Source organism: Ylistrum balloti, unplaced genomic scaffold, assembly GCF_031769215.1.
Source record: "Ylistrum balloti isolate Yb309-2 unplaced genomic scaffold, AGI_CSIRO_Ybal_v1 Utg370392, whole genome shotgun sequence".
Lineage (NCBI taxonomy): Eukaryota > Metazoa > Mollusca > Bivalvia > Pectinida > Pectinidae > Ylistrum > Ylistrum balloti.
In genome coordinates, this window is record NW_026782271.1 from 1,064,704 (window position 1) to 1,123,121 (window position 58,418).

General features: G+C 33.7%; 1 protein-coding gene and 1 long non-coding RNA gene across 6 annotated transcripts; one reads left to right on the forward strand and one right to left on the reverse strand.

The window, feature by feature from the left end:
• Nucleotides 1-20,006: 20,006 nt before the first annotated feature.
• Nucleotides 20,007-42,394, forward strand: LOC132554303 (uncharacterized). 5 transcript variants are annotated; one of them, XR_009554389.1, is made up of 5 exons: nucleotides 20,007-20,102; nucleotides 27,161-27,262; nucleotides 33,715-33,815; nucleotides 37,070-37,100; nucleotides 40,570-42,394. It is a non-coding gene; the product is annotated as an uncharacterized LOC132554303 (long non-coding RNA). The 5 variants fall into 5 exon arrangements; XR_009554388.1 differs by lacking the exon at nucleotides 27,161-27,262 and adding an exon at nucleotides 31,811-31,962; XR_009554387.1 differs by lacking the exon at nucleotides 27,161-27,262.
• Nucleotides 37,131-54,807, reverse strand: LOC132554302 (SH2B adapter protein 1-like). The gene is made up of 7 exons (XM_060218608.1): nucleotides 53,941-54,807; nucleotides 50,332-50,433; nucleotides 48,548-48,678; nucleotides 47,245-47,291; nucleotides 44,639-44,815; nucleotides 42,000-42,214; nucleotides 37,131-41,253 (listed from the first exon to the last, which is right to left on the reverse strand). The coding sequence occupies exons 1-7, from the start codon at nucleotides 54,751-54,753 to the stop codon at nucleotides 40,822-40,824; spliced, it is 1,917 nt and encodes a 638-aa protein (XP_060074591.1). The 5' UTR covers nucleotides 54,754-54,807; the 3' UTR covers nucleotides 37,131-40,821.
• Between the last annotated feature and the right edge of the window lie 3,611 nt (nucleotides 54,808-58,418).

Here is a 58,418-nt window from a genome sequence, read left to right on the forward strand (position 1 = left end):
ATAAGCTGTTTCCGTAAGTAATACTGATACCAAATTTCTAACTCTATAAATTGGAGTCCAACACAATATACAGCAAACATGCACATTTTAGCTGTAATAATATTTTAGCTGTAATAATATTTTAGCGCTTTTCATGGTGAAAGTATATCACTGAAATAGGATAATTGTGAATGCAGTTTTTACATGCTATATCTATAGTAATCTTATGGAAAAGTGAATTCATCAATGTGCTAATTTCCCAATACGTTTTTTTACAGTAGTACTTTGTACTCAAACAGAACATTTTCATAGATTTTTCATTACTTCTACGTCTTGGTGTTTTACAAATCGTGCTGGTATGATTTCAGGCAATAATGATTCAGTTATCTTGAGTACAGTAATACTTGATATTCCAACAGAACATTTCCATAGATTTTTCATTACTTCTACATCGTAGTGTTTTACAAATAGTCCTGGTATGATTTCCGGCACTAATAATACGTTTATCTTGAGGGAATAATCTGTAAGGAAGTTATTCAACATTAAGACTGTTACAATGATGTACCTTTTTCATAAAAATATGTGAAATTCTTCACGACTGAATAGATATAATTCAGGAAAAGTTTGAAACAATACGTTATTTTATGTAATTCTTTATCTTCATAAATATATTAGCAACAACACCTTTTTATTTAAAAAAAGAGTTGACTTTAAAATCACTGATCCTCTACCATCATCTGCCAACTCCATCTTACTTGTGCAGTACAGTAATTAAGGCCCATAGTGTACATAACTAGGGTTAAATGGTCCTTTCTCTACTTGTGTTGCATTCTGACCCAGTAAATCTCGACCCAGATGTGAAATTGACTGCTATTTTTCATGGAACATCAATCTTTGAAGAACATGAATTGAAAAATAGCCTTGTTTTATATTAATATCACCTCATTATGAGGTGTAAAACAACCTTTAAACACCCTCTACTTCTTTATAATAAATGTTTTTGACAGCTCAACTGAAAGTAGGTGGCTATGACAACCAATTGACTCTTTGTTGAACTTTGGAGAATGAATATCAGATAGATCCATGTGTAAAACATCAGTATGAGAATTTGTATAAACTTAATATAGATATATTTTCCATTGTATCAAAGGACTGAACACATATAACATGGGTATAGTACATTTTAAGATGTTTGTAGTGGATCAGTTAAGATATTTCAGAATTCTTTATTATTACATGTACTTTGCGCGCACTCTGTTTTCAGGTTCCTTGTATAACATGAACTTTGACCTTTATGATGCTCATTTGTAGACTGCGGGTATCATCACTTACTTCCCTTTGATGAAGATGGTAAAATAAATATTTCTTTTATTCACATTTTCACCTGTGTTAATATAACTTCACCTTTATTTACTTTTTGCTTAAGGGCAGGGGTTGTGACCCTCACATGCTTTTAGCTGACTGTCCACTCTTTAGTAATTATAACAGACAAACAGCATTTTCCAGTACAAGGTCAAAACACCTGTCAAATAGACCTGTCCTTCAAACTCTGGAGTCAAAATATAACAAGCTCCCAAATACAGAATCAGATATTTAGGTACACAAGTTTAGCAAACTTTGGTGAGATTTTAGTGACTGTCCCCTCCAGGAGTAAATATCAGAATAAGTGTGATGTTCTAGAGACTAAAACTACAGGGATGGAAGTTTCTAGTATCTAATAGAGTAGCACACAATATCAGGAGGCATAAATGTCCCACATCCTCCCACATTCAGAGCTTATCATACAACACTCCTGTAAGGTTACTGTGAAAAAATCTGACATGCCTGGCTCAGAAAGAATTTTTAACCTAATCTTTACCAATCAGTCCTGTCTTCATCACTTTGGAATGTTTACAAATGCACACGTATATTGTGATAGAGGATGACACAAAGAATCTTTCTATTGATACAAGAAAACTTATGAAAACAGTAAATGTGGGGACATTTGGTCTCATCTTCGTAAAAAACGTGTCTGTTATGTAGATGATGGTCTGCAGTCTCGGGATAATATAGAAATCAGTTTAGCCAGTCAAAATTTCATTTGTAATTTTCCCACAGTATTTAAATGTATTTGCATATAGATTTAGAACCATGTTCACCCATGGTGACTCAGGGTCGACCAAATGTTTCCTCAGGTCTTGTTTGTAAAGAAGTGATTATAATAGACTTCCCAAGACAGAGATAGGTAGTCATCAGTTGTATTAAGAAACCAATCAGATGGACTACATCTACATACATAGTATTTGTGTTAATTTTTTTCAATAAGGCCTTCATATCAATACACATTAAACTATTACTGGATTTTCCATGAGTCATTGAAATGTACTTAGTACTGAACTGACAAATAATTCTTTAATTATTTGTTTAGTTTAATAGGTTTCTCTCTTTGATCTATAAAACCTGCTGACCCAATGAGATGAGGGTGACCTTCAGTGTTAGTACAACTTGACCATCTCTACTACTGTATCTAGATGTACATGACTGATCATTAGTTATGTATGAATATCAACTGATCTATGTTTACATATACTATATACAATTTGCTTGTCCTAACCAGCTGGGTAAAAGGGATGGTCATTAGCCATTAGCTAGCCAGTGTTTACATAGCTGGTAATTTTGTGTCCCTGTATAAGTGGCTGACCACAGGAGCAGATATCTAAAGTGCCCTGGAGACTTCTGTTCTTTATATTGTATAGACATTATCTGAACTCTCTGCTTTAAAGTCACTTGCTATTAAAACGTTGAAGCTGCATGAGAATTTCACTTTATCATAAATATCAGGAATTTGGATTTATCAACATGGTAAGAAAGTAAAACCAGCATGGGAACATGCTGTTGATGAGAGCAAACACTGGGGGTAGCTGGGGGATAGAAACATTTAGATAGGAGGAGGCAAATCCAAACCAATAGGGGTAGAATTGGAACTCAAAACATTGGAGAGGTGATGGGTTAGATAAAAGGGGCCTTAAACTAGTGTGATTAGGAGGGGCAACTCAAAACCATTGGGATAGGAGGAAGAATTCAAAACACTGAAAGTAGGATGTAGGTAAAGACTTTGGAGTCAGTAGATAGACTTTTGTGGACTGAGAAACAATTGAAAGGGAAGACAACTCATCATATCAATGGGGGTATGGGAGGCCACTCATGGGATAGTCTTATTTGGGGACTGATATGATAGGGTTAAGCTAGGGTCTTTTGGGTGGGGAGATAGGTAACAGGAACACCTAGAATAGGGGAGATAACTCAAGAGAACAATGAAGGTCATTTTGATGGTAATTGAAAATTACTTTGTTGGTAGATGTATATGATAATTTAATATTTATTGACAAAATTTGATGGCTTAGTATTTTAGATCTTTATTTAGAAATGTTTCACAGCTATAAGGCTCTATTAGAAAAAAACGTAACTTGTAATGTTATAAAATAATGTAAATATTCTGGAACGGAAAATCAGAAAATTCTCACAAATAAAAATCTACAATATTCAACTTGTGGAAACCCCCTGCCATGTTTTGATATTAAGATAAGATTGGCTGTGGTGATGGTTTGGATGAGCAGTAAAAGCTTCACAGATCATATTTCTCTAAACTAATTCAGGGGGAAATTGACTTTCCATTTTTCATTTCTGAGATATTAATTCTATGAGGTGGTGTCCATTTCCAACACCTGCCTAGATAACACTCGGCGCCTGATTTTGTCTATTTTTCACAGCACATATATAAAACAGTTCATAACATTCTAAAAGTTTAGAAACATTTGTTTCAATTCAACGATCATAAACGTAGTATTCAATATTTCATCGCAGAATTTTGTGTAATGACTTGATCTATACATCTCCAACACCAGACACCAATGCGCACAAAGAGATGCTACTTCAGGAAAATTCTTTTTTCCAATTGAATGATCATGACAAGCAATAGAGGGTTTTAGCTGCTTTACATTTTAATCGATACTGCAGAAGATTGTAACAATAGACCTTCTAACTATGACTGCACCGAAGCCTTGCCATGTGATAGCCCCAATGTATCTACAGGACAATGTTTCTGGTGTATGATCAAATCCAACACCTGTGTTTACAAAGAAACTGAATCCATTCTTGGCAGGATCCGAGTAAGGTTGATACCTAAGCTGTGAGGTTTAGACTGGTTTTGAAATTCACTATGATTCAGTCCTTCTTCCTTGATGATATCCGTAATATATTTATATGGCAATGTAACACTTTGTTATACCAGGCCTTACAAAACACATACAAGCTAAGCTTTCTAGGCTTAAAACAAGGGAGATAATTCTCATGTCAATCACAAAATGATATGTATATATGACATCAGAATATATATACCTTACAAACTATTCGCTTGGCAACTGAAATCAAAGCCAATATTGCAAAACTGAGACTGTGGGTTTACCGGTACTTAGAATGATATTGTATGATGAATTACACAAAGTATTTTCGAAGGTACCAAACCTTTACCTCCAAGGGCCTTACTAAACCTATTCGTTACCCCACTCACAAGTTACCACAAGATAAAACAATTTTTCTCCTAAACAGGAAGATTCAAAGAAGGATCAAAATACCATGTTAGCCAGTTACTACCCAAATATATCTTGCTTATCACCACTTTCCCTGAATTTTGAAAGAGTATAGTGATACAACACTTCCAATGCCCTAACATTAAAAGTCTAGATTACATTCTTATATCACTTTTCTGTGAAATTTTTAAACTAATATAAACAATAAAATGTAAATGTTTCACAATTACTTATTATAAAATTGGCAGTAATTGGTCTGCTACTAATATTCAAAAGAAATTATTACTTTTATCATTATAGCTTCAAGTTTCTAACCAACATCAACAAACTACTCAACACAGGAAATAACACTCACTTTCTGGTAACGCGACAGGAGAATCTCTCCACACGTTTTCCGGAGTTTCAGTTGACCAAAGGATTCAGAACCTCCAGGAGAGGTGGTCACCAGTCGAGTTGGACTCTCCTCCCGGGAAAACGAACTATCGTTGTCCCCCATCGTGCGACGGTCAGCACACACAAACAATGTATGTGCATTTCATATCCTGTGCCACAGGGACATTGTTTGGGTCCACAATGTGTGGTTGGTTTCCTAATAGTTTGTCAAGTACAGTTTTCCTATCATTCACATGTGCAGTTTACTATGTGGTGTTGTTGCGTACACACTCCTGTGAAAGCCACATGTAATCCACGATAGTTCAGGTTCTCAATTATATATTTTATGTACACATACAAACATACACTGACCGGAAATTCCCTTATACACAGAGAATCTATCAATTTCTAATTATAATTCTATAATGCTGTCAATATAAAAAGTATCGTAATAGTCCACAGGATGATAGCTTCTTATAACCTAGACAGCTTTTTAATATATAAAACAACGTAGTCCTGCAGCTTCAATGAAAACGTATATCATCCAGGCAATTTTCCTACCTAATAATCCCTATAAATTTGAATGTAATATACTCCTATCCCAACCCTGACTCTTATTACAGTACTGTCGAGTAGGGCCTTCCTCCACATAAATCAAGAAACAGACCAACAGCTTAGCTGTGTTGAATTACACTTGAATAACAGGCATGTGCACAGTTCACATGTAACACAATGTTCGATTAGGTATCAAAGCTTTCTGTGTGACCCTTAATAATTATGTCTTCATGATGTGTTATAAATGCACAAAAACTCTAAAATGTTCAGACAAAATATAATATTAAGAACTTAGGTCATGAAGAGCATTTCACATACGTCTTGTAATTGAACATTTAGCATAACCTGTTACAAAAACGCTAGAATCATCCTGTAGATTTTGTAATGATAACAGTCCTCTGATCAGTATTGTGTTAAAGTCTTCCGTAAAATCCACTGCAGGTATTTGAGCACAGAGTAACCACAAAATACACAGTTTAATTCATGAATAGCTCGTGTATCAATCCCGATTCTTTGGAAAAATGTTAAAAATCCATTGCAAGTATTTGATTAATTGAACAAATTATATAACTTCCACAATTTGCACACATACACAGGGTTCCAAATATCACAACACCACTTGAACGTCTGTAGGCCTCAATGCAATCAAACTGGATCTTTAATAGGTTGTGTCATGTAATATATGGGAGAAAGTGTCCGACCAGTTATTATACAAACCCCTGGAGGAGGCTTACACTTCTCAACACAATGTTCCGCTCTTTCCAATAATCATTACCATGTCAAAGGTCAAAAGATTAATGTAATTAAGTCTCAATGATGCTGATCTTGTAGGTTATTTATAGAGATCCTCCTCCTCGTCACTGGTAAAGCATTTCACACAACTGAGTTTTCAGGACATTGATCTTACTTATCACTTAAAATAAAATTTTCAAAGTCCATAGAAAATCAAGTGCATACATGTGTGGTTCTAGTGTACACATATGCCAAACATATTTCACCACTTGCTACTAAAGTTTCTTGATAAAAATGCCTCTTCCTATAAAAAAAGTTTTTCTGATGAACTGTAAAATTCACCTCCAGTGATAAAACGTGTATATTGACTTTATCATTCTATTATAAAACAACATGCATTTTCATGCGTAGAAGTACTATGAAATCCTCAACGATTAAAATTCTCCTTTTAAAATTCCTTAAATACCTTTTGATAAAGCGCACTTCCTTCCTTATGATCAAGATTTCACAAATTTTTTTTCTCGAAACAATTCTAGGTGATCACTTTTCAGACACTAGCCTTCCAAGGAAGTATAAGCTAAATACATAGGGTCCACTGTAATCTTCAGTACTTTTTATCAACAAGACTTTAACAAATTAAAAACATCTTCAAGTCTGCTTGCTAACAAGCATTACAGCACATATAACGATTTCCACAGTTATCAACCCTCAAAACACCTCATATATGTCTTGATAATAAGAATATAACAATAAAGTTCACGTCATCCCAATAAAAACTGTCCTTCAGTTTACATAAATAGAAAAATGCTCATTAATCCAAAGAAAAAGTCTTTCTTCACAATTTTTTCATTCAGCACGAGTTTCAATCCTTTGGCCTTCGCTCATCCGTAACATTATATGTCTACTTTCACTTTCATGTGGTGATTTTTGATGAGAGATATATCCAATTTGTTGAGACCGCCTAGGATATCAGATCACCCAACCATAGGCGGGTGTAGCAATAAGTTGGGATTACAGTGTATAGTCCTAGAGGAACAACTACCCTTGTCTGAAAAACACACATTGCAACATAAATGTGTGTACAGTCCCTAGACTCAGAGATCCAAGATTATAGAATCAAATTTCAAGATCAGCTGAACACCAAAATGAAAGATCTAAACAAAATATTTACATTTCATGAAACAGAATATCACACAATTCAAATTTCAGTTGATAAGATTTAAAAGCTATAGGAACACTGATAAGACTAATTGAACAGAACTTTTAGAAATTACAAACAAGGAATATCTTTGGTTCAAATTTCAAAATCAACTGTAGATAAATTGATAGGTAATGTAGATAAGAATTCCTAGAGTATTTTCAGAATGTGCTCGTTCAAATCCAACAGAAGGTAGTCGTATAAAAAATAGAGTCTTTTAGTGAAAATGTTTAAAAATCTTATAATTACCAATCCCAGCAGAAAATTATTTCACAGTATGAAAAATGTACAAGCAGAAAAAATGGATTGTCGACAAATATTATCCAACTCTTCAAGGTCAACATTAAGTTTTATCAATGCAGTCATCAAGATAACAATCGTCCTTAAGCAGATCAAAGAATTCTTGTTAAACTGTATTTCTATGCTCTTTGCTAACAAAGTCAATTCATACCCACAATCTGAATCACAATTTTTTTTTTGCCAAACACAAGATTAAACAGCCACTATAATTCCATGATCTCTGCCCAGCACTGGAACATTTCTGTCGTAAGTTGTCTATAACGTCCCCTGAGACTACTGTATACATATACATCTACATTCTCCTGCAGTCAAAACATCACAAGAAACCCAAGTATGTGCCTTCAGCTAGCCAGCTACCACCCTAAGGACTAACTCTAGTGCAACTTTGTAGCTCAGTCGTGAAATACACTAGAAACTTAACCATATCATGATCTCTAATTCTGGGGTTTATTACACTCGAATCTTCAAAACAGTCGAACACCATATACATTTCAATAGTTTGAAATCATCAAAGAATTTACACAGTTAACCATTAATGGTGTAATAGCAAGGAGTTGAAAAACAACTTTTTAAAAGATAGAATATGTGTCTTTTATTATAATTTAATTGTCTATTCAAAATGCAATACTTCCTCCTATTTCAGTGAATTTTCTCTTTCAATTCTTTCACTAAAATTACATCACATTATTGCATGTGTTAACTTTATTATGTATTGATTACAAGACATGATCTGAAATATTATCTATATATCTGATGTAAGTGACAACCAGAATTTTTCAATTTACATCCTCATTTTTGTTAAATTGGGTAACATTTAATCAAGTTTGACGATGTAAATGGTTCGATATTTTTGCAGCTCTACTAGGGCATCATTATCATTAAACTACTACCCCCAGTATTATGAATATTTATTAGTACAGAACAAATAAAATTTAGAACTGAAAGTGTTAAAGATAAGAGGTCCTCCACTTACAGATTTAAGTATTTCGGATATACAGATCATGTAACCTCTCCAAGTCTGAAATGTTTTTTGTTAGTCCTATTGGCCATATGTCTGTGGGCTGGGACACATAATTTGACATTCACATACATGTGTAAACCAGAGAAAACCACTTCAAAACCCTTCCCCGAAATATCTCGGAGTGCCATAATCAATTTCTGTATCCTCTACGACAATATCAATTTTCATGTCCTGAATATCAGCTTGTACCACTTAAAGATTGGAACAAAAAATTCCATAAAATAATGTCATGAAATTCAGCAAGAAATACTTGTAATAAAAAATTATTTGAAAAGATATACTGAATCTAACTTCCATATTTCTAAAATTAAAAATCAAACAAAGAGAGAAAAATACCCAAGAATGTTTTGGTGGAAGAAATCAAATCATGTCTCAGTGTTTTATTTGTTTTTCTTAACTTTCAAATTCATATACCAGACAACACCTACTACAATACAATGAATGTTTCTGTTAGGTTTGGTCCAGGAATCTTCAGATTTTCAAATCCATATTATAATGTTATTACATTTAAAGTACACATGCTACTGAAAGATTAACAAGTGAACAAAAAATTTTGAATTACTAACAAAGACTTGTTGTGTTTGAGAATTCAATCAGGATGTCTTTCATTGAATAGTGATGTTATTTAAAGTGCAAATGAAATATGATCATTCATCAAACCCCAAAAATGTACCTGTAAAGTACAAATGTCAACCAGTATATATTTATATGATGTTTATGTTGGTTTACTTCAAGAATAAAAATTTCTATTTTAGTTTGTAAATAATGAGCTACCATCTATTGGCATTAGTTTAACTGATGTTTGGTATGTAATAAAATTTACTCCTGCAAACATGTAAATCATAGGTTACATACCATGATTTAAACTTTTTGTTTGAGTTAGAAAATAAATTCATAAATGATTACCTCACCTTGAATAATGTAATTATCTCCCCTTGGATGATGTGAACTCATATGTTTACCTCCCCTTGAATTTTATTGTATTTATATATCATCCTCTGCTCCCAAACAATAGTGTTATTCATTCATCATTACCTCCCCTTGATATGTTATGTTTATTAATGTCTAATAACATTTATTCACTTTATTATACAAATTCATATTTGATTAACTCTCCTTGACATATTTTACAAATTAAATATCTAAACCTTGATCTGATTATTTCCCTTTCAATCATAACAGATCAACATCTAAGTACATCCCCTTTCAACATCACTCTTTATTCATATACATTTATTTTTCATTTAACTGGAATATATTTTTTGTTTAACTCAGAAACAAGATTTACATATGTCCTGGCCAACAGGAAGTATTCAGACTATTGTTGCAGGTTTCGTCTATCGTATTCAAGACATAGTTATAATGTCCTTGATCTCACTAAACCCACCCATCCCTGTCAGCAAGAGTAAATTACAGGTTGTAAAACAGGCGATATTTGTATAGGGGTGGATTTTACCTTAGGCTGTAATCAATCTCAAAGGCTGAACTTAGCCTTGTCAACTTTATAAAACACAAGCTTAATACTTTTGACCTCTGTAAAACATTTTTATATTAAGACCCTTTTCTACTTATATAATCTTATAATTGTAAATGTCGGTAATTTTATCAGACCGGGTAGTGATATTTTTGATCTAATTTAGAGTAAATGAATTGTCATATCATAAGTCATACTTCCTTATAGCATTAATGAAATAATTTTACTGTAATCAAAATACACAAAACTAATACGTTGATTTTGTACATGTAATTTGTTTTACATAATTTAATGTCCTTGCCACAACCTGGGTCATATGAGGTTGTGTGTCAAGAGGGAGTGAGAGAGTGAAAAATAAAGGAAAGAAGAAAGAACAAGGCAGGAAAGAAAGTAAAATATCAATTTCCCAAGAGTTACAACAGGGACAGCAGGTCTACCTTGGTTTCTTTAATGTCCCCTCAGTACCAGAAAATACCCAGGGGGAAGGGGGTGACTTTGATTGCCTCGTATAAATATGAAGTGGAATTCTGCAGACTTTTATTTGGCTTTCCAATGTCTCTTAAAAGGTAGGCAGGTGGTGCCATACCATTAATCACTTCTACCAACATTCAATGAGATACAGCAAGCATTTCCCTCACTCCTACAAGGGTCATACACATATGGGAAATCCCTCCCTCCTACAAGGGTCATACACATATGGGAAATCCCTCCCTCCTACAAGGGTCATACACATATGGGAAATCCCTCCCTCCTACAAGGGTCATACACATATGGGAAATCCCTCCCTCCTACAAGGGTCATACACATATGGGATATCCCTCCCTCCTACAAGGGTCATACACATATGGGATATCCCTCCCTCCTACAAGGGTCATACATATATGGGATATCTCTCGCTCTTATAAAGGTCATACACATATGTAAATAATAGATAAATGTAAGGTCAAATAATTAAACGTTTGTAAGGTAATGTCTACAGAATCAGAATAATCATATACATGTGTAACACATTTCAAGGTTTCTTTTAGTTCAAGGAAAGTTCACAAGGTCAAATCACCCTCAAAACTAGCCACTAAGTGTCCATGCAAGGATAAATCAAGATATGATTTAGTCCTTCAACATTTTGCTATGTACCCTGGGTGGGACTTATTGTGGCTTCTTGATCTGAAATCAAATCTTTTAGAACCCTACAGAGTTGGAGAGAGTATACATTTTAAGGTATCATATATCTAGTCTTTGTCATTTACTGCCTGAAAGCAAAACGCTCGAAATCTGAAAATATAGGGTGGGACGCCTTTCTCAATTGTGTTACAAAGCAACACATCAATGATGGTCATATCACACCTGTAACGACCTTTGTCCAGGTACACACCTGTATATAACCAGGTAACACAGTAACTTGTAAGTTATAAACAAGTAAGTTGGTACTGTTTTCATAGGTCAGAATCTTACTTTCACTTTAACCAACTCACGAAAATGTTACCAAAGTCAGGAAAAAATTAACTGATCATAACTACATCATAGATTTACTACAGTTATTGACTTTGTTGTATAGACTGTCAGGTTATACTCCTAAATATTAATAAAATAAATATAGACTTGCTAAAGTCCAATATATACAGACAGGAAATGATACATAAACTCATAAGATTAATAAAGCAAGTATAGACTTGCTAAAGTCTGATATATAGACAGGAAATGATACATGTTCTCCTAAAGACTGATAGAATAAGTACAGAAAAAACCAACATAATGTACCCAGTTCTTTTTGAGGAAAATCTCCAAGGTAGGGTGGCGCACATTATATAGCTATCGGATTTTCAATTTCTTTGTTTCTTTTGGACAAAATCAAAGGTTCTGTCATGCTGTCATCATTGTTTGTCAGAATTATCTGGCACACAAATCTGACACAATAAGGATTTGATGATTTATTTATATACAACAATAATAAATAAGGTAATTGCTGTGTAAATACTAAGCATGAAAATTTAGGGAAAACCTTTTAAAGATAAATTTATTTGTATCAAAAGAAAAAACAGAAATAAGAATAAAAATTTGGACCCACTTTAAATCAATTTCATTCACTTGTGTCATGTATGTCAACATAAAATTTTGTAACCATGTAAATCAAGGTTAATGTCCCAATGGTTTATGCTTAATCAAAATGCTTCAGTGGGTTTTAGCCACACTATCAGTAGTGGATGTGTCCTCCATTGGCCCCAATAACAGCACAACATCAGCTTGGCATGCTACGAATCAGGGGCCATATAACTATTCCTGGCCATTCTTGACAAAAAGCAAGCTCCTGTCAGTTGACAGGAAGCCGCAGACAACCAGTAATGCATTTCTGTAACATCTCCCACGCATGCTAATTGGGTTTAGGCCAGTCCATCACTTGATAGTTTCTGCTTAAAGGTACTCATTCATAAGTCTAGCTCTATGTTATTGAGCATTGTCCTTTACCCAAACCATTACTGAGCCCCTACCGAAAAGCAGTCATGCTCAGTGATGCAGCAGTTTTGCCTATCACCTAACACATGCCAAAAACACTTCCTGTCATCATGAAAGTCAACACCAAACCTGGACTTATCCGTAAAAAGAATCGGCCACCACTGATGCAGTCGCAGCCAATTCACATGGTCAGCTGCCAAATGTTGTCAAGCTATATGGTGACAGCATGTGAGTTGAGGTCTGAGCATGAAATCCAGTGCTTTAAAGTCTATTCTTCAATGTTTGTACAGAAATTTTTCTTTAAGTTGCTTGACAGAAGTTGTTATTCAACTTGGAACTTGCAAATCAATTTTGCCTAGTAAGGGAGCTCAAAAAACTATCCTGACAGGCTGTCCTACGTCTTGGTCTACTTTACCGATCAAGGTCTCTCGGTGACGTTTCTGTTCATCTGGAATCAATTCCTAAATCTTGAAATGACACTCTGTGACACTTTGAAGTGTGCAGCCAGAGTTTGTTGTGACTGCAGCATTTGAACTGCTTGGCCAGCCTCTGCAGCTGTCATGCTAATACATGTTCAAAACGGGATGCAAAATGACAGGACATTCAGAAGAAACACAAAATTTGTTGATACGTCTACAGTCTTTCAATAAAACCACAACTGAGTGTTTAATTTAAACATAATGTCTTGCCACATGTTTACTGTAGGTTGCATGGACAAATCATTTCTGCACACATTGGTGATAAAGCTTTATTTATTTTAATAGCGCCAAAAATCACATATATTTATGATCCTTAACTTATTGCATCCAGTATTGTTATACATGAACAGCAGTCTTTTTCAGCATCTCTTACGATGTAATATGTAATATGTAAGTCTGCAGAACAAATCGAACTAACAATTAAATTACAGATATAAATTATCTGAACTGAAACTACGCATCTTTTATTCGAAAAAAATACTCTCTGTCCCCCTTATAATGCCATGCCTAGCTTAATATCCTTGTCTTGCTCAATCATACACTTAATCATGGCATGTTTAGGTATACAGACAACAAGAGCCTGGTTGAGTGAGACTGCTGATATCCAGGTAAATGGGACTTAACAGGGGTAAGTCTAGAGGCATGGGTCATTTGACAACTCGACGAGTCAAATGGGTTCGTAACTTACGACAGTCTAAATATCAGGTTGTCCTAGTGAAATCTGGTGAGTTGGCAATACTGCAGTGAAACTGAAAATATAGGTCACAGTGACAAGATCTTAATATCCTCATGAATGAGGTTTCCTTTAACATAGAGTTTTGGCTATATAAATGATGGACAACAACCTTAATGTGAAACCTAATGGTTGAAAGGGTATTTTGCCCTGCAATAACACGAGTATATTGTTTGGATATAAAAACTTATCACTAGCTGGGGTGATTTTCTTAATGTTTCCGGTATATAATTAACTTCAAACAGTCCATGTGGGTTGTTTTAATTAAAGTCTATTCAAGCTTATCTAAAAACAAATGAGTCAAGAATGTTCATAAACAAATACAAACATATTTGTACACAAGTAAGGATGTGTTGTCACCCTGATAGTATACAAAATATAACATAAAAAACATGGATGTTATTTACAATGGTTACCTTGGTAACATCATTTAATGGTATGTAACTAGGTGAAGCATAAGTAAGCAATATAAATGATTGAACATGGGAGGAGCCTCATTATGCATTCATTACTAATTAAGAAATATGTAAATGAGATACATGTAGTTCAAAGGTCAAAGTCTTACCTTTGCAGGAACCAAACTGAGGAATGGTGCTTTAAGTTTACAGGAATGAGGGGATGACATGATTGGTCATCAGGTAAATCGATCTGATTGGCCGGCCAACTATTCCTGCAGCTAAAATCAGTGAAAGACAAGATTTCTTCTCTTATTTGTGAGAAAGAATAGTTCCCCTGGATTTTTGTTTCCAAGTCTTTCTCAACACAAGAATCCAAAATAGTGATTTCCTGCGTGTGTATTCCTTTGTTTCGATACCTACAGCAGCACTGATGAGTAACCTTTACAGTGGAGCACACATGTTGGAAATTACATCATCATATCATCAGCCATTCAACCTGCCCACACTCTGGTCTGTCTCTGTAGCTCACACCAATCTCCCGCAGTGGAATGTCCCACCTAAAAGGATGGGTCAGTCTAGACCTTCAAACAGGGAGATCAGGTTGTAACCAGCAGATGATCTGAAATCTGGTTGTAAAATTGTTTCTCCTCCGTCCAAGGGTCAACATTTATAGTCTTTACATTGAAAATATCTACACACTTAAAAGGTTCAAGGAGTTCATTGTTAATATGATATCACTTCCTTACAAAGACTTCAAATAACAAGAAAATATCCTTTAAGGCCTTCAAAATTCTAGTACATCGAGGCACCGACAAGAGTTTCTTTAATCAATATTTATTAATTATGCAGTTATCTCCCTTTCATCAACCAGTCACCATGGAGACTAAATTTCATTTTTGTTGGCTGCAAGACTGTTTTTTTTTCATTTGTATGGTTACTGATTGTGCTCTGCTCTGACTAAGGGTGCTTCCTTTGTCATTTAATTCATCATTTATCACGTGAATTTAGTTCCAGAGAGCATCAGACTAGATTATACTGAGGCCATTTGTGGACATTAAAAAGAACTTAATATGATTAAATTATACCAAGATAAAAAAAAAATTTCCCTTTAATTGTATTTCATGGTATACACACACTATAATAATTAATTTTACACATTTATATATCTTATATCTGTGTAGTTGAAAAATGTTGAATTTGGAGAAAGAAAAAAATAATAATCTGTGCTCATGCACACATGCAAACAGCTTAGAAATGTGTTGCAAGGAGGGTTCAACATCACATTTCAACAGCCTAAACATTTTGAAATTTAAGAAAGCTTCCGTGTATGTTTTTTGATTTAGAGATGAGTATGTGGGTATTTATAGCAGAGATTGAGAGTGGGCAGCACAAATATCCTAAACTGTATCATCACCCACATACACACTCTACACCTGGTTTTTCCGTTTAGAAAACTTACAACAGATGTATCAACTGAGATTTCTATTTCCATGAGGATTTGAAGAAATGGTTCCATTTTCAAAAGTGGTAACTGGAACTATTGATAGCATTTAATCATATTCAGAATATATCTATATGGAAAATGGAGTTTCAAGTTGAAGTAATTATACTACTAGATACTCCTGAAGTTTTAACCAAAAGTATACATATTCCTTAACAATACTTCAAATTTCAACATTTCTGTAGTAATGTACAGAACTGACTTTCTACATATACATTGTATTTTGAAAATGAAATCACTGATAACATCTCTACATGTATAATAATTGGGCCACATGTATTGTTTCCAAAACAAGGAAAAATCTCAACTGATATTGAATATCCATTAAATTTTGGAATTGTTTAGTTATACATGTGTCCACATGTATTAGAAGTAAAGATGACAAATACTTTGTCTAAAAGTCATAAAATTCTCATCTGAAATTGTATATTTAAGACCTGAACTGGTGGTCATGGTTTACACTGTTATGATATCGGACTTAATCAAACAAAAATTGCTCTTATTTATATATCTTATTTTATTTCTCATATAATTATCTGGCAAAAAAACAAAACAAAAAAGAATTAACTTTTCACTGAAAAATTTGTTCTGTTATGTTTTTCCTTTCAAAATTAATGTACATTAAATTTTCTTAGTTCAGTTACCTGCCTATGTTAGATCAAGAACTACTCGCCTTTTGTGAAATACTCAATTAAACTTGAAATTCCTATGACCTAGCCACACCTAAACTTAATGATAGAGTACATCGTAGTTTTCTTTAAAATTAATTTAAAGAAAGATCTTCTGTATACTTTGATCTAAAAAGAATTTTTGGGCAAACAAATCTTGAATCCAATTTATAAATGTGTTTTCAAGTAAATATAGATTTTAGGTTTTAAATTGCAGGTGTTCAGTAATAATATAAGTTAATAACCAAGAGGCCAATATTTACATTCCCTCTTCTTAACTGTAACCACCTGACTGTGTTGGCTTAGTATAAAGGTAAACATTGAACACGGAGGCCAAGAATTCAGAATCATTTTTTGAGGAAAGTTCTCTATGTATGTATTTAAATTACTTTTTGATATTGTGAATTCTACATCATGAAAACACTTAAAACATTAATTACACAAAATATAAAAAGTGGGGATGACAATTTGAGGAAATTGTATTAAGAAATAAGCTGTTTTAGTGTGAATTTGCCTACATGTGACATTCTGTTAATGTTTAAGAATTTTTTTGAACAATTAAGATTGAATGTAATTCTATTGATGGGTACACTCATGCAGTCTGAGAATTACGTTCAAATCCTCCATATAATAAATAAAGAGCCACCTGTGTATTTGATAGTGCCACATGTGGTGTTAAGAAAAATCTTCATGCATTTCCCCTCTTTCCTGATATGATTGAAATTTGATGTGTATTGTTGACAATAGTTCTAGTGTGTAATACCCTTGATGTGTCTTGTTGCTATGGCAACATTTCTAGTGGTGTACTACCCTTATTCTTATTTTTATAGCATGACATTACTAGACTTGGCCTAGATTTACATGTTGTGTGGTATCCATGAAGCAGAAGACACTTATCCTTATGGAACACATAGTTTTGTTGGTGATCTCATTACACTATTTTATGGGTTTCTATATAACTCTGCTTTTTTTTTATTTACCTTTTATTTTGGCTCACATTTTATCAATTCTGAGTTAGATTCACAAATTTGAATTTATCTCATTACTTGAAGTAAATGTGACAACTGAAATAATTCTAATTACTAGTAATATTATTGTTTCTTGATGCAGATTAAACATGCAGCTTCTTGCATTGTGGAAAACAAAATCACTCTCTGGTGCCATTATATGGCTTACAAATCAAAAATTTTACCTCTACAGTCAATACATTAAACAATTTGGATCTTCCATTAAAGACAAAGACTCATTTTTAATTTCTTACAATTTTTTCTTTAAACAAGTCCTGGAAAATATTAATGAACACTGTTGATGTAAAGAATTGTGAGTATTATAGATTAAGGCTTGTGGTCACTGTTTTATAAACAGCAAAGCCAAGACCAGGTATATGAACATTGGAGGAATTTGTTTCCAAATTAAACTCTTTTTCACGTAGCTGTTTTTTCCTAATATTCCTTTCAGGAAAATAAGTTTTTTAGAAGCTAGCATTTTCCTTATTTCTAAATATGTTTAGTCAGCTTAAGATTATGTGGAGTGATGAATTTAAATATTTGATGAAATAAAAGATCAAGCACATTTTAAAGATGCAGAAAATTATAGATTCCTGAAGAATTAATTTTTCTTACAATTTGACACTTAATTAAAAGATTTTATAGCATCTAGCCAGAAGGCAAATTGTTGGAAATTTGTTTTTTTAAGTCAGTCTTAACTCTAATGTTTCCAGGAACACATATCAAAGAACACATCTGAATCACTAGTGACAAATTTTGAATATATACTCCATACCCTTCTGAATAAATTAACACAACTGATTGAGATACACAGAGTTATTTTATTGTTGTTTGATGGCATATTATAAAGAGGAGTAGATTTTTAATGTGATCTTATACATCTAGTCATATGTATTGACCTCATTAGAATATCATTTGCATATCGTAGTTGATCTTTGATGAATCAGTCAAGCCTAGGAGCCAGTTGATAAAAGGTGGCAATAACACAATACACAGAAAATAAATGTCCCTTGAAAATTTCACGTCAAATTTTATATGATGAATATATAATGAATGGAAAACTCACATTTGTATCTTGTGTGTAAGGTTTATTCCATGTGCAGGTTTGCAAATATCCTTCTATACAGCATATACTAGGAATAGGGAACACGTTATCAAACAGAGCATGAATATAGGAATTACCAAGAAAAACGAGATTGTTAAAACTGGCAAATTAATTCAATATATATAGTTCTTTACTAGTTAGTAGAGTTGCAAGATTTCATGCAATGAATCTAGTAATTTACCAGTTATAGTACAGAATCCTGATAATTAACACTGTTATCAAGCTAATGTGACTGTACTGGAAGTTCATGTCCAATTTAAAGTTTCAATTTTGCAGATATTAGCCCTTTGTTTTTGGGTGCAGGAAGAGGTAAAAGTTTGAAAAGTAATCTGGACCAAATCTTAAGATAATGAAACAACAAAAACAGGCATATACATCGGTATAATTCAACCCTTTGGGTTATCAAAGGTCAAAATTTTCCCACTCTCATTTATAATACAATGTGTAAAGATGTGATTATTATTCAAGCTATATACTGTAAAATCACATTTTCAAGGGGCTCAAATTTCGTGGTTTTCCAAATACAAATATGTCCATTTTCATTAGCACTTGATCTTGCATATGAAATCCATACCCAAATCCAAAAGAATATATAAAATTCCACAGCAAAAATTAATGATTTTGTAGTAGATTTTTTTTTCATATCAAACATTATAAATCACCTTTTTTTAATCAATTAAATCTGTTTTCTGAATAGAGTAGATGATTTTGTCAGTATAGAAAGGGTAATCTAACACTAGATAGATTGTATGTCAGCTTCTTCTCCAGCAGTGAAACTCTACCTGTCTTATTCCATTACAAAACAAATATAAATCAAAGATGGCTCGCAGACCTATGAGCTTAATTTAATAACAGAAAAGCTACACAGATTATTGTGAATCAGTTTTTTGTAGAACAGTTTCCATACATTATATTAACTTTAATTGCTACGGTAAGTGTTATTTATTCTTGATACTTAAAAAGAAAAAGATAAATAATTGTTTTCCTCATGATTAGCTGATAAATCTGGATTTTGTTAAAAAAAATGTTGATAGACGAAAGAAGATGGCTCTATGAACATGGAGATGTGGCCATTCTGATATCACCTGCCTAAACAATCATAAACATGCACATAACCAAAATTTTTTTATCAATTAACTTAAATTTAAGAGAGTGAATATGGATACCAAGAGATTTCAAGAAAAAGCTTTCTAAGAAACAATGACCAACACGACACTCACAGGCATTAAACAAAATGCTTAGGTATCAGCGACTCAGAAGCAAACCCAAGCCTGAACTTCAATAGTTTCTGCATTCAAAACCATTCACTAACAAAAGTTCGGAGTATACCCCGTACAAGATGGTAGTAAGATATAACGTATGTATTTTTTCACAGAGTGGCTGTATACACACAGAAAATCTACCTGTGCTGTATATACAACAGTATATATACTGTTATACACTTAAGCCTTGTACCAAGCTCTATACCAGCGTGAAAGGAGAAATCGTGGACAGCATAGGAAACAGACAACAAGGATGTGCTGGATAGATGGTGACCTATCTATATTAATGATTTCAACAGGTAAGATGTACATGTATCAATAAATATGTTGATGTGCTATGTGTATATATAATATCAAACAATACTCCAGCTTTCCAGGAAAATATTTCTATTAAGCTTAAATATATATTTGTAGTGTATTATCATATAGGATGTAGAAGTATCATAAGTGAATTAATCATAGAAGTCAGTTGAATGTTTGTAATCAGATGAGAGAATTTGCTGGGTTAATCTTCCTGTGAACAGCTACAGTCATTTTGAGGTTGGGTCTCCTTGTAGTAGCTGGTGGCTTGTTCACTGAACAATATAGGAGAGGCCAGGTCACATCCTGTCCAGAGCAGTAAGGGTAAAATGTCCTGTTAAAGGACACAATCAGGACAATATAGGTTGCTGGAGTTTCTCAGCTTCCTGAGAAACAAAACCTTCCATTGGAACAGAGCTATCACAGCCCCAATATAGAGAAAAACTTCGTAATATAGAGAACCAACTGAAAGTAATTTTTTGGCACATTTGCAATAATAACGTCGGTCAACAATATGGTACACACTGGTCTGCTTTCAATCATCTGTCAAGCCCAAATTATGGTATTAGATTCTGTATATAATATGATTGGTTCAAAGCAAAACAGGATATGCTTTTTTTTTTTTCTTTTAGGTTTAAAATGATATCATTCATAAAGAGAGAGGTATGTGCTACAGTAGATTGGTCAATGCATAGGATTAAGCAAATGCTACTTTTATCATGTGTTCATAATCAGTCCCCACAGTAGATGCACTATTACATACAATTAAAACTGTGCTGTGGTGGATACATCACACATGTAAATGAACTCTGTTATGCCCAATTTAAAGTTATTTACCTACTATTTTCCTATGTGTTATTAATCATCTCACATAAAAGCAAAGTTATGATCCAAATTTGACAAACAGCAGAGTTTTGAAAATCCCTCCGTCCCCTTTTCAAATCAATATTCCGAGTGATATTTGTCCATGTACTACATATTGATTTTTGCATTTCATCAAAGACAACCACAACATGTTATTGAAACATGATTTGTTCATATCTGTTGTCAAAAATGTAAAATTTGTTTCAATTTTAAATGTGTTATTATTTCATACAATTCAAATCTGTTCTTTATTGTGACTGTATTTACAGAAAACACACTACTGAAGAAATTCTGCATACTTTCAAAAGTTAATATTTTTTTCCTTTTATTGAGCAAAATGAAATATCATATCTTGTGCTCTGTAGCTCTGTTGTGTATTGTCCACAAAACATACAAGGAGAGTGGTGTTACCTCCCTTCCCCTGAAGACCATCAATTAGCTTCACATTTTCAAGTAATCTCCCTTTGAACCATGTTACCGCTACACTGTGAAATACAGTAAAGAACAAAAAACATACATATTTAATTATTTCATAAGACAATGAAGAATAGTAAAATGAGAGCTGAAAAGTTAAAAAAAGCAATTAAGAAGACATTAGCCAAATTTTGAATAGTTTGTTGGTTCAAAGTGCCTGACTGAAAAAGTTGAACATCCAATTAATATAATGCTTAGAGGGAAAGAAATAACAGAACACTTGAATATAGAATAAATACAAAAGATTGGGAACAAAAATGTATATTTATGATTTAACAAGCATTACACCAAATCAGAATTTAAACCATGCAATCTACGGGCCAATAACAGACATTTCAACAGATAAACCATCAGATTTGGCCAATAAAATATTTAAATAAGTCAAAACATTTAGGTACTTTTCTTTACAGTAAATACCAACATTAAGATATCACTATTAGTCTTTGTCACAACTGCTGAAATTATCTGTAAAGAAAACTTAGAAAATAAAACAAACAAAACCAAAAACCATATGTATTCTTCTGTCCATATCCTTCAGGGTGACTAAAATATGTCATTGACTATTCTTAAAAGAAGCTGAAAATACTGAATATTTATGTTTTAGCAAAAAGCACTTGCCAGAAAATCAACTCAATGGAGAAAACTAAGCATATCATAAAATGCAAGAAATAACGTACAAGGTTATTTCCCTTTGATCACCACTCTCAGACCAGTAGTGTTCTGTTGTTTACATCAGTACATTCCATGTACTACAAATGTACATATATGTAGGTTTTCTCTACTTCTTATTCTAAGTTAATCTTCTTAGCCTTTAAATGACACAGGAAAATAAAACTTCCCAAACCAAGTGACATTGTTGACTAGTGTAAAGAAGGCTATTCCTATTCCTCGACCCTTCATAGGACCAGAAAATCCACAACACATATATAATGCTGTGTGATTACCATGGTACAATATACAAAAAAATCTGTATACACACAGTAGTGATGCTGTACTGTAAGAGGGTTTCCATTGTAATGCTAAAGAAATTTCTGACATTGATAATATACAGTGGTTACACAGAAGAAGGAAACGGGATACTTATAAGTGTTGCTTTGATGATTAAACAGAAGAGGGGATCAAAAACTCAATGTCAGCTTCCTCTGATTTAGCTACATTGTATAAGTGTTCTTTCCTCTTAAAACTTTTCTTGTCACAGCTTTTAATATATTTGCAGTTCACATGATTTACTCCAATTCTTTTATATAACATAATACCACTTTTGGGAAAAAACTTTCATATGTTTACATGTTTCCATTAGCTTGGCTCTCATCAGTTTTTGGTAAATTTCTCGCTCTATTGAATAAAAATCTAAGAAAGATCATTGTAGGCATTTTCAATCAAATTAATTGTTTTTTGTAATGGTTGTCATTTTCCATGGATTCTATTTTATGCTTATCTCAAGGATGAAATAAAGTTATAAAAAATAGAAGCCATACCTTTAAAATAGAATTGTTGTCAAAATTTATAGGTCATTTCTTTCCTTATGTCAAAAATTCATCCTTTTTCGTTAAGACATTTACGATAACTGTAAAATTTGCACCATAAATAAAATGTTTCAGTACATTGGTTAATTACAACAAAATATGTCAATACAACAGGACTGTCACAGTTATTGACCGCTAACTCTCATCAATCCTTATCTCTACCATCCATCATCTAAATAAGGTTTCCTAATTTATATTCCTAATCGTCTCAGGTATTTCCTATTCCAGTTTCCAACGGAACTTTATATCTTTCTACAAGTATTTACTTAACATAATGAATGAGAAATATAGATTATATTACTAATGCGACAAATTAATTCATCATTCAGCACAAAATATCATAGGAAATTGTAATGGCTACACGATACAGATTTGATTCTGTTATCCCGATCCAGTTATGAATATACCTGCGAGTCCTTAAATTTTATATTGTGGGATGAATTGTTTTTAGCAATAAAGTTGAAGAGAACTCACAAAAATAAATTTTTGGTTGATAACAATCTGATCTACCTTAGGATGTATTTAAAATCAACTCCAGTAATTTGACTTTTTATACAATGTATCATTATAATTCACCAAAATATTTGGCAAAATAAACAAAAACATTTCTGCAAATGTTTCATTCTGGGTTGATGACCTTACATCATTAACTATGCACTATATCTTTGTGGCAGAACTAATGAGCCTTGCTGAAGTTAAGATGAAACTAGTTGTGCAATCTAACATTAATTGGTCATAAGTTAGATGGGTAAGAGTGGAGAGATGGGGAGCCCATAAATGCTTGAGAAAGCTTCCTTGTAACTAGAAAATGTTTGCAAGACTCAGTTTTATGTATGTAAGATATGACAATGATTTGACAGGAAATATTGTATGACAAGACAAGGACCAAGCCTAACAAACATAGTCAACTATACATTAGTAAGCCCCCTACCAAAAACAAGCAAGGTCATAAAAAAAGATTTAAGGAAATCTGTAAGTATGGTTTCCTGGTAGATCTTGTTTCATAGCTATACAGTCAAATTTACACTTTATCAATCTGTTCATCTCAGGATCTTGCCATTCAATGTCATCGTTTCCCAAGAATGCTTTCAGCCAAATCTGTTTAAAATCCAATGGTTACTGAAGAAAGTGACTTGAACTTAACATTGACAAGAAATGGACAGATGAACACTGCAGTATGATGTTTGCTTGGCTACCTCAAGGCATATCTCAAATTAATAGAATGTTGTGATATCCTAATAAATATAAGCTAACTAGGCTTACAAAAACGGAAAAAGGAAAATGATGCGTGCAGCAAAATCAATACCTCTTCATTAACTGCAAAATTACTGGCCAGCTAAACATACCCATTGACAAGGGGCACAAAATCACAAGGGGAGATTAAAACTTGTTCTTTATATTTGTGGATATATGTGTGTACTTCAGATTTTATTTTGAAAAATGATGAAGATTTCATATCAGTTCACATTTATTTATTGATGAATTGGCTTTAAATGTCTATTTTTTTGCGTTTTAAAAGATCAGTATAACCATTAAGGGCCCCATAAATGTACACTCTTCTACTGCACTTTGCAGTACATCTACATGTAGTATCAGATGAAGGATCAATCAGGGGCTCCCACAGGGCTCTCACGATAGATGCATAATTTGATAAAAAACTCAGGGTTTTTTTATTCCTGAGAAATTTAGTATTTGGTACAAATTTTTAATGTACTTTTTAAAGTCTATATTTGAAACAGTACTTGCCATTTCAGTTTCTTCCAATATAGCAAATTATGACCCAGACTGAGAGAGTGACATCCAGGTTTGATATAGGTGCAGATTATATCAGCACATGAACTTTGTTGTTGAACTTAACATCTCTTGCGCCTTGTGCAACAGGAAGAATTCACCTCTTGAAATTCATTCCTTTGAAAATAGTTCTGATTCATATGAATAGAAAAACTTTCTGAAATGCCCCAACCTAAATTTGAAGTTCAGCTCATATTCCTTCGCTGAACACCTTCAATCATCCTGTTCAAACCTATATGTAAATTAGTACCAGGTAATGTTGTCTACCTAATCAACCAATGCTGAAGGTTTTGAGTTGTCACCAGATCCCCAAATACACTAAAATCTCTAAAACTAAATATACCCTTCTCTGGTTGACATCCAGTTTGACTATATAAGTTGGCTGTAAGAACTGAATAGGCCATTTTCAGTACATAGTGGCATGCTATCGTGTCCTGGTTTTGACATTGCAGTAAGATGACACTATAAAAACACCTTTCCATCGTCTGGTCACCCATAGACATAACCTCCTTTAACTTTATAGGGTTTGTTTCTTTGGTGTATTTATCGCCTCATGAACATTTAAAGTAGGGTCTCCTGGTAGACGCCGGTGTCTACCTCACTGAACAACATATGGGAGGCCCACTGCACACAATCTAAGAGTAATTAGGGTATATTGTCTTGCTCAAGGACAAAACCATGTCAACACAGACTGGTATATATGTTTCCCAGCTTCCTATGAAACACAAACTGTCGAACCAGATAGGGAGCATTGAACCACATACTACACCCAAGTTCACATAGACCAATGCTCTAACCTGACGGAGCTATCATGGACCTTTAAGGTACCCTTAAGCATTCGTTGGTAGATTTTTATGTAACAAATCATAAACCCTGGTTTGTTTCTAAGTATGGGCTTAACAAGTGATAAAAAATTGTACCTGGTAAGTGAAGGCCGCAAATATGAGAAATGATGAATGTAAGATTTTATGTCTTTTTACACAATATCAGCAGCATGTTAATTCTCACTGTAAATGGTGTTACATTATGTGTTAGTAATGTATACAATTATTTTTAACAAATTCTATTTCACATTAAGTTGGAAACCAAATCATAATTATACTGTTATCTGTAACCTTTTCTTATTTTTGCCAACATGGTTCTATCTTGTTGCTGGGTTTTCTCTCATGGCCAGTTGTCATGGTTCTATCTTGTTGCTAGGTTTTCTCTCATGGCCGGTTGTCATGGTTCTATCTTGTTGCTAGGTTTTCTTTCATGGCCAGTTGTCATGGTTCCATCTTGTTGCTAGGTTTTCTTTCATGGCCAGTTGTCATGGTTCCATCTTGTTGCTAGGTTTTCTCTCATGGCCGGTTGTCAAGGTTCTATCTTGTTGCTAGGTTTTCTCTCATGGCCGGTTGTCATGGTTCTGTTGATATTGTTCTGCCATGCACATCACCACATATCTGTCAAACTTTCATATAATATACAGAATGACAGATTCTAGGGTCATTCTGGAGCTAGATTAGATAAGATTACAGGGTCATTTTCATGCTACCCCTTGCAGAACTTGAGGTCTCTGTCTTTCCTCTATTATTAGCCAAGTCCTTGTCGCCTCCCTACAGTAGATACACTTTGTCATACAACCAACAAATAGTGTCAAGACTTTAAACCTCCATCTAAACAAACTAATTGTGTTAATAGTGTTAAGCAGTTTGTTGCTATCTGGCCTCAGCAATGAAGTACTACAATGTTTATCTGTCAGATTATCACATATGTAAGTAGCTGCACAGGTAAGACATAAAATGATAATAAATGTCATGTTGAAATTTTCAACAAAGAAGGATACAAGTCTTAATTGTTTGGACATTTTCTAACTTAAAGTAACGAAAGCCTGTCTATTTCTTACAGAAAATGCTTGTGTAAAGCTTTGAAAGAAATTTATTTCAAAAACACAGAGCTGTACCTTAACTACAGAGGTTTGAATACTCTCAACAGCCTCACTCGAGCTAAAGTATGTTAATGGATATATATATTGGCCATTGAACTTGTTTCAGTTTTGGCAGTATCATCTGAATTTATCTCAAAACATCTTCACAACATGAAAAGACAACAACCGAAGATTTTCTTAGTACTAAAAGTAGAGATAATAACTTCAACTCAACATTAAAATGATGGTGGTCAGTGGTGGCTTTGACCCTTATTTTTAGCACAGTATATATAAGTATTCTGTAAGTGAAATCCATTCAATTACATATCTTTATAGAGCTCTGTAGGTATATACCTGGTAAACACCAATCTCAGCAGGTCTACAAAGAAATCTAGTCCTCTGTATCCCTGTCTGAAAATCATTGTAAGCATGTAATATAACAATGAACATTTCAGTTGTGACTCTGTTCACAAATTCCTTTCTTGAAATATTTCAGTATTATGTTTCTTCGCATCTTCATGGCTGGTTTGTAATAAATCTGGTCTGCCAATTCAAGGGGATAACATCTGATAAAACAACAGGCATTCAACAATGAAAGGTGAGCTTGACACATGGCCAACATGATATAGGTCATAGGGGTCAAAGGTTACACAGGTCTTCACTTTATGGCATATCAATGTCCAATAAAGAATAGTAGCAAATGTATGAAGATGATATATAAAGAAGCAGCTAGTTCTTTTTATTGTTGTTGTTATGTTTGATGTTGTTTGTTGTTTGATGTTGCTTATTGCTGTAGTTGATGTTGTTTTTTGTTGTTGTATAGGCTACTACTCATATATGACAATGATAAAGGACCCTGTTTTTATAAAAGATCCAACTTAGTATAGTCTTAGTCAATACAGTCTTTATGTAAACTATTCAAAGTTTTGCTTCCAGATAATCATGACTACGTATCTATACCCCTCACCTACATGACAGTTCTACCTTTAACACAGACAACTTAATTTATAGTGAAAAAATCTCACCACAGATTTAACCAACATAAAAGACTCTATTGTTAAAATGTCAATTCTTACAACTTCTTCTAGGTTTCACTTTCTAAACAGACAAGAAATCTGAGACACATTATGTTCTTGTTGACAGTTTTTATAGTCTGAGAACGTATTGAGTTTCTGTACATCTACAATCAGTGGTAACCTGATCATGTGATCAGTATGTAGCCCTAAACTTATGTATCATGTGATCAGTATGTAGACCTAAACTTATGTAGTATTTACCAGATTTATCGGGGGCTTTTATTTTTTTGTCAAAGGTATTAATTGTAAACAGGGATCACTCTTGGGCAAGATCAAGGGGTTTTTACCCATGCTTCTGCTGAAAATTTCAGTAGAAGTCTCTGAATGTGCTATATATAGAGATATCCATTTCACTCTCTCTGAAACCTTGAAATTCTCCCATAACATTAAATACTCAAGAGTTACTACAGCAAATTAAACCATAAAGGATGAAACAGTTTCTTCTGATTAAGGAAAATTATTGGTTAATACCATGCGCTTTATGATATTGTGTGATGATTCAAACTCAACAACCTTAAGGTACCCATACGATCAACTCTAAACGGAAGTGAGGCTGGAGCTTCATTACCCATAATACACTTACTGCAGCACACAGTTGACCTGTTGAATAGATTAAAAATTATTTTGACTCACAAAATACCTTTTTAAGCTTTCATGTGGAAATGAAATCATACTAAAAGTTTTAAATGATTCAAATGAATTTAACAATTATATACCTTAATGGTTTGAAATGCATATAGCAAATATCTCATCGACAAATTAAAATTTTAACCATTCAATATTGGAGTATGTTTGTCCTCCGATGTACCTGATTTCCAGTTTAAGCTTCAGGAACTTTCGTCACTTTCCATGAACAAGAAATGCATCATCTCTTAAACAGAAGCAGCCAAAAGGTCCCAATTTGGCGTAAAACCTATTCCATCTCCTAACTTTATTAAAATTGCAAGATATGGATTTTCTTTCAATAATTGTTTGATATTAATTACGACCAAGTATTTGAATGATTAGAAATTTCCAGCAAACACTTATAAGGCACAATGATAACTATATGTGGTTTGGTTTTTTTTCGGAAAGAGGCAGTTTATGTAATATTGGTGAATTTAACAAAACATTTTCATGACAAACTCATTTACATACATATATGTTCATATTGTTTTTCTAAATCACAGTGTATAACAGAAAAGTCTCAGCAGTGTTTACAACTTGCTTTTTTCTACTAAAACAAGTCAACATTGCTTAAAAAACTGAAGGTACTTAAGCATTTTATGATTTGTTAACCAGAACGAAAACTCTCTATTGCAAAGAGGAAAGAAAAGGGTGGGTGAGAACATTATGATTTTAATAATGAGAACTGGTTTAACATATAAGCATCGCCTTGATTAAAATCATATTGTCTTTCACTATATTTTGACTACAAAATCCTGTCTTTTTTAAAGCAAAGACGATACATAGTCTTCTCTGCAATCTCTGTAACTGTGAAAAGGAAAATCTCGTAGATTTATTTTTAAGATTCCTTTTATCAATTTTATAGTCTAGATATGTTATCAAAGACTTTCTTCATACATTTTCCTGTTATCATGTAAACAGATAATCCTCATCACAAATTTCAGGTTTTATGACCAAATGCTTTGAAACCATAAAAGATGATTACTCTATTTTACACTTATTAAGCTAGTAGTATCGTTTGCTATGGGGATGTTCTCCACTTAAATACTTTTTCTGTTATCATGGAACCTGAAAGGCCAAATTTGAAGTTTTTTTGGGTCTCTTCAACCATTCAAGGTAATTACATGTTACTCAAAACTTTGTACAGGCATCAAGGTAGTACTCTAGTAGAAGTTCTCCATTTAAATACTTTGTATGGAACAAATAAAAATAACAAACAGAAATTAAACTTGCTGTAATATTAACAGATATATATGATCGTGTCTTTCTTTAAAGCAGTGGGGTGTGGGGATAATGGCACGTTTGCGTTATCTTGTCGTCTTTTGTTTTGTTCTTCTTTGTCTTCATGTTGTATGATTGTATGTGTATGACTTATTTTGTAATTCAATTTTATTTAGTATGTTTTGTTTTGTGCTCACATTTTTCAGTTTTCCTACTTCAAAGATAGGATGTTTTTTCATGTTTCTATTTTTATGTTCTTAAGGTTTTTAACCTTTACTTGCAAGGCCATATATTGTGCGACAATTTTGAAGCCACTGTCCTTTCTGTTCAACTCTGTCATATTATTGCCATGTTTTACAATAGAAAAAAAACTCTGTTTCTTCTTGCAAAAACAGATGTTATTCCCCTAAAATCACAACAAATAACAATTTTCAATGATTAAGAGCTCTGTTACCCTTCCGGAACACTTGATCTTATTTTCTGTATTTTTTCAAGGGTTTCCCATGTAAATCTTTCTTTTGTTCATATTTTGACTTAATATCATTGATCTTGAGTTGGAATAATGGTTTTGATAATATGTCAATATTTTCTTTGGTTCATCACAAAGAATTGCTATACTTTAACCAATACAACACTGGGCATTGCGGCAAAAAGGCAGGGAATGTTAGAAACACTTATCATCACGAAACTAAAGATTACCTACCTAACTCCCTCCCAACAGCTGCAGCTTATCTCTGATGAAAGAGAAGGTCCATTTATTGTTATAGGGGTGATCCCCTTTGGATAGGGGCAGCAACATGTGCACATGTAGAAAGATAAATATTTTGTAAACATTAATATTATACTAACACCTTATTATTATGTTAGCTTTTTATTTGTCTTAAAAAATTCTGTTAATTAATGTACAAGATTGCATTGAAATTTCCCAATCTTGAACAGATTTGAATTTCAAAGTTTATGATCAAATGATATCTATATATTTTAAGTACAATATTGAAAAACTTTTCAAACTCTGTGTTACTTTTGCAACAAATCCATGTCTCATAAAGCACCCACCCATATCTACTGATATCAGTTTCAAGTAGAACTACTCTTTATTTCTACACATACAAAATCATTCCCTTCAAATATTGTAAGACAAAGTTAAGCTGTCATTCAATTATTTGCAGGACAACAACTTCAAGTTCAGTTTCAAATTTATCATTTATTCACACTCAATTGCCTTTGTGTTAAAGTGTTATTTAGCTGATTGTGAGCATCAAAACCTCAAAAAAAATCTAAATATTTTGAACTTTACTAATTTTCACTTTTTTCTCCTTCTTTTACTGTCTAATGTTCCATTTCCTACAGAAAACACCTGTAGTGTGGGAAACACAATACGAAGATTACACATCTTGTCAAACCTATCTAGATCTGTCTAATTTAGCCTCCAGCTACAACACAGCCTGAGACTTATAATCTGGAGTACTACAAGCATTTAGACTGTCCCATATATAAAGATAGCAACCACAACCAAGTAATGTACCTGATTTCACCAACATTCTAAATTTTTCTCTGGTAATATCTAATACACTTTTGAAATGTTCAAGACATCTCTTCTCTGAAGCAGACACAAAGCATCTTAATTCACTTAATAAAAACATGAACAGTCTAACACATTTTGTATTCCCAATAAAGTCTAATTTACCCAATATGTAGTGGTTTTTTTTGTTCATTTAATATGTAAGTTTAAATCACTCAATATGTAATCTTGTTCACTCAGTATGTAGTCTAATTAGTTCACCCACTATAAAGTCTTGTTCAATTGACATGTAGTATTGTTCACCCAATATGTAATCTTGTTCACTCAGTATGTAGTCTATCTAGTTCACCTACTATGAAGTCTTGTTCACTTGGCATGTAGTATTGTTCACCCAATATGTAATCTTGTTCACTCTATATGTAGTTTAGCTAATTCATCCAATATGTAATTTTGTTTACTCAGCATATAGTCTGTTCATGCAATATGTAATCATGTTCACTCAGTGTATTTTCTTATTCATTCAATATGTAGTCTAGCTAGTCATCCAATGTGTAACCTTGTTTACACAACATGAAATTTTGTTCACTCAAGTAACCAACTGGAACTATGTAGCTTATATTTGAGCTCATCTGCAAGAAATAATAAGTTGGAATTTTTTCAGATTGGTATCACAAACATCCAACAGAAATCTGATGGCAACTGGCTGTCAGTAAGATGAAATCTGACGACAACTGGCTGGCAGTAAGATGAAATCTGATGACAACTGGCTGTCAGTAAGATGAAATCTGATGACAACTGGCTGTCAGTAAGATGGTAATGAAGTCTTTCTGAATAGTCAATCTTGTAAAGAATACTCAATTCAATTGGTTTCTAATTGGAAAGTGAAAACCCAACAACTTTTGTTCTAACCTGAAACCCAACCTTTTGGTCAAACACATGTCACTCTACAATTGCTATGATTACATAATATAATTTTGTAGGACAGATTCGCCATAAATAATCATCTAAGAGCAACAAAATTTATTATATTTAAAAACAATTTTCAAATACAATTTTTCATTCTATGTGTTGAAAAAATATCATATATGTGGATTTTAATTGCTTTACAAAAAGTTTTTATCCGATATAATAATATAAGTGGATTCAATATTGTAGACCGAACCTGATCATCTGAGAAATAACTAGAGTGAGTGTGTACTTATCAACAGAGTGGTATCAGGTATTGAATCATGATGTTTTACTTGCTTGTAAAATAAAATGTTTACAGTCCTTTTACTTTTGATTGTTATAAATAACATCAGGGCTCCCTGGGGTCCTCTCATTCTACCAACTAAACAAAACCAGTAAAGAAGAAATACTTCTGTATTGAATATGTCTTTATACATGTGCTTTAATATAGCATTGAAAGAACAGACATTGTACAGTTCAGTAAAGTTACATTACTTAAACATCAGTTAGTTTCATTTTGAAGTTTACTGGTATTTAAAATCAGATGGAGTGTAGCAGACATGGAAGTAAGGAGGTACCTGATTTGACAAACACTCAAACATCAGGAGTGTATGTTTGCAAACCAGAGAATCATGTAAAACCACTCAATATTAGTATTTGAGGGAATTTTCCTGTAGCTCAGCAGTCACAGATCAGAATACCTAAAAGATTGCAGGTTTGATTCTTGATAAAAGCAAACACTTAATGATCAGAGTCTCTATCATGTAGACTTCATAGCTTAATTTATGTATCTGTCATATTGCATACTTCATGAAACAGAGGTCATTATTTATTTCACTGCCTCTACGAGTATTCAAACCCAAGCCCTATGGCTCACTAATGCTCAATTGATTGAGCTAAACGAAAGTTGTCTTCCTAGCCCAGCAGTATAGTCTTTAACCAGAGTTAAATTCACACAAAAGTCAATTTAATCATATCTACATCTACATCTGATGTGACCTGTTCCCCAGTAACTGACCTCCCAAACCATACAGAAAGTTATATCAATATAATGTACAATATACATTTTTTTTTTCTAAAAACCTACTTTTTTTATGTATAACAGGTATTTTGTATAAATATAGGTGTAACATTTATATACAAAGGTTTGACCATATGAATTACGATCTAAATAACAGTAAGGTCTTAGAGACTGTGAATGTCGAGCAACATGTGTTGGGTGGACCCTTTACCAAACTGTCAAACTGTCAAGTAAAATCACCCAACTGTAAATGTGTATTACAGCAATGTTATTAAATCGAACTTAATTCATTCTGAAAAGTTATCAATGATAGTTTTTAATTCATGAATTTGTCTACAACCTTGTGTTTGTGATATCAGCCTTTGTCCCAGATCTCCCCTTTGGTGAGCCCCAGCATGCATCTCAATATTTTCACAGTTGATGAAACTGGTTGCAGATTTACAAGTGTCACGTTGACCCAGATTTCCCATCTTACGTTTGTAGTGTTACTACTGGAATATTACATTCTAAAATCAACCATGAAAACAAACAGTATTCACTTATCTGTTTTTGCACCAGATCAATTCACGGACTTGTCATGTTTTTGTTATTTGCAGAATTTCGGAATGTTTCATCCCGAGTCGGAAGAAGACGTCACCTTACCTGTCTGTTGTCTGTAGCAGCCATTCGACATGAAAAATAAACAGAAAGAATGTCGGTGAGTTCATGCAGGTATACACTGATGTCCAATCGGGTGTTGTATCCAAGTCACACCAAGTGAAAAACAAGAAAAACAATATACGAACCTGTCGCCATCTTCGGAGTCGAGCGCCAATAACACCAAAACTGTTCCGGTGAAGGGAGATAACTCTCGCGAAGATGAGTCAGATTACTGTGCGAGAAAGGGGTGTGTCACCACCATGTATCTGAACATGCAGAATGGGAAAGTTCTTTCCATGAAATGTTTGAAAAATGTTTGAAAATATAATCAATTACCCTTTACTAATAGTATCACTTAGTAATCAATATTGGTATAAAGACTTTGATATGATAAAATTGGAGATAAAGTTTTCTTACTTTTAGTTTTGAATGCATTTCTATTTAACAATGTTATCATAGTATAATTCTGCAGTTTCCATATTTGCAGAAATTTGACTTATCCTTCCATTTTTGTGATATAGTCATTAACTTCAATATGGAGGCATCAAAAATATGTATAAGTTCTGTTTTAGTAGCATGAGTAATGGTTTGTCACCAAGTAATTCAATTGGTCACTAGGCACTTACTTCACATGGCCAATGCATCCAGAGTTTCTAGGTCCAAATTACAGCTTGGCTTAAATACCTTTCATCTTTCCCTTAGCACTAGATGTTAACTAAACCAGAAATAGGTCAAGAAAACGTGACAGAGGCAGAATTTAATGGCAGAGCATCAAAAACACATCAATTATACAAAATTGATTTCCTTTCACTCAAGGATGCTTCAGATGGAATTTGGCCAAATTCAAATAATTAAAAAAAAAAAATAGAAGGATTTTAAAGTTATTTCCCAATTTCTAATATTGAGTCATGCCCCTCAATCCCTACAGGGGTTAGACCCACTGTTTATAAAAAAAAATGACCTCTTTCAAGTAAGTATGCTTCTGACAAAATTTGGATAAAATCCTGCTATTTCTTACACAAGAATGATTTTAGAGCAGTTACTCTATTTTCCCTATTTCGCTCTGCCCACCACCCACATAATGGTCGGACTCATCCTCCTCCTGCCTTGTCCTACAGAGTAGGATTTAAAGTAAAAACCCTATTTCCTTTATCAGGCCGTTTCTTTGTCCCAATGTTTATATCCAAATATCCAAATTTTCCCATTTTGACCCAACGCCTCAGGCCTCCTGGGGGCATTTGTTTTCCATCCCGTAAGGATGCTGCTGAACAAATTTGATCAAAATCTCATAGGTTGTTTATAACTGGTTTAAATTTTCAGGAAAAATGGTTGATACATAGTATGATGATGATGTTGATGTTGATGTTGAAGCTATCTTCCAGTTTGTTTTTTCTGATCCTACTTCACATGGTTTGCTGATATTCATAAAACATTGACCTAACAACTTTGAGAATAGGCATTTAAAACCATGAATATTAATTCATGGCTAGTGAGATTTACATTAATCCATGGCTTTTACCAAACAAACCTTGGTTTAAGATGGTGAAACAGCAGTCATCTTTTTCTTCGTATCATATTAAGAGTTATGCGATCAAATCCATAAACATTGAGAATGACAAAGGTGTTGTAGGTCTATCATTCTACAGACATTTATACCTTAACTGCGAAACTGCAGCCTTGATTGGTAAATCTTACACCATGCTTTAATATCAATATAACCATACCATCCACACCATTAAAAAACATTTAAACCAAATATGGGACTCTTGTTATCATTATGACATGGAAGTTGAGGGTTTGCAGCCCCTGGGTAAACTTCATTTAACCAAACACGATGCGGAAGATAAATACAAATCCTTACTTCCTTCTGTGGTTTAAAAGAAAATATTCTTTTGATTTCAAATTCCAATGGGAGTTAGACAAAGCTCTCAAATTTTGGTCAAACCAAATTTTTGAAATTTTTTATTGAGATTTTTCATGATAAATGGCTAAAACTCTAGGTCAAATTAATCAACCCTAAACATATCAAAAACTTGACCTGCATATTATCATAGAACAAATTTACATCAAAGTATAGCTCTATGTCTTTATCCATTAAAGTGTAAATGAGCAGGAAGAAAATACCAAGGAATGATGAGCAATGGTAACAATATATGTCTACCATCTCCCTCCTCCAACCCCCTACCTCGACTCCCTACCCCAACCAATGGTAACAATATATGTCTACCATCTCCCTCCTCCAACCCCCTACCTCGACTCCCTACCCAACCAGTGGTAACAATATATGTCTACCATCTCCCTCCTCCAACCCCCTACCTCGACTCCCTACCCCAACCAATGGTAACACTATATGTCTACCATCTCCCTCCTCCAACCCCCTACCTCGACTCCCTACCCAACCAGGGTAACACTATATGTCTACCATCTCCCTCCTCCGACCCCCTACCTCGACTCCCTACCCCAACCAGTGGTAACACTATATGTCTACCATCTCCCTCCTCCAACCCCTACCTCAACTCCCTACCCCAACCAGTGGTAACACTATGAAATGAAACATTTGCCCGTCATCCCATTACAATATTACTAGATGGTTTTTAAATTTTTATACAATAAAGTAACCCTATTAATATGAAAAGCCAAAAAATGGAATGGCAGGCAAGAGATGTCACAATTGCTATTGGTTTTCACTGTATTGTGACAGCATCATTTCTTGGCAGTTCCTATCAATAGACTTACTCCATTGTATTTGCACCAAGGTATACACTTTATACAAGATGGCAACAAACCAAAAGACTTTCTCAACTTATACCCTATGTACCCAAGGATTGTGATAGTAACAAAATAGTGACATTGTTGAAAACAGGTCAAATTGGTGATAATACATTAAAATCTCTATTTCCTTACTGAAGTGAATCCAATGTTATTTAAACAAATTTCATAATCCTAAATGCTAATACATTACTAACTTTATACTACAATCCTGAATAATAATTTCAAAAAAGCTTGAAATTTTCATGTTTTTTTAAATTTGACCCCTCTGACCTTGTAAAGGGAAGAAAGTGACATATCTGAACAAGCTTGAAAGTCTTTCACCTGAACAGACTACTGCTCAAATACCTGGCTTCTAATCCTCTTGATTTTTGAAAAGAATTTAAAGGAAAAGATGAACTTGTTGATAGATGGACCACTTAGCGCGACATTAGCTCACTTGCTAATATGACAGATGTAACCTATTTCATCAATCTGAAATGGAAACACATGTAAGATACTAAATATTTATCAAATGTTCATTATGACATTTTGTCTTCAAAGCTCAGTCCTGCCAGAGGAATCATTCAGATACGTAAGTAAAAAACAACTCCACAAAATCAAATCAGTTTACAGCATTTATTTTGCACGTTCTGAACAAAACATTTAACAAGTATGACAAAGCGTGCTGTGTGTGGTTAATTTGGCAGATCATGTCATCTCCAGAACTTTCACAATGCATGTTCATGAATTTTTCAATTAATGTCGCGAGAATAAAGACAACAAGAAGGACTTGAGATTGAAGTAAATATGATACTGTGATGCAATGAATATTACGACATGTCGATACTTTCCATACACAGTTATGACCTAATAAGCACCCATGGGTAGATTGCAAAAAAAAATTCACACTCGAGTGACATATTTTACATTGCTTTCAAGTAAGTTGATAATATATGGTGAAAGTATGGCAGAAATATGGTTGGAACACTTAAGTAAGAGAAAATGTTTTGCTAGTTATAAGGGAATGGGAGCTTGGTAGGTCAACAATGGTGTAAATTACAATAGTGAAAAATACTGAAAGCTGAAAACCATGTATTCAACATTTCTCAAGTCAGCCAACTTTATTTCTTTTTCCCTTTTTTTTTTTTTTTTGGCTACTTGTTTCTAAATAAACTGTTTAAGGTAAAATAAACAAGTTACACCACCTTATTATCTTTTTTCCCACTTAATTTGTTTGTAGATAAACTCTTAATGGTGAAATTAACATAATGTCAAATGTCTAAAATTCACCTGGCCTTTTTATCTCTTGATTTGTTTCTAAATAAGCTGTTTAATGTAAGGTCAAATGAATATATGATATTCAGCCTTACGAGATGTTGTAATAACTGTACTTTAAAGTGCATTATGTGACTGTAAAGTTTTATAATGTATAATATACGAGAACTGTAAATCAGTTAGCTATATAAAATTCAACAAAGGTAACTTATCTCTTCAGACATATTTGCAAATGCTGATTTAGAAATGACTTTAAATTCTCGAATGATGAGTCATTAGAGACTCTGAACAAGACTCCTATAGCCATAACAAGATATCATGGATGACATCCATAGTTATTTTCCTACAAATAATCTTGATTTGAATTTGCTATTAACTATTCCTGCATAATGAAAAAAAAAGAAGAAAATATACTGCTCAAAATATAAGTGATTTACAGTATGTGATTAATTCTAAAACGCCTAAATTATGTTGATAAAGGCAAAAAATACGAATATATAAATAAGATTACATATTTTTATTTTTTCACTGTTCTATGTCTGTAGTGAGAAACTGCTACATAGTTATTTGAAGTTTCTGTTTTGTTATTGAAAATTGGGCATATCTAATTTAATTTCCTATTCTTGTTATACTTAACTTTTCCCAAAATATATTTTTGCTTCTTTACACGAAGAGTAAGTAATAGGATATATTTTTGTGGTATATCTTATATTCTTTGGTTATAGTAAATAAGGAAAGACAAGGAGCAACTCCAAAAGCTTGGTATCCAATCAGTATACTATTTGTCTGCCTACTGCACTGGTGGCCAACATGTTTCAGCCCTTATGTCAGGACTCCTGTTGAAATTTAACTGAAAATGGACTACAACACATGTGCTTATTGATCATTTAAGTGTTTTTTCCTTTTTAAGTTTTGGTTTCAGTGCAAGTTTTTTTGTGTAAAGTTTCTACGGGATTTTATAAACAATTTCTGTATCTGTTTATTTGTACAGGTTCCATATAATGAGTAACAGTTTCACTGTGTATATCTACTTAATGTTCCTAATTGCTGTGAAAGTTATCTTTGTATACAATGTAGCTGGCTCACTGTATGCACCATTATATAATCAGTGTTTTTCCCTTTAAACCTATATTTTAGAGCAACCTGTGCTGATATAAGACAGTGATATTTTCTTTAAAATTGAAAAATACATCAATGATTTTTCCTTAATTATGGGGAAAAAAAGCACTGTGAGAAAGATGTGAGAAAGCAATCTATTTTGAGTCATAAAACATAGTATATCTTCAACTTTCACTATGTCTGTATGTATTTTAGCTCTGTGCTTGCAGAAAATCAATGTAAAGTGAACAAAATCTTCTTAAGTTAAAGTTAAACAGAAGATTTGTATCACAAATGAATTTGTACATTTGAGTATTAACTGTTGTTAATGAAATGTCCTTAATGTTAAAATTGGTTCAAATCTAAAATTGATCATTGGTCAAAATTGTTTAGGTTTCCTGATGTAGTTAATCAATTACATAATTGTCTGACTCTCTGTACAATGCTAATAGCAATTGAATGCTTTCTTCACTGTAGTGATATTTTTTTTGGTACTTGAACCTGAAATAACTCACTTCCCAAGAATTGGGGTAAGACACTGAATATTACTGGCAATTGGCATCTGTATAATGCATAACATGAATTTGATTTTTGCTAAAATGCAAGAAAATAATACGGTACCGATGCTTATAAAAAATTACAATCTATCATTGCATCAGGTAAAATGATTGGATAACTGAATATGTTCAATATCATCCCATCACTAATAAATAGTAGAGATTGTGAAAATAAAGCATATTAGCTGAAAAAGAATGTATATGAAAGCATATCTACACATATTAAATATAAGGCATTCATACAAATAAGCATACTGTTATTAAAATTCAAAACATCCATACATACAATTAAAAGGTATGCTTCATATCGGTGCTCTACAAATATTGAGGCAGCCATCATTAAAAAACAATCTAAAAAATGTAGAATAGCATTCAAACAACAGAGAGGTACAACCATTTCTTTCAACTTATCCATTCAATTTAATCTCCAAATATATCACATGACCTTCACCTTCTATAAAAGACCTTGACCTTACTGTCAACATACTTACATTAGCACAATCAGAATATAGTACAAAGTACTATACACAATATATAACATAGTTGTAAAATAAGCGTATAAACAAGCATAAAATTTCTTCTGAATTTCAAGATAATGAAATCTGGTTGTATCATTGGATGTCTCAAATCTGCTCTAAGGTGCTGATTTCAGGAGAGTAAACCATACAATGTTCTCATCATCAGGAATATACAACAATGTGATCAATATTTATCTAGTGTTTTAAATTTGTCATTTATCTTATCTAGAAAATCTCTGTAATATATGAATCTCTTCCCTTTGTAATAACAGATTATTAGGTACAATAAACAATATTTGACAGATTTCTGTAAATAGTAACTGTGACCTTGACCAAAGAAACTCTTAACATTAAAGAATTCAAACTATTGTTGTAGTTGACTTCACAGTGAATTGTGACAAGATGTGTCTTGACAACAACATGGGTAACACTATATGCCGCCTTAAAATGGTCTCAGCATAATCATGGTGAAAATAAGTATATAGAATGTTGATTAAAGGAGCTTCAAAAGTAAATATGTTAACAGTAACTTGGTCAGAGTCTTCAGTAAATAAGATATAATGTATTGATTATAATAATTGCACATTTATTTATTATTTTTTTTTTTTTGCAGTGAAGTTAATCCTTAGTTCAAGGCATCTTCCCTGAAGATTCAGTATGAAAATGTATTATCACACATTGTCTCAAGTCACGTCAGACTTATTTGTTTCCTCATTACCCAAGAGACTACAAATTTGACCCTTGTGACCTTGATATTTATAATTGCCTTTTTCTCATCAACCTTAATAAAACACGACTGGCAATCATTGGACCATAAGTGTGAAGCCAATAATTGTCGATCAACTTTTATAAATGACAATAAAATCTATACATAGGAATACTGGTTTTCAATTGCTCGTCCATGTAGCGTTTGACCTTGAGCCTGGGCTTGACCTTGCTCCCTCATGACATTCTCAATGGATTCAGTCCGGGCTCTCACTGAGCCACTCACAACAACGATATCACGGCTCGACAGATCTGATTGGCCACCAACTGCCCCCGGACTACGTCCTCCTAAATTAGGATTGGACCCTGAATGATTGCCTGACCCTCGTATCCGTGGTGAGCCGCGACCCATGGTGGGTGTGAGGGGGCGTTCAATAGCAACAACGTAGTCAGTAAGAGAAACATCTGATGATCCACCAGATTCCAATGGGATTGGATGTGTCCGGAAATGTTCCAGCATGTCAAAGATGGATTGGAACCAAAGGTGCTGCACACGACATTGTCCATCAGAGTTAATCGTCATCCTCAAATGCTGCAATTACAATTAAGTAACAGTTAAAACCTGGAAAATTGAATTAACTGATAATGAAGCAGAATGCTGGTTTGCAGTTATTTTAAAATGTAGGTGGCATGTAATAATTTTCCGGTCTCAGAATAACTATAGTTAATCAGGATATGCAACCACACTGATACATCAGTCTGCAACTGATCATTACTCATTTCCTAATTACCTACTGTTGATGTTTGTTGCCTCAAAGATCTCCAATTATCAAATTTTATGACATCATCTTATAAGTTGATCACAGTTAGGGGAAAATTATGCAATATGTAAAAGTTGTTAAGCAATGCATAGAAAACTGAAAATTAAAACATTTTCATTTCAAGATCATTTTATTAAATCGAAAAAGATTTAATGGAAATTGTGCAACAGGTAATGCCTAGAGAAGCCCTTTCCCTCAGTAAAATAAAACATCGTATACATCTAAGACTGCTTTTGAAATTTTTTTAAGAATCATGGAAAATGGAAAATGAAAATATGCAAAATCATTATTCAGAAAAAAAATCCAACAATTCTAGAGTTCTTTTATAATATCTGGCCACAAATTTGGATAGTTATCCTGTATGATTTAGATAAGTAAAACTTCAGAATAACATAAGCAGGCCTTAAACCAACTTGAAAAGCCTTAACTAACAATATCTCCAATGGCATAACCATCTAACCAGTAAACGTTTCAGTATTGATAAATGATAACAAAGTGTTGTGCTATTTCAAGCTACCTTTGCACGTCCTTGAAAGTTGAAGGTGAGCACGTATTCACCCTTGCGTGTTTCACTTTGTCGTACAAGAAAGATTCCATGACCCACTTGGCCTTGCTGAAGCACAAGCTGTGCTGCCTCGAGGCGGGAAAGTGTACCATGGAACCATGGGTAATCATGAAGGAGAACATCAATCTGGGTCTCTGCTGACGGTTGTGAATCCCTCTGACCATCAGCTGAAAATAAAAACTAGTATATCATATGGAATACCCACTTCACCACGAAATGATTTTACCACTCTGGTGTCAAAACCTGAATGTCATATTTTTCACCATTGAAAGTCAAGAACTAAAAATATACACTTCTTTTTCAATTAAAATCTATGTCTATTTGAATCATTAAAGATATAAGAATTACTTGAGAAATATTGTCTTTTGTCTAAGAAGTATGCCAGCTGCTCTGACACTGCCCAATAACTTAGATCTCCTGATGTAAAATACTGTACAATACCATCGGTCCAAATAAATGTGGGAAATTTTCGTCATAAATATAACACAGATTGCTTCTTCAACACTTTTTTTAAAATATGTTTTCAATGATGTACATAAAGAAGATAATGTTAAGAAGGTTCTTGCTTGCTTTATAACATTAATGGGATTCTTGTTAACTCAAAACCCGTGTCTAATGGAATTCATTTTAATTCATATCTCGTGTCTTTTTAATTGAAATATCCTGTCAAATATAAATCTTTTTTACTTTTAATCTTCAGGATAATGGAATTATTTTTTATTCAAATATTTTTAATGGGATTTTTTTATGATAAATCTACTGTTTAATGAAAATATCTTAAATTGTAATCTGCTGTCCACTGGAATTCCTCTTAATTTTAATTTCCTTTCTAATGAAATTCATTTTGGTTTTAATCTTCTATCTATCTTCTGTACAAAATCTTCAGAAATGGCAAATCACCATCCACATGTTAAAAGAATTTAATACCTTAAATCCGAATTATTTAAAGCATTCCATATATATTTTCTGCTTTTCACAAAAAAAAAATAAAATTGTCTCCCTTTGACCATTGCACATGGTCCATTTAGTAAGCGAAGTGGATGAAATAATTATTGAAATATCAGTTAAGAAATATTGATCTTAAAGAGTTTAAGTACTTTACATCAATGAGGTACACAGTAAAATTTGGAGTACCAGCTTTTTATTCCTTGTCGTGTTGTCTTAGTATCTAATGCTGTACTTGAGAAATTACTTAATTAGGAGAAGATTATCAAGACTGACCTGGCAGGAATGAACTTGCTGAAATAATTTGTTTCATGTTATGTGTATTTATATTAAATATATGATAATTATTTTATTTTCATATCCTACTGAAGTAGTTACAAGTGTCAACTGGAACATAAGATATTGAAATATCATTTAAATGTATCAACGTTATGTAAATATTTAATCAATTTCCATATTAATGAACCCTGCCTCTACAGCATTAACATTTTCTGGACCTAATGGTAGAATTGATTGTTAATTCCTTGTCATAAGAAATTATAAAAATACAGCCACTCTCTATAAGAATTTGAAGTGAAATATTTATTTGTAATGAAATCTTGGTATGTATATAAACATTTCATAAATAAAGATTAAGAATCTTTTCAGACCGTTAAATGAATTTCAGTCAATTTGTCAGAAATGACAGAAACTTATATGAAAACCCATAACACACAGATATATGTAGCTAAGTGATTAACAAGGTTTTGTCATCAATTTTATTTGACAAAAATATCCAATTATCTCCCTTTGACTGGAACATTTCATAAGAAATGCTGCAATTTGGAGTTGATTGTGGCATTGGCATCAAATTCTTTCTTTGGCATTGGCATCATTTTCTTTCTTTATAATTATTAAGTTATTTTTTGACATATTCAAATAAAATTAAACTATATTTCTTAATTATGTCACTATGTATGCTAATAAATAAAACTCTTGTGTTAATGAAATTTCATTAAAATCAGGAGTCTAGTATTTAAAAAAGAAATTATCTCCCTTTACCTGTTGTATTTCCTAACAATGCAATCTTTAAATTATTTCAAAGAAGTTTTAACTTGATATTCGTTAAGAAATATTTTTAAAGGTTTGAATGCAGTGATATTGTATGATAAATGTGCTGTTAATGTTAAATATGTAAGTTAAAAGAAGTGTTGTGGTATATACAATGACTTCTGTATAACAGAGAACTTTTACATAGTATCAATTGATCCTAAATAGCTTGGAAATATTTTGAATAATTTGGTTCAGCATGAGTATGGTCTGTTACAGCAGTTTTTTGCATTTGATATTGACCACATCATACAGCTTTAGTTTAGCTTCAGCAAAGTGACCTTTCTAAGTAAAGATACTAACTACTTATTACCAGTTCACACCACCAATCAATCCATTTAAAATTCCATCAATGAAGAGGTCCTAATGTTACTTAGGACACTTTCACACCTATAAACTTCTTAAACAAAATTGTGTATAGACTACATAATAATGTGCAATTTTGAATGTCTCTGTAACACTTGTTTTTTATAGTGATAACACTGTTGAGAGATGCACAAATTGAATTATGTGACACACATTTGAGCAAAGTGTGAAAGAGTAGACATGATACATACGAATTTCATTGCCAAAACGTGAAGGGTTTAGTTCTGCTGAGAGACGACTGGTATGTGGGATATCTCCATGGGAACTAAGTGGCCGCTGTGGTCCCGGACGTGGAGGAACATCAGGAGGATTACTGTTGAGGCTACCCTGTGATGTACTCCGTATCGGAACACCGAGCGACGAGGTTTCTAGAACAGGTATAAGTCAACATGATAATTCTAAAAGATTAAAAACGGAAAAACCAGGAAATCATAGAAACAATGGTGATCAGGAATAGATTAAATATGTAGGACTGCTTCATTGTAGAAATTTATTAAATGTTTGACTTATTATTCAGTGAATATATCACAGAAGGCAAAGATATTGATCTATATAGTGTCAAAATGACATGGAAAAGTCCATTTCCTACGAAGTTTGCTTAAAAAGTAGATCATGTGATACAAAAGACCTTCGTTTGGATTTGATAAGTGATTTATGAAACTCATCACAAATTGTTTTTTGCCAAAGGCTCACAAGAATTTAACAAGAGGTCTTGCGGCCTGGACAGTCACCCAAGATAAGCAATATTGAATATAAAGGTTAAAGAATAGTTACCAAGTGTAATGAAACAACAAATTGCGACTCTGAATATAGACAGTGTCAATACATGTATTCCATCAAAACTGTTATCCCACACTGATAGTGCTTATAAATTTATTTCCAGTGGGAAATAATCAATGTTATGCTCAAAATTACATTTTTTCTATGAAAATAACAGTAAAGTCTAAGAAAATATTCCTCCCCAGGTAGAAATGTGAGATTCATTTTGGTAATCAAAGCACCTTAAGATGCTTCCACCCATCAAGATCACTTGATTCTACCATATGTGGGTGTTGAGAAGATTTTTGAAATCTGAGTCAATTTGATGACCCCCTTTTGGCCCTGCCCGCTTCTCAGGCTCCCGGTGGGGGTGGAGACTGTATAATTCACAACTTTGGTTCATCTTGAAATTGTTAAATTGTTTACAGATGAAAGGTATTAGAATAGTATTAAAATACTAAGTCTTGTTCCATAAAACACATAAGAAATGGTCCCTGAATACTAACATGACAGCACAAGGCCTTACAAATCTCAGCCTACTGAGATCAAACCTCACGTCAATGATCTTCCTTTGGGATTTCACAACTTGATGTTATAACTTCTCTCCAATGACAGCCCAGCATCATTAGTGAAAATTAGTTAATATTGTCTGTTGTACATTTAAATAGTCTTTCAAAAGCAATCTATGGTGACATTTATTTGTGTAGCACCTTTTAAGAGTACACAGTGATAGATCATATCACCAATCAATTTTTTTGGCACTACTGTATAAATATTGACAAAGTCAACAAAGAGAGGGAGTGTTTGCTTTGATAAATACCTTTTTCAATAATATTTTGAACAAGAGATCCCAGAGGGATCTTGGCGCCCACCATTTGAGGATCTGTTTTCAGTTCTTGAAGATTTGTTTATTTTTTTTTGTTTGTTACAGGTGTTGTAAATGTTCATGAACTGGTCTTCATTGAATGTACTCAATGATGGCACAAGATATTTTTATTAAGCACCTATTAGCAAATATCATTTGAAAAAGATCCCAAAGTATTATTAGATAGCAGTCAGTTACAGGTGGATAATGGACAATATGCTTGTGCTGTATTACTGTCGACATCCAAGATGGCTGCCTGTGGGCCACCTTGATTTCAAATCAGTCCAAAAAAGGTACAATGCACAACAAGGGAAACCAATATCTATGAAATATCAGAAGGATCAATCCAGTACCTCCTCAGATATAGAAGTAACAAGATTTTACTCTCAAAATCCAAGATGGCTGCCTGTCAGCCATCTTGAATTCGAATCAGTCCAAAAAAGGTACAATGCACAACTAGGGACCAAGGGGAAACTGCATATGAAATTTAAGGAAGATCCATCCAGTACTTTCTCAGAAATAGCGGTAACAAACTTTTACTTCCAAAATCCAAGATGGCCACCTGTCAGCCATCTTGAATGCGAATCAGTTCCAAAAAGGTACAATTGCACAACTAGGGACCAAGGGGAACCTGCATATGAAATTTGAGAAAGATCCATCCAGTACTTTTCCATAAATAGCGGTAACAAGAATTGTTTGCGGACGGACGGACGGACCACGGACTCAGGGTGATTTGAATAACCCACCATCTATTAGATGGTGGGCTAAAAATGCCAGAAAATATCTCATTAAAGATACTTTACAGCTGGTAATTTCCATGGGTACTTTTTTTGTGATTTTCATACCATAATTAAATAAATTGGAGATTTGCAATCTGATGTAAAAGGACATTTAATACATGTGTCTTGTCTTAATATTTCAGTGATTAAATGTTCACATGAGAAGACAAAAAATGTGGTCAAACAGGGGTCACATTCACTATTCATAAAAATTGCTTGTTTTGGTAAGAAAGACTTTCAAGAACTAACATCTCCCCAATTGGAAAACGCCCCTTCAACCCCAGGTGACTTGAATTCACTGGTCCAGTTAAACCAAGAATGCTATGGGAATTATCCATTCATTCCTACAGGATAAGTAGGATTTTAAATTTCATGGGTTGTCAGTATAAATTACCTTTCCTCTCTATAGAACCACTTGGTGCTGTAGGTAGTCTTGGTCGCCTGAAATAGGAAAACATATCAAAATTAAAACCTGGTGTAAAGAATTAGGCAATAATTCCATATAAAGTGTAGGGTAAGGAATTATAGCAGTCTTTATGATAGAAAAGGCAAGTTGGAATCAGTGAAATGAAATTGGGACCTGATCTAACAATATATACTTAAAAATGGGGCAAAGCCACTATTGGCCCGGTTGCAGGATGAGTGCAATGTTATATGTATTTATAAGACAGTTAATGGTGTTTGATTTGTTGAGTATGTAGAATATTTGTTAAAGGAGAGAAAGTTTGGTTGTATTTTATGAACTAGTGCAGAAGGAGGGCGTTTGAAGAAAGAAGTTGCATCCATTTTTGATTCGGAGATGTTCAAAACATAGACAATGGACATCTAGGGCCCCAAGTTGATTTATATATGGAATTTCGGAAAGATTCTTGTAGTAGTTTCTGAGAAACTGTGATAACAAGAAAAGTTTCAGAAAATGACTAAGTTCCAAAGCCCGGAAAACCAGGAAAACGTCCAGAATGAATCCATAATAAGAGGTGCACATCTTCAACATATATATATCATCCTACAAAGTTTCAAGCTTCTACATCAGAAACTCTAGGAGGAGTTGATTCTACAAAACTGGTACCCCTTTTCCCCGCCCATCCGCCAGACATTCACCATACTAGAACATGGATTTGCACAATGTGCAACCCGGCCAAAAATCCCTATAAAGCACTATAAGAGAACAAAGTAATGAATGCAGAATTGAAATTTAAAACTTCTTGAAGAATAGTAATTAATTACGTTTTAGCTGTTGACATCTTTGACTTATTGAAACAACATGCATATATGACACAACATACCAAAATAGGCATCCAACATACGACTACTTAGTAATGTTAAAATAGAGTTAGAATGTAATAGGTATGAAATAGATATATTCTATACTGAAAACTAAAAGAACTGTTATCTGAAACAGACATTGTAGTAACTCCTTGCAGAAGCTGGTGGCTACTTCAATGAACAACATACATGAGGCCAGATGCATGCTATATATAGCAATTTGGGTAAAACGTGTTGGGTAAAGAAGGAACCACAAAAGCACAGACCAGCCTATTTGTCAGTTTCTTGAGAATCATACTGCCACTGGTTAATGGAGCGCCAAACCATATACCTCGGATCTTCACCTGAGGTTGTGTAAGCTGAAATATCACGGGATGGGGAGGTGGGTGTGTAAATGTAAACTACTGTTGACACTAGTATCCAATATTTACATTGCTGCTTCCTGTCCATCAGCTTCCTCTATGATCGTCGGTCGACTGATGTACCGCCCGATGTCCTCAAGCCATGATCTCAAGTCCTGCAAGTCATGTGCTTCTATCACAAACTCACTTGTGCCTTCTCCCTGCATGAAAATTTTTTTATAAAAATTTGTCAGTGAAAACATTTTTTCAAAGAAAATTTCCTAACTACACTACCTGGGTAATTGAAAGTTATGAATTGTTTTAATATCTAACATCCATGACCTGTGTCGTTTGACACTATCTGTTGTAAGTCAGACAGTCAAGTGTTGTTACTGCTATCCATTAAAACCATGATGGTCAGTTGGTGCAGTGGTAAACACTCACATTTCATTTCATCTCGGAATGTGAACATGATTTCCCAATTGGATTTGAAAAGTGGACCACATGGGATTTCCCCAAAATAAGTCCCTTCAATGTTTCCATCTTGGCTGACAAAGAATCAATATATGTTGGAATCACCTGTTTCACGAATGTTGTAAAACAAAGTTTAATTTAAGCAATGTAATCAATAGGCTGAATGACCATCACGAGGAATTATGGTATCAGTATTGTATGTTAACAGACCGTTTGGCATTTTGGACAATAACAAGTGGTATATACTATATTGATTCAGGAACAGGACCAGAACGACAATGTGAAGATTAACTGAAAGTAAAGGGTGTGTTTTATGAAATTGTTGCATGACAATGTTATATCATAATGTGAACATTTTTACTGAAATAGACAGGCTTGGATGTGTTACCCGATATAAGAGAAAGTGTTGAATTTTTTTCTGAAATGGATACAATAATAGTACATCCAAGCTATGGTAATTGTATTTAATGGTGGTATTCCAGGGAAAGAGGACCTAACAGATGTAGACTGAGTTGTTCCTAAGTTACCTGTTGAGGTATTACAATGGTATATATACAATGACAGAGATTCCTGATGTTATCATGAAGTACTGTTCATAACATTTCCGCCTTCTTACAGGCAAAAAATATGAACAGCATTTTCATATGAGTCGCTTTGAAACTAATAAGCCACTTTATCTTTTATGGAAATATTGAACAGCCTAAAAGAGTTATAGAAATTTGTTTGAAAGAAGAGAAGACTTGACCTGTCCTGTAGATAAGCATAATACTATCATTCAATCCATAAACACAGGAATGATACTTATGTATTATCAGCAAACAGAAACAGGGGAAGTTTCTTATATATGATTCTACAAACATCCCAAATTCCTGGTTCAATATCATAAGATTTTCAATCCTTCAAATGGAGTTTTATAAAGTATCACCACAGTGATGTTGAACAGGGTCAATATCATTTCTTTTTGCAAAACTGAAAGGCTGCTTACCTGGAACCTACTAGCCATATTATCATGACATAACTGCAAATTTTTTTTTTCAGCTGTGTTTTAAAAAAGCAGAAATATGAAGGACAACAGTATGTGGGTGTCATGCCACATAAACTCACTTGTGTGAGAAAACATGACGTATGAATTCCTATTATCAATTTGAAAAGTGGAATTCCTATTATCAATTTGAAAAGTGTAAAATGCAAATGCTGTCCCTTTATAATAACTGTCAAGATAAAATTTGAATCTGTGGTGGTGAGTCACAATGCAGTAGAAAATGTTCTCAGGGAAGACATATGTTTCCTGTTTACAGTTAAAAATCTAAGCAAACAAATGAAGTTTTCTTCAACCGAACAATGATGAAGATGAAATATTTCCTGAAATGTTTTGTTTTTAACAAATCACTGGAACCTACCTTAAGAACAAATGCATGTTCATGATCCGGCATCTCTAGTGCTGTGGTTACCCGTGCCTCAGTGATGAGAAAACAGAACAGACCTGCTTTAGGCTTCACAGACTGAAATATGAATCCGAAAAAATATAGATTTATCTTCCATGTAACCAGATGTATTTAGGAATATACTTTTATGGTATATAAAATTTATTTATTAACAACAAGTAAACAATTCATAATTGTCATCTAAGACTTCAACAAGAACAAGATACACATTAAATATATATAATTGTTATCAAGGAATCATGACTGGTTGGACCTGCCAAATTTTTAAACAAATGTAGATTTATAGGTGATACTTTTTTGTTGTACAAATGATGTTTGAGACACTGAAATAAAATGTTTGATTGATTTCATTGATTGCATGTCTTTGTGATGAATGCTTGTTATATTATCTGTCTATCAACAGCCAAGGTCATATTAAGGAAGAATCTTGTTGTGGCTTCCTAAATGAGAAACATATTTGAGACCTATTGGATGCCAGCCATCCAGAGCAATTATGATCAAGTTCTTGAAGAGATCTGTTAGTGACGGTTTAAGATATAGAAACTGCAAAAACACAACAACTGCAAAAATGTATTATATAAAATTACTAGTCAATACATTGCACTATAATTTTCAGTATCACAATATATTGCGGCAACTTTTCTACAACGGAAGAGGAATTTTCATTTTATTGAAATATCACCATATCCCTTTGAACAACACAATTTATTGCAATTTGAAAACTGTTTGCGATAAATCACCTAAAATACCTAATACCTAAAATAGGTAAAAATTGAATAAACTGTCAGGACATCATCGACCACATTCTGTATTACCAGGTTTAAAGAATTTGATTGTAACTTGTATTCAATTACACATACAAGTAAGTGATCTATAATGTTCTCAAAATGTTATCAAAGTGACCTATGTTGTTTGATCACACTTAATACATCGAGTACTTCCTGGAACACTTATATCAAGAGGAAGGGAATGTTATGCACACAACACAATGCAGGAAGCAGTCAGTGTTGAATTTGATGATTTCACCTCATTGTGAGACACCAGGATGATGATGTAACAGAATAAATGTTTTGCATTTAAGTGATAACCGTCTTGGTCTTATGGTATATTGTGTTGTTTTGGGTTTTGTTATTGTTGTTTAACTGAAATATACAGACACACACAGTTTGACTGTGTTGGGTGCCATTTAAAATTTGTTCGAAACATGAGTTTTATGTTAATATTTGTTTACTTTTAAAATGTTCTCTGACTAGAGAGTGCTACAGGAGAAACATTACAGTGTGTGACTCAGCGGATCAGATATATACACATACAGTTTAACAAGGAAATCAGCAGGGAAAGATGTGCCTGCCCTAACACACAGGCTACAGGTAAATTGTTGTTGTGATAGGGTTTTATAGCACCCACATTCCTTTCAAGGTCAACAGCCTGAGGGTCAAACTCATTCACAGATGTGTAAGGCAGCTGTCTCTTTCCACAGAAAAACATCACAATGAGTATGATGTATCAAAATTTCTGTGGCAGAATGCTAAGCACTACAAACCGGTAATTGCAGCTGGTATTAGAAAATCAATTCTGCAATTTCGACTTTTAGCAACATTTCTAAAACCAAAATGACAGTAATCAAATTTGAAGTAGACTTTTAACTGCATATATTTGTGTAAGAACTGTTTTGTAGGGTATTTCTCCAAAAGTAATCTTTTATATAGGAAAAGCGTTGTTATGTAGCTGCTGTTCCGATCTTAGAAGCAAATAAATTAGTGATAATCTTCACGACGTTTCCCTGGATGCTGTCTCACTATTGGCCTTAAGTTGAGTGCACACCTCTTTGAGGAAGACCTTGGGTGCTGTCTCCTGAGAAAGTGTTTTAAAATCGGTAGTTAAATCTTAACACTCAGCATTAACAGTGATAACAATTGTTTTACTAGCTGTCATTATCATGTAATCAGGTGGTGTCTAGGTGCACTTGGTGGTGTACTTCAGTGTGACAGCACTATAATGCTGACATGTGGTATAAGTTTTACACCATAAAAAGGCTTTAATAAATATGTTGCAGCCTCCCACAAGCGCACATACTCACCACATGTTCTCATTTCACATACATATGCTCAAGTTACCATAGTTGACAATAGGGGACATAACATTAAACAAACAAAACAAAATGAAACCTGTATAATACCTGTACCTATACCTAATTAAGCATGCCAAAATCAAAGTACTGAAATCACTGAAAGGCTTAAGACACAGATAATCAAAACACTTTTATAGAAGATGACTATCAACATCCTAATTTGAAATTTTAAAATCATTTTCCAAGCAATCAGTGAAATTTCTGCAAAATGTACAATTTACAGAAATAATGTATAGATTTAATATTGAACCCAAAAACTGTACAACAGACTACAAAATGATTTATTTAGAAACATGAAAAACCTTCAAGTGAAGTGCACAATTTATCTTGAAATTGAAAGGCCCCAAAGTGGGTATTGTGCACATTTTGCTGAATGATTTCCCATTTTCTTGTTTTTATTTATGGAAAGATGCAAGATTCTGTGAGGTCACTATAATTAATTCACAATAACATCAACTTCCAGATGCTGTGACAATAAACTGAAACTGTACCATGTGTGAATGTCTTAAGTTGTGTAAAAAAAGAGTGTTCCTGTGTGAATGCTTTTAAAGTTTAAAAAATGTTGGGTCATTATCAAGAGGTGTGTTAAAATGTCGATTGTTTCAAAGCATTATGATGATAAATACAAATTTGGAATTCAGTACAATGTGTTACAATTTGCAGATATTGACTGTTAATAGCAAAAATTTTTGTGAAAAAGGATTGGAGCGGTTAATCAGCCCTACTAACAATATCAAGTCTTTAGAGTGTCCTGAACGTTGTATGGTGATTTTTTAAAGAACACAATAACAGGTTGACATGGACACACACCCTACTCCATACATCATGACCCAAATATTTTAAAGATGAATTACCTAACAAATTAGTTGATGCTAAAAACCTTATAGTACTTCAAAATAGGAAATGATATATAGATGAATCAGTGTTAGTTGATATGACATGCAATTACTCTAAGATAACATTTGTTGAAATATGCTAGATTGTTTTGGATAAATGATTAAAGCAGAGTTGTGTGTAATTAGCTGTCATTGTTAAAGATTTGTCTTCAGCATTCTTAAAAAATGTAAGTAAATAATCATAAGAACATAAACGACATAAGTTTCATAAGTTTGCATGTAATGTAATGTAATAAATCATCATTTCATATATGAAAATAGTGGGAAAAGGTTGTAACAGAAAGTAGGCTGAAGACCTGAAGAACTGAACACACCAGGAAGAAAGGTAATAAGTATAGTTTGTCCCCAATAAGTTGTGAATTTGGTCTGATCTGATCTGATCTGATCTTGATGAAAGTGTTTGTAAATGCTGAAGTAGATAATAAAATGGGGAGCGTTTGTAACCAATAGTTTAGGTAAAGTTTAAAACAACAAATCATTATGGACAGAATATACCCACAACACCTGTACAGAAACCTTATCAGGAGATACACAAACCTTTGGAGGAGAGTAGAATTCAAGTAGAATACCACCACTTGTGTTGATAAGTACAAGTCTGGTTTTCTCCCATCGTGACTTCCCTTTTGAATCCTCACCAGTCAAAACATTCACTAACCCGTCCTTGATGATTTCGCCTTGTAGCGAAGTTCGCGATTTTTCATGTTTACTAGAGTCCGTCTTTGAATGACTTCCATGTTTATGTTTTCGGTGTTGAGTCTCCATGGCTCCACTTTGTTGATTGGAGCCACCCCGAGGGGTATTATTTGTATGATTAGTTTTATGAAATAAATTTTTCTTTTTGATATTTCGGAAAGACAACCTTCTGAAGAAGCCTTTCGATTTGTGTGTCGTCATGACTGGACTTGGAGATGTAGGAGAAAGAGGCGGAGGGCTGGCGCTCGTCACATTATCAGAATAATCGTCAGTAAGGGGTCGGTCCACTTCCCCTCCGTTTTGAGAGTTTGAGCGTGAGGAGCTCGCGATGGATGGACGGCGGTCATCGCCAGAATCGTCATTATTTCGATGTGCAAGTTTAACATCGGTAGCCTGAGAATCCAAGTAGTATGATGAACGTTTTAATTGACGATCGAATTGATGGAGAAAATATTCCACAAACTTTTTAGCAAATTCCATCGGATCGCGAGGGGTGGGGCCACACGTCCCCACTCCTGGGCTAGATGGCCGAGATATAAACTGGAGGAAATCTCGATAAAATTGTTCCGAAATAGATAGAGCATGACGCTCGCAAAAGTCTAACCAGCTACCCGCTGGCTTAGGCGGGCCTGGTATATCCCCGTTCAATGATGCCATGTGCGACACACAACCATGATTTCCAAATTAAGGACGAAAACGTTTACCTTGTACACTTCGGTATTAAAGCTTCCTCCATGTTTTAAAGCGGAAGACAAACATGGAATTTACTGCGCATTGTTGATGCGCATAACACCATGGGGCTCCATATGGGATAACAGGCCATCAGCCACCAATCAAATAACTAACGAAACAACCAACCAATCAATATTTCATCGCGTCGTCTGCTGAAAGTCCGTGAGATCGCAATGGCAAACATTAAGCAGGAAAATAAAAAAAGATGAATAGCTCCGTTGAATTGAACCTATAAATAACACAGGAACTATACAAATATAATACAATTGCAGAAAGTAAGCCAAAAGTGATTAATTACGACATTGAAAACATGTAGTTGAGTTTTGTTGCTTTCTAGTCGTGGCTAAGCTAAGCCGTGTCCCTGTGGGTGATATGATCGTGACACTGCAATATATGTGTGGAGTCAGTGATATCCGTAAATGTAATCATAGGATATACAAAAGTTATTAGTAATGATATAATATCATTTCATTGTGGAAAACGACGCTAGTTTATATCTGATAGGGATGGAAATCAATAAGGTGTCCAAAATGTGTCATATTTAACTTTGAAGCAGTGGTTTTGGTAAAGAAGGGGATACGTGTATGTATGTATGTATGTATGTATGTATTGACGTTGTTATACCATCATCGCAAAGAATAAGAACAAATTATACGTTATAATTAACAAAGTATGGTAATATCATGAAAACATACTTAGATACAAACATTCTATAGCACTTAAAAAACCTAGGAAAGTTATATAAAATAAATAGTCTTTATATTATCTGCTATTGTGTTGCTTGAAGGCATGGAAATGTCATCAATGAATTTGAGATTTGGCGTATACCCTAATGTCCCATTTGATTGAATGAAAGATTTAACAGAATTATAGAGGACAATTCTTTATCTTCCTTAGTGTACTGGATTAGTTAACGATAGATGAAAGGGAAGGGAAGGGAAGGGAAGGGAAGGGACGGGACGGGACGGGACGGGACGGGACGTCTGTATTATAAGTCACTGACCAAAGCAGATGAGACTGTGCAAGTTTAAATTTATGAATTAAAGCTTGAAACTTTACACAGGTCAGTCAGTGTATGATTTGCACGGTTAGGTTGTTTCTTGTCCACGTGTTCGTTTTCACGTTCGATTTCGGACAGCGGTCAATCGCAAACACGTTTGTCGCCTAAACCTGTGTAAATGCATATTGTAAGTACAAAAGTAGCATATTTCAGAGAAAAGTCGTTGATAAGTCATGCCAAGGTTGAATGAACGAAGCTGACAGATGCCGCGTCGAACGCATAAGAAGAAAATGACAATTATTTATTTATTTATTTATTTATTGCAAAAAGTTTAAGGGCTCTTATCGGAGACGTATACAACAGCCGAGAACGGCACAGATCCCGTACACAACGTTTCAAAGATTGGTTATCAGAAATTCATGTTGGGCATGTTACATCGATATTTTTCTGTGTTTTTTTATCCGATTTCTGATATTGGTATGAAAATTTGAAAATAACTTGAAATGGGAATAACGAAGAAAGGTTGTGCTAATTCGAAGCCTCAATCGTCGGCACAGATCACAAAGGCCGTCATGTAAAACGACTGACGGTCGGTGGGTGGGTATGTGGTTAGGGTAGACTGTCAAATGTAATTTACCAAATGTTCTCTTCTTAATTACTTTATATCATATCAATGAAGATGAATCACAAATGTTCTGTTCTTAATTACTATATATCATTGAAGGTGTATCACAAAGCTGTGTGAAGGACGATGAAAATAATGTAATATAATGAATGTATGAACACGGCATTGAAATAAAAAAATTAGATAGGAATTAAATGTAATCTGTGTCAAAAAAGGTTAACTTAAATATACATTTCTTACAATAGTATATGATGAGATGGTTTTAGTTGAACCCAGGACTTAAATATACAGTAACATCCTAAGTGTCCTATTAGTTAATTAATGTGGTGGTTGTTGTTGTTGGTTGTGGTTTAGAAAACATATTTATACCATAACTGATATATATTGGAAAAAAAAACTCCGCGGTGTAATGTAATGTAATGTAATGTAATGTAATGTAATGTAATGTAATGTAATGTTATGTTATGTTATGTTATGTTATGTTATGTTATGTTATGTTAGGTGTGGTGTGGTGTGGTGTGGTGTGGTGTGGTGTGGTGTGGTATGGTATGGTATGGTGTGGTGTGGTGTGGTGTGGTGTGGTGTGTGGTGTGGTGTGGTGTGGTGTGGTATGGTATGGTATGGTATGGTATGGTATGTACCGTACCGTACCGTACCGTACCGTACCGTACCATGTTTTAACGTCACATTCCGTATTATTGTAAATTTGACGAGTTATGGTTGAGAAAAAAGTTAAGTTACATAGGTAACAACACAAAGGACATAGATAATGTAAATGAAGAAAGAAAAGCATATGGAATTAAGTATGACGGAGACATCAACAGAAGTACTACCTAACATAAGAATCAAGTATGTGAAGAGAAATGTAATGAAGCTGACATGATATATGTATATGCCTTCTTTTGTATATAAAGTAATCCGTAATTGAGGATGGGTATGTTTTTCAGAGGAATTGGTGCATCCTGTTGGTCTGGAAATAAGATAAAAACTGGTGTCAGGTCAGAGGACAGTGAGATGGTACCCAATAAGTGCGTACTGCTGTCGAGGTGCTGATCACTGTGGCTCAATAATGGCTGGTGGTGGTGGGACTTCTGATATCGCGTGTAAACAGTGTAAACAGCTTGAAAAAGATTTCGGGCATACAAGGCCGAAAAAGCTGTTAAATGTCACCTGAAGAATGGCCAGTTTTCATGATACAATATACAAATTTTGAAAGAAATTGTTGAAATCAAAGGAAAAATTTTTGTCCGTGAAAGATAATGAATGTACTGCCGTTTAGAGAAACACGACAAGCGCCATACCATAGTTAGTCAGCGGTATGTTTTGACGGTGGGTATTAAAGAGAATAAACCCTAAATTTTCTTAGGAAATTACATATATCACGACAAGTATAATGTAATAGAATTGAGTGGAGCTGACAATATAAGGTGGATTAAAAGAGGAATTAGAAGTAGGTGTAATAGTCAATGAATGAGATTATTTTCGCTGGAAGTGCCTTCAGTTCATCCATAAATATATATTTAACGTGTATGGTCCTAGCATTATCTGCATTAAATATGGCACCGAAATACATTTTAAAAATGTTAAATGCAAAACCGCGACGATGTGTAAAAAGTGTGAGTATGGAGAAAAAACTGTTTGTAGATGTAGCTGATGTAGATTTAGATGCTGAGAAAAATAATAAGTTATTTGAAAGACTTTACAATATTGAATCTTTTTTATGTGCTTCATAATGAATAACACCTATCGATGAATTAGTATATTATAACAATAGTTAAAGTATAACAATATGTGATAGAAATGCACCCAAACACAAGTAACATATAACGTTATTGTTCCTCGTATAAACTATCCATAGCAACATGTGTTAAGGCGTTTGACATTACTGTGACAAAATGGAAAGAATAGTTGTAAGGGATATTCTTGTTATTACTGGAAAATGCAACTGTTTAGGAAAAAGTGATA

Coding starts and splice junctions, on each gene's coding strand:
- LOC132554302 (XM_060218608.1), bottom strand. CDS start 54,753: ATGGCATCATTGAACGGGGATATACCAGGCCCGCCTAAGCCAGCGGGT. Junction 47,292..48,547: donor GATGGACAGGAAGCAGCAAT/GTAAATATTGGA, acceptor TTCCTATTTCAG/GCGACCAAGACTACCTACAG. Junction 44,816..47,244: donor TGGTTCTATAGAGAGGAAAG/GTAATTTATACT, acceptor TACCTGTTCTAG/AAACCTCGTCGCTCGGTGTT.